Here is a 72,089-nt window from a genome sequence, read left to right on the forward strand (position 1 = left end):
TGTTCACATACTCAGTAAAGAAGTTCTTCCTCATACCCAGGTGGAGCTTCCTGTACAGTGTATCAGTTTCTGTCCATTGCCTCTTGTCCTATTGCTTGGCATTACTGAGCAGTACCTGGCTCTTAGCTCTTGACACTCCCATTTCACATACTTACATAATAGATCAGGCCCTCTCTCAGTTGTCTCTTCTTGAGACAAAGCAGGCCCAGCTCTCCCAGCCATTCCTCAAGAGAGGTGCTCTGTCCCTCAATCATCTTTTTTCCCCTCCACTCTAGGAGCTCCATTTCTCTCTTGTCCCAGACAGCCCAGAGCTGGATGCAGCGCCCCAAATGTGCCTCAGGGGCAGGATCACCTCCCTTGACCTGCTGTCAATGCACCCCAGGACACCATCAGCTCACTTGGCCCAAGGACACACGGCTGGCTCATGGACAGATGGTTGTACACCAGGACATCCAGGTACTTCTCCCCAGAGCTGCTTTCCAGCAGGTCAGTCCCCAGACTGTACTGGTGCAGGGGATTGTTCTTCCCCAGGACAGGACCCTGCCTCTACTGAATTTCAGACAGTTTTCTGGCCTTCTCCCCAGCCTGTTGAGGTCCTTCTGAAGGGCTGCACAGCATTCTGGCATATCAGCTACTCCTCACAGCTTTGTGCTCTCACTGAACTCGCTGAGGAGGCATCTGCCCTCTCATCCAAGTCACTGATGAATAAATTGAACAATACTGGACTCAATATTGAATGTTGGAGGATACCACTAATGAAAAGCATCCAACTAGACACTGTGCCACTGGTTGCCATTTAGCTAATCACACCCAAGTAGCTGCTAGAGGGTGAGATAAATAGATTTCCATTTCTCCAATGCCTAGCTTACATGCAGACATTTTAAATACAGGTATTTTTATCTTTGAGACTGCCTTTAATTTTCAGTTGATGCAAGATGGGCAATATGAAAATCCAGCTGCTTTCAGATAAAACACAGCACTGTCCTGAATAGAATGGGTTCAGCCTCACTGCCCTTGTGCAAACTAAATTTTTATTATGATTTTGTACTCCAGTTCATGCCCCATTACCCCTCCAAAAGGGTCAGATTTTGGTGCATGTCCTGTGTCAGAGTATCCATCCCTGTAAGAGTGCTTCACTACAGTATTTCAGAGAGTTTTAGAGGTCTGTATGAGGGCAGCTGGACAGACACATCTAAGTCCATCCCTAAAAGGCAAGGGAATTCCAATGTGTAAAGATAGAAGAGATTAACCAGATTAATGTTAAAGAGGGAAGAAGAGGAATGTTTCCTCATTTGTCTATACAACTGAATAGAATAATTTTTAATCCATTCTGATGACTATCAGTATTTATTAATGAGGTTGTAAACCTACAGTGAAACTGAACCTGCTCGTGAGATTTCAGTAATGTAAACTCCATATAGAATGTAAATATACTTTAAAGATTCAGCAGTATTCCTTACTGGAAAAGTGATGCTCAGTCTTATGCTTTAAAATGACTGCTATTAAAAATGAAAGCATATGACTTTCTTCTTTTATTTTAAGTCAGTATCAGAATAAATTTTATTCCAGACAAATTTTCAGTGGTTTCCATCTTACTATTTAATTGAAAGAGTTAAATCTTGACTGTCTTCATAAACCTCACAGCTCTTAATGCATCTTCCAGGGACAATATATTAAGACCACTTTTGCCTGAGGAGACTATCTTGAATACAGAAAGATTTGTACGTCTGTAGTTTGTTTGGCTACATTTATACACAGTCCTACAGACAGTGATAATTTATAGTTACTCTCTTTTGAAAGTTCCTGAGTACTTTAGACACAAAAAACCCCTAACCTAAAAAGCAGTATTTTTTTCCAGTGTAATTCCATGTGAACATTATGCATGTAAATGCCACTTAATATAATTTAGTCTCTTCTCAGGGATTTTTTATTTAATAATAAAATTAATTATTTTGTGAATTTGTCATGGTCATTCAAGTCAAGGCTTTCTTACTACCATAAAATGCATATTAAATCATGAGACTTGATAAATGACAATTTTTGTCATTACATAACAAAGGACTGAACTTACTTTGAAGTTAAGTGAAGCACATTTCAGTTGATAGATCAGTATTTTAACGATAAGTTTTCAGTTGTGGTGATGCCCATCAGCTAGGTGGAGCCTTATCATATTCAAAACATGTATTCTCTTTCTCCAAAGACTGCATCGCTTAAGCAAAAGCATTGAATTTTGCCAAGAGACATACAGAAAGACAATCAATCAATGACAGCTTTGCAGGAAAACTATTAGTAAAACTATCCCTGGTACTCACTTTGTATTCCTTGAGGTCATACATTTATTTAAAATTTTTGGTTCTTTGATGATTGAGGGACAGCCACAATTAGAATCAGTCTTAGTGAATTTTTACTGCTGTATAAATGAAGTAAAGGAAAAAAAAGTATGAGTACATAAAGAAAAATATCATTTTAAAGGAAACCTTTATATGGACTGGACTACTTTCAGATTTTCATTTAATGTGCTTTTCTTTTATTTCTTCTTGTTGCTTAGGATTGGTACACCCTAATCTTGTATTCCCACTGAAACTCTCCAAATTATGTGTCACTTGCTCTCCCCCCTTCCTTGTCCTTCCCCTCCTGAATGCTTTCTCCATCCTGGGACCAGCAGCACCCCACCACTCTCTCCAGCTCAGGACCAGCATTAGGCAGCCAGCATTTCCACCACTCTTCCTCAACTGGAAAGAATCCTTTCTCCCTGTAAAAGAGAGTCCCTTCCCCCATGATGTGAGTTGGTATAGAATAACCTCTGTGTCCTACCCATACCTTGTCCCAGCTACTGCAAAAATTAACCCTGACCTGACTGGAAGCAGGAAACACCTTCATGTGCATTTTTCTTTCAAGCCATGCTCTGATATACTTAATTGTATCTTTTAAAAACCTGAAATTCTTGTTGTTTGCCTGAAGTAAATTGTATCACTACTCTTCATGGCTTTCTTTTAAGGTGAAGTTATGGAGATTTTAACATCATTAAGCCACAAAAATCATGTAACATTGAAGAAACAACTATTAAAGTTCTGACTTTTTTATCTGAGGACAACAATTAGTTCAATACAATATAGCATTTTACAATGCAAATATTAGGATTTGGAAACTGAGAACTTACAAAGACTAACAGTGTTTGCCATCTGTAAAACATATTATCATTCAAAACAAGAATGTTTTTCTCAAAGGCAAAACACAAAGTCAATTTACAAACAAGACCAAAAAAATCCTCTCCTGGATTTTAAGCTAAAAAATTTCAGCACTTTTTTTAAAAGGCAGAATCTTGCTCCAAGAAAATATCTATATCTTCAAATGAAAAATAAAACAAATTAGAATCATGGGACTTTGTCTGACATTATTTAATTTTCAAATTATAGGTTGCTTGTTGTTAAAAAAAATATAACCTCAGGTCAATGAAACAGAAAAAAATTGCATATTTCCCAGACAGTAAATTAATGAAAATAAGTAAATTATAAATAATAACCATGTATGTTATACCTGCTATTAGCAGTTACAGATTGTATCATGTACTGGGGAAAAATGCCTATTGTTACACATATGCTGAAACACAAGATCTGAAAATTTCTACAGAATATGATGAAGGTCAAATGTATGTAATTACTCAATAACAACATCAAAGACAGAAATTTATCCACTACTCCTTGATATTTCCCTCTAAAAAAGGTTGGGTTTTGTTTTCCTGTGAAAAATAGGTACCATTTCAAAGTGAATGATTCTGCAAAATAAATCAATTTTAGAAAAAAATTATAAAGAAAAAAGGATGAGTTCAATATTTTTTTTTCTCAGATGCCATTATGAAAGGGACTTTATCTGTTCAAATATCTCTCATCTCAAGGATATCAATGCAATATTATGAAAATACAGAGTGCTATCTACTGCTAAAAGCAGAAGACTATAAAAGTATTCCATTTGGGAAAAATAAATAACAAAGAGGCTGAGTAATGTTTTTGTACTGGACATAAGGGTCCTCTGAAGAATTCCAAGTATGTCAGGCAAGAAAGCAGATGTCTTTGTTGTGTTCTGCTGTGTATGCTACTTTCTGTATCTCATCTCATTAATACAAAATTAATACCAAATATTAAGCTACTACAGAAGGCCTAAATGGCAATGGAGTCTCCCACCATGGTTAAATAGTTCCCATAAGAAAATTTAATTCAGAAAAGGCATTATTCAACTGCCATTAACAATATTCTATAAATCAGATTTTTTTAAAATAATCAATGACAGAGATGGACACTGTTCTCATATTCACAGAAGAATAAGAGTACCTATACAAATAGTTACTGTGGAACAAATTACCCTTTAAAAATCCTTACTCTATTTTAACATGCATTAGGTTGCTTTTCTTCAAACTTTTTGTGGCTGAAGGCTGGAGGTAATGTTTTTCAGCACAGTACATCCTATGATTGATCTGATTACACAATAAATGTTTCAAAGTCTGCAGCACAGGTATTTCATATATGCCATTTAATTTTAGAAAATATGTAACAGTTATGCAGAGGACATGTACATTTTTTCACTAGCTTTTTAAATTAATATCCTAGTTCTTCACAAACTGTCAATATAGAAAAGCACATTAAGATCATACTAAGGGGACATTTTGCCCTATCCATAAAACCAAAACAGATATACAATTAGAAAGGAGTTACTACAATTTTTTCATTAATTTGATAAATTTTTGGGCAGGTATCTGATTTTCTTGTCAATTAAGGTTTACACTTAGCAGTCACTGTATTTTTCAGAATTTGCTCCAGAATATTTTCATTTTAAATACCTCAAGAACTTGGTCTTCCAATCCTTCCCTTAGGAAATTATTCTATAATCTTGTCAAGAGATAGGTTATGCTTATCACTACCAAGTGACAGTGCTTGCAGGTATAACATGATACTCTTATTTATGACCTGAAACAATCTCCACGGAAAGATAACTGAAGTGGAAAAAATCCTTTTAAATTTAATCTTCGATGGTCAGGCAAATAACGGAACTGAGAGTGGAAACTCAAGACATTTACTATGGCTGCCTTGCAATTTAACACCAATAATAGTGCAGTCATGCTTATTCACTCCAGTTTAGACTTTCAATTCACTTTACATCAAACATCCAGCAAACCTGAGCTAAAGACCAGTCATATCAATTTACATTACATTTGCCTTCAATTTACATTACAGTTTCCTTATTTACCTTACCTTTATATTTAACTTATCAATAAGTTATATGAAATATTATATACCATACTCCATTTATGAAGGTATTCCTTCATATTCATGAAAATATTTGAAAATTGCAGGCTGTCTATATTCCACAAATTACATGACAGAAGAAGAATAGCCTAGACAGCAGTTTGTTTTCTTTTCCAAGAGAAGATATGGGAAATAAACCTGTTTGGCTGCGTGCACACATAAGATTATCTGAACGTCTTAGCTAGGTGAGATCCCTGGGCAATAGATAATAAGTTTCTGAAAAGCTTGGAGTGAAGGACAATATATTTTTTTACATCTTCATTTACATGTATCAGAATAAGTGTCTTTAGAATATATTTATAAGAAATTTTCACTGGTTTCTGACTCTTCACAAAATAGAATAATTAGGAGTGACAACTTTTTGGCAGTTATGTTGTTAGCTTTTTCTGATGTTAGTTAAAGTAAACCTCCAGGTGGTTTAATCTTCAGCTTGTGGTCTTCAGAAAATAAAAAATTGATAGCTGTTTGGCAACTGAGAGATCTCCATCTACCTAAGAGATGCCATGTCCTCCTTTATGACATAGCATAGTAATATAAAAAAAAAAAAAATTTACTGGTAAGACATTTCCAAAGCCATAGGAACATTTCTCCATTTCAGTGATGGTGTGACCATGTGTCCAGCAATGCTGTGCTTTCCCTTGAGCAGAGCTCTACCCTGTAGCATTCAGCAACGGAGCAGGGCTGGGATGGGGATGAGGACTTGGGCTGGGACAGAGCACTGTAAGTAAATAATAAAAAGTAAATTAAAAAAATGGGATAGTGGAGATTGATCTGACTCCAGGGTCAGAACATCCTCAAAGACTGACACAGAGCTGAATGAGGCTTGGAACAGTCATTCCTGATTACAAAGCTGTAGCAGTTGATTTTTTTTATCACCAATGACTGATTTCTGCCTAACCTGCCCTCCAGGAGAAAATACATATTCTCAGGAAATCCACTTTACACAGAAAAGTGACTATTACCTTTCAGTTTGAAGGAGTTGAATCATATTAGAAGAGGAGCATCCCTTCAAACTAAATAAGCCCATGTATTTTGCTATTTTGTTTTATGGCATATTTAATGGCATTCTGTTATCTTTTTTGACTTATTATCAGACTCCACCAAAACTCATCCAGGTCTGAGCAAGGTGAAAAAATTAATAAATCTTGTAAGCCTGATTTTTATTTATACACATTAATATAGTGGTGATTTTTTTCTTCTCTGCGGCAGGGTGGGGGCTGGTATAGATTTACTTTGGCATTTCTAGATATGTATTCATCTCAATATCCAACATGCAATTAATTGTCAAATTGCTTTGTACCTGCTCCACACCCTGTCTTGCACATTAAAAATGAAGATACACAATCAAAAGAGTTCTGATTGATCTGATCAAATACCTTCCCACCTCCATAGGAAGTTGTGACCATGTATCAATAGAATAAAATCAAAACAAGAAAAATACATCTGAGATACAAAAATCTAATATTTTAGAAAAAGAAAACATGTTTAAATGTTCTATAAGTAAAATAGCAGTGGTGAAAAAAATTTGATAAAAATTAACAAAATTAGAAGTGAGATTCTGAAACATAAAAGAAAGATAAATATTTATCTTTATTTATCTTTATTTTGAACCAACAGAAAAATAATTACCACACTTTGGAAATAAATTCCTGCTTGTTGATTTGTTTCTTGTTTTACTTCAAGGAGTGAACCTATTTGCAAACACATACGAATATTATGTAATGAGATTGAATAAAATTAAAATCTTGTTTTCCTGAAGACAAAAACCTCATACTGCTTTTACTGCACTTTTCTACTAATAATTTGCTTTGATTTTCAATTATGGAAGCATAGCTGAGAAGAAAATTTTACATTCTATGTTATATGCACAGCCGTATTTTTTTTTAAAATTCAATTATGGGAGATCAATAAGAGATTTGGTACTCCAGATTTCCCCTACTAAAAGATATTTTAAAAACATACTACCTATACTAGTATATACAGAATAAATTTCATAAATAATGCCAGTCTTTATGTTTATCCAAATGAATCAATTTACAACATAGAAATATTTTACAACATGGAACATCCTTTTACATTATTTTGAGAATGAAGTCTTGTGTCTGAATCTACCAGTCACCAATTGAAGTGACTGGCAAACATGAATGAATTGTTACTTAAACTTCTAAAAGTGCTTCTTGAAGTAACTTTATTTGGTTGTTGATTATTTGAAAAAAATCACTTAAATGCTAACTAACTAAATTAAAATGTTTTGGAATATGTGATTTTCTTCCCTATATATGAGAAATAACTTGAATTTAATAATAAGTCAAAGAAAACTATCCTACTAAAGCAGAACAATTTTTTTTTCCTGGAAACAAATTTAAGTTTAGCTTTTCAAGAAAATTTCTCAAATCTGTGAATTCGGATGAAAAATGTAAATATTTAATTTTGCCCTTTTTTTTACAAATATTTGCGAATATTTCTGCAAGAAGTGATATGATTTAATGATTTAGAGAAGGAAGTAAAAAAGAAATGTGGGAATGACCTCTTTAAAAATGAGTAACTTTACTTCTCCAATTATTTTTTCATTTTGTTCAAGAAAAAATAATAACTCTGATTACAAAAGAACAACAAATATTTTTTTTTTTCCCCAAAATTAAAGAGTAAAATTGAGGAAACATTCATAATTGCTGTAGATGCACTGTATACAAATCTACTGTGAAAAGTGTAGTTATTCATCATAAATCACATATTCATACATATATATTATAATTAGTACTTCCTATTATGTCTGTTAAACTGAAAAATTATTTGCAAAGGTTTGTGTTGTTTAATTTACTACTTTTTTTGTTTGTATACTGTCATGGAAAATCAGTGAATCATAGAATATTCTGAGCTGGAAGGGACCTACAAGGATCATTGGGTCCATCCTGTAAATGAATGGCATATATGGACCAAACCCACAACCTTGGCATTATTACATCATGCTTTAACCAAATATATATATATATATATATATAAACCTGTGCATCCCAGGGAAGGTAATTTCAATTTTATATGTGTGTTTGTTTGTGGATACCGCTATGACTACGACAGCTAAGATAAATTTCAGCTCTAAAATTTGTGTATTTTCTTTAGAAGTTAATTATGATTTAAAAGTAAATGAAGGAAGTAGCCCCAAAGCACACTGTCCAATTAATGTTGGGAATAATCCTACAGTATTGGTAAGGCTATATACTGTCATAAAAAAGGATGTTCCTCACTCTTTTAAGTAAAAATGCTGCACCTAGAGAATGAAGGGTCACTGTTTGTGGTTTTTTTAACCCATGGGGATGTTAGTACACAGTCATTAACTACGATCACTTAGTTGATGATTGGTGATTATAACTTTGAAACCATTTCCAGCTCTCCTGTAAGTGAAGAAAGAAGTAAAAGGGAATTAAAATTAAAATTTGAGTGCTATATCACTGTCCCAATCTTTCATTATGCAGATGGTTATGTAGACCATCCTCCAATCCTGTATACCAAAAAATGGTCAGTATTTGTCTTTGTACTCACTGGCCTCTAGGTCAGGAGTCCCTTTGTGAAGAGGCATTTGTGAATTGATGCATAACAGCAGTGTTTTAATTCCAAACAAAATCATCCAGATTGAAAATCAAGCCAAATTGGTACATTTGTCAAACTAAATACTTTGGCAAAGCAAACTTTCTTTATTTTCAGTCTCTTCTTCCTTTCCTACAAAGGACCATGTTCCTTCAGTCATATTTCCAAGGACAGAATTGCTTTTAGGGATGGGATTTTTTCTGCACTATTTCACAATGTTATATACCATATAATTATTTATATATTTTTCAATTAGTGTTCATATATGACTACTTTATATTATCATCTAATCTAAAAATTAGCACATTTGTTGTCTCACAATTATATAACAGGTTTTATCCTTGTTGTCCCTTCTCAGATAGATCTTTACTGACATTAATGGCAGGTTCTCAACACAGCAAGGTCAGATCCTTTTAAATAAAGAGAGTGGAGGTGAAAGCAGCGGTATTCCCTAAGCTACTTGAATAGTCTTCTGTGCATGGTATTTTGAAAGCAAAAGCAATTTATAAATTAGTGCCAGGGTTACTGAACCATTCAATAGTCTAAGAGCCCCCACGAATTCCAATTACTTCTCTTTCACAAACTTATCCCATAGCTGCTAGTGTGGGGTCAGTACAGTGAAGTTCACTGCAATCAAGGTGGGACAAGGTTTACCTTTGTTTATCTCCATAGGTTTTGTGGATTCACTTGACTGTAATCTGTTTTGGGAAGGGAGTGCTCTTACATTACTTGAAATATGTGCCAACACACGGGCTGGGACACATATATCTCAATGAATGGAAGCAGGGCCCTTACTTATACACCAAAGCCAGCTAAGGCAAATGGATTTAGATATGTTATAATTTGATAATAGCTTTAAGTTTTATCTTGTAGGTAATTAGATACTTTACTCTAAATGACCCAAACGTCCTGTCAGCAACATAACCTCCATTATTGGGAGAATATATTCTCTCCTTTTTTCTATATTCTTTGTACTTCTGTTGTAAGATCTCATAAGATGGGGAAAAATAATAATTGAAAAATAACCAAAGCAACCAAACAAAAAGCCCCACTCACACTTTAGGATGATTTCAGTGTAAATCCTCACATGAAATGCTGTATCTAGATGCATGACTTAAGGGATAGGTACATTGAATAAATTTATTTTGACTGAGTCAGAATTCTGAGAGGAGATTTCTGAGACATGAATTAGACCTTCCCTGGAAAAGCATAGGATTTCAGGTAAAGAAGGAAGATAGCATGCTTCACCCAACGACCAGAAAATTTCCTGGTTTTTATCAGTATGTATGTCAAATGTTTGAGAAGCTTGCTATTCTACAAGAAGGAAGAATATATTTTGCCCTGAGCTCACCATATACTTTGTTAATTTTTTCATGTACTAATAAGCATAATGAGAAGAGCAAGTAATCAAATTTAATGTTAACTTATTGGGCACTTCAAAATAAAAAAGTGCTGTGCTGCTGAGAGCAATATACCATGCCATCCACAGTGCACAAGTTCCACAATTAAAATGCTGATTAACACTTTTATTTATAAGGAACAAGGTTATTTGATTATAATCCCATTTTCCCTGCTCTCTCCAGCATTATGGATTGATAAATCAGTGAAACAACAAACCAGCCCAGTTGCCTGAGGAATGATTGAATTTTACTTTCTCCACACAGATCTGACATACATCATGAGGATTATTAGCCAAATTAGAAAGAAGTAACATAGAAGATTATTTCCTTTTTGTTGTTGTTTTTGTTGTTGCTATTTTTTGTGTTTTGCTTGTTTTTTGTTTGTTTTTCTTCATCTCTGTAAAGAAACTGCAGTTCAATTTGGCTTTTGTTCATCAACGCCTGTGGAAAGCTTAGTTGAAATCATATCCCATGGTCAGTTATTGAAACCAAAATCCAGAATACAGCAAATAGAATTCAGAAGTTTCAGATATGCAGCAATTAAATAGAACATATATTCTTCTTCTTCTGTCTAGAGACTTCAGAAGAAACTCTCTTCTAAAAAGAAAAAGGAAGTATCAAAATGCATATATATCTATATATACACATTATATATCCATTATACACAAATATATATGTATGTTTGTAAAAAGGTGACACTATAAATATATTCTATTATTTATGTCTCACAGTCTTATAAGATAAGGAATTATTTTTAGGTCAATTTATACCTGAAATTAGTAACATATGGGATGGAATTCATTACAGATATTTCTCGTTCTTTTTTCAAAATACAATAAGAGATAAAGAAAAAATTATTATGCTCATGCATGTGCATAGTAACCAGAGCAAAGTATATATATCTTTCATACAGAAACTCAAAGCCATCTGATAACATTGATATTCAGGAGGTTTCAACAATCAGGGACTTGTTCAAACCATTAGAATACAAGGCATGTGTATGCGGAGCAGAAAAGGAATGTCACAGAATTCCTTTTGGGAAAGAAATTCTTTCTTTCAAAAGAAAAGGTATGAGCAGTCCACTGAAGTCCACATAAGCAGCCAAGCTTACAAGTCTTTGGAGCAGCTGTGTTTGTGAACCACTGAACCTGAAAATACTGAAAAGATGTCCAAGTCCAAGATGGTTTAAGTGCCATCAGTTCTTTTGTCACTATAGCGTTTTGTATTTAAAGCTTATGTAAGTAGACACAATGCCTGTGTGCCTGCACCAAGTATTTGATACACATCTATACAGACCTCTTATACTGAGCCCATGAGAAGAAGGAAAGCATGATTTTTTCTACATTCTTATCTTTCATCATAGATCCTTACAACATCTAGTTCTGGTTTGTGATCTCTTCTTGCAGCTTATATAATGACATAATTTGTGCTCTTTCTTTATATCTTGTGGATAGTTACCTTGTAAAACACATATTTTCCCTCTTCAGGACAGGACTGTGCCTTCATTTTAAAATGTATGGGAAAATGGAATCTTTGCTTGATCCTTAATGCAATGAGTACAACTATCATGACATACTCAACACTTACCATGATTATCCTTTTATGTAACTGTTTAACCTAGCTTGAATATAAAGAAATAAGTTCTATATTCCTGGAACTTCAGACTGTGTTTGCCTTCTTTATTTAGTCCCATCAGAATAGATAATAAATTCCCAAGTGAAAAATAGAGAGATAGAAAAATATTTCATAATGATAATTGCAATCAAGTGGCTGAATTAATTTCCTTCAGAATACATGTATGTGTGTACTAAGCAGGATGAGCTTGAAATTGCAGACCAAGCTGGTAGTTCTAATCGAAAGTTATATTTTTTCTGTCTTGAAAGGTCACACCTTTCAGGATGTGCTCCTGGTGACTGCAGGTGGGTATATATTCTGCACATCTTCAGAAAAGGACAAGAAGGTCAGCCTGGGAAAACACAGGCTGGTCATTCTCACTTCAGTACCTGAGAAAATACTCGAGGCACATTTCTGAGCACATGAAGGAGAAGGTGACTAGGAAGAGTTAGCATGCATGTACCAAGGCTAAATCACACCTAAGTGATCTCACAGCTTTTCATGATGAAATGACTCAGTCTGCAGATAAAAAGAAAGACACAGATGTCCTTTTCCTTGACTTTTTCAACACTTGGAAGTCTCTATTTACAAGTGGAGCTCCTCAGAAGTGTATCCTATGGCTTCTGTTATCTTTATAACAGATCTGCAGAAGGAATAGAGGATGGATTAACTCACAGTGAACAGAATGAGCAGTGACTGACTGGGAAGGAGTTTGGCTGAAAAGGGCCTTGGGGTTCAGATGTCAGCAGCATGGTTGGCAGTAAAGAAAACAGCACCCTGAATGTTATCAACAGGAACACTCAAATCCCCTTTTACATTATTTACATGTCACAAATTAGAGTGCATCTCAAGTGCAGTATCCAGCTCAGAGCCCACCAATGCAAGAAGGGTGTTGATAAATTTTACTTAGGTCAGCTGGGAACCACCAAGCAGCTCCAGCACGTGTCTCATGAAGAGAGGCTGAGGGAGTTGGGCTTGTTCATCTGGAGGAGAGATGGTTTGGGGAACCACCAAACAGCAGCTCTTTATCTGTAAAGTTATAATCAAGATGGGTTTGTATTTTTAGTGAGATTTATGGTGAAAGAATGACAGGTGATTCATTCATTAATATAGAGACTATTTGCCTAGATATAAAGGTTAAAAGCACCACTATAGACATAATGAAACACTGGAGATAATGATAGAGATAATGAACCTCCCAGCTCTCAAAAAGTGGCGTGTTGTCCATCCTTTCCATCCAACATCATTCTCCATCTCTCCTCCCTGAATTCCTACAATCTTTGAGACTTCAAGGCTCAGGTGAACAAAGCCCCCAGCAGTCTGCTCTGCCCCTAGAAATGGTCTGGCTTTAGGTGAACTATGTCTATCTAAACTCCCTTCCAAAATTAATTATCCTATGCTACCACACAAAAGAAGAGAGAAAATGTAATATGTTGTGAGAATTTTTCACAGCACTTGTGTTATAATAAATTTTCAAGGGAAAACAGAGCTTTCTATCAAACAATTTATGCTACTTGTTCATTACCAATAATAATTTATCCAGTACAGCTTCCTTTAAAATATCAATTCATTTGACATTTGGTACTCACTATAGCTTCATAGTAGTGAATTTGCACCACTGTCAAGACATATTAACAAAAAATGCAATGAGAGTAACTTTACAGGTTTTCAGAATTTTTTATTCTTACTACTTACAAGATGTGTAAACCTCCTTAGGTCTGGTTTAATAGTCTTCAGCTATGTGAGGTGAATGATGAAGGACAATTCATCATCTTGACACCTGGATGCAAAAACAAAGTGATTTTTGAGGGCTGTAAAAGATGCAGGTGGACAGTAAATGTAACAGCTGAAGAGGTGCTACAAAGTATGTCCATAGATGTAAAAAACAAATCTCTGCTCCTTACTGGAGAAACATTCCTTATTAGAGAATCAGAATGTGGGGCCAGAAACCATGTTAGTATTCTGGAAGAATCTGCAGGACTTCTCTTCACACTGTACTTAAGTAGACCTTTTTTTCCCCCTACTCTTACAGATGTCCTTTTCCTTATCAATCTTACATATTGACTGAAAAAAATACCAGGAAGGAGAAAAGCCAACAGGATACTCACTAGCAATTTTCAGTAGTCTAGGAAAATCCTGTCTTATAACAGATGAAGATATCTTGTGCTTTTGGTGAAGTGGTAACTTATTAAGAGCTTAATCTATGATATTTTTTCTTATGTACAATACCTGTACAGAAGAGATTGCTTTGAGCGTGATTTGAATTTTATTACCTTGGGTTAGTATTTTAACACAAGCAAAAAAGGAAATTATTTTTCACATTCTTTTAAATATAAAATTAACTTCAGCACTTTTTATACTATGAGAGATCTAAATATTCCTGTTTTTAGAAGTCTTTAATAACTATAAATTGATGTACTACATGCCAGTATTGCACTGCTAATATCTTAGTGTCTCCTGTGGAGACAATCCTGTCTTATTGCTGGATTTATTTGGTTTCCTTGAAGATATGAATCACAAGAGGAGACTTGTCTTTCTGCCAGAAGTTTTCTTGCAAATAGCTTTCCTCTTTTTTTCAATTTTTCATCATTGTCATCTAGCATGGCTGAGGAATTCTGTTTCTATTGGGGAGAAAGACAGTTCATCTTTGCAGCTTCTCTCTGTAAAAACACATTTAGAGTAACTTTGAAAGCGCACAGTGCCTTGCTTTGGGTTTAATGTCTCTGCCCCTACAGAAGATGCCATAAATCTAATAAGACACAGGAAGAGGTGAAAAACAATGAGATAACAAAACAGAGGGGGAATAAGGGCAGGGGAAAAAAAAAAAGCATTATCTCACTGAAAAGTAAATAAATTGCCACTTGCTGACAAAACCCTAAAATATTGACTAAAGATGATCAGATAAGATGAAAGGCTAAGGTGAATGATTTCAATCTCACGGGAGTCAATAATAATTAGATTATGTTACCTCAAGCAGCAAAAAGAAAAATATCTCAACATATGTATGAATTTCAGCCAAATTACGTGTGAAGGTTGATTTAAAATTTTGGTTGAAATAAAATAGTTTTAGTGGGATAGAGATTTAAGGTAGAGATTGCCTATCAAAAGATACTTAAAAGGCTGCTGGTTGGTTTTATAGGAAAAATGTGTGTGTTGACAGATAACATTGATTTTCCCAGTATGAACTGAATTTAAACGGTGAGATGCAGGTAGTGACAGCAATAACAATGTATCTGAACTTATACTCTGAGCTTAGCTGAACGTGCGTACCACTGCTAGAATTAAGGTGCAGAATTATTACCCCTCCACTGCTTTCAAACATGTGGCTGTTTGGGAATTCTTTCTTGAACAAATTTGCTAATGATTGTTTCTGAATCCTTCATTTGTTTGTAACTTCATAATATATCCATGAAAATGCAAAGGACACATCTTTGCAAATAGTGTCTCATTTACTGAACATATTCAAACATATATAAACCATATTTGATATTTACTACTCTTTTCATAAAATGCTTGATATCTATTTTTGAAATAAACCTCATGCTATTCCCCTAATTTCCTTCTGCCAAGTATTGTATATTAGAGAATTCTGATTTTAAAAAAGGAAAAAAGGGCAATGCTTTTCCCTGCTAAGAGCTGTTATGCATCTTTTTAGTCAGTGGACCTCTGCTGGGTTTTCACCATAATTGCGAGAGTATTTTAAAAGAAAGAATTTTCTTTTAAACTGATCGCCTGCTTTTAACAATCTCCATAACAAAAAGATATAGTTAGTGAACAGGCAAATAGTAGTTTACTGACCAAAATAACATGGTAATCACTGACATAAATTTAAATCGTCATTCAAGAATGACTTGATTACCTGAATTTTTCCTTTCTTTCTTTTTTTCATTCTTTTTCTTTGAAAGAACTGATTTTGCAATGTATGATTGAGCATCTTTAATATATTTATCCTATTATAGGCTACAAGTAATGTAATTGGAGTCTTATTTGGTATGTTAATAATGAATATCCAAGCTTTGCTGTGCCTTAACACGTCCTGGATAGCTACATGGTGTGCATGAAAAGTCATATTTGGGCTCTAGCAAATTAAAGCAATGTGTCACTTAGGCTAGAAGACTCAGTCTCCCAATAGGGGTTATAGGCTCTGCTCTGCTTCTTCTTCAAAGCTGAAAAAACCTTATTTAATACCAAGAATTGAAGATATAACAGGAAATAATATAAAAAGGAGGTAATAAAAATATTCACATTCATCATTTATTGACATAAGAATTAGTATTCATATACTGGTTTGAATATTTCAGCATTTTACTGAGATTCGTCAATTAGTTTGCTACATTTTTTGTTGGCCTTGAGGTAATAATTATAACCCAGTTTGTTATTTCAATTTTCTTCTTTATAACATATGAAAGCATTTTCCACAATATTTTTCAGTTATTCCAAATCGATCTAGGTGTGAAGGTCAAGAAAAAAACACATTCCTCAGGGTTTTCCACAGAGTAACCTCTGTATTTTAGTTGGACTCCCAGTGAGACTGACCTGCCTGGATTCTACAGATTTTATTTTTTGTATGATTTGAATGCTGAATTGAGTCTTCATTCCTTTACGATATGGGGTAATCAGACGTACCTTTTCTGGCCATAAATGTGTTTATGACCAAGGAGTGCTTACTGAACTGTGATGATGATGATGATGAAAGATGCCCTCATCTTTCTCGGTGGCAATTATGTGTAAGAACCTTCTTTGGTCCTTAGAACACTTTCCAGAATTGACACTGAACAAACTGAATTTTGGTGGCCCTTTAAGAACTATTTGTAGCAAAACACAAATTGGTTCACATTAAAACAAAGAAAATGGACAAAATTATTTCTTCACCACTGATAAACTTGGCATAAAGCTTTTATATAACCAAGTTTGTTTTCTGAGTGTTCCTCTATTTAGTTGGAACTAAAGGGATAAAAACAAAAGCCATATGAAAGAGGTATTTTATAAGAGGTGTATATTCTTGGCCTGTTCTGAGACTTCATGGAAGGAAGATTACTCAAAAGCACTGCTGATGGAATTAATACCTTGCCTGCACCTACCCAGCTTTAACCTGCAAGAAGGTTTTGATATGGATTGGGAAAAGAAACAAAACACAGATAATGATCATGGGTGTGGCTTATCCAAAAGCAGTAGACTACATTTTCTAGGCATGAACAAGAAAGAAACAAAGAAGCAGAAATAAAACTCTTAATAACAGTAATCTGTATAGAAACTTGGGCATGGAGACCAAGGTCAAAAGGTGGTAATAACTTATATAACTACAGCTAATATAATAATAGTAATAATAATAGTAGCAACTACAACAGCAGCAATAATAATTATACTACTACTACTAATAGTAATAATAATAGTTTGTATTAGTTTAGAGAGACATAAAAAAGTGCCTCAACAACCCACTGGTGGTTTATCCCAATGATTTAACTTAGAAAGCAGTAAGTAGAGAAAACAACAGTCCCAAATATATCCACAAATCCTGCCACTGCTCTGTGTAAAGGCCTGGTGGGAATACAGGATGTGGACACTTGGACCTGCTGGAGTCCTCTCCCATCCAGAACTTTAGAAGCTGATCACATTAGCTTGAAGGCTGCTCAACTGAATAAACATGCAGTATTTAAAGAACAGTTCATATTTAAATGCAGGAGGGAAAAAATTGACGTGGAGTTAGAATTTATATTTATTTTTCAATAGCTTGTTATAAATATACAAGATTATCACTCTGATTATGTATATCAGATCTATTTATTCTTTCATTAAAGTAAAAATAGAAATAGAAAGTGTCATGCATTTATACTGACAGCCATCTCTTCTTTTAACTTACCTTACAAAGTATAATATTTCAATCAGCGAATAGCTGTCAGAACCCAGCACAACCACATTCTTATTTTTATTTTTATTTTGAGAGATAGAAGCATGTGAAAAATGTAGCAATAGATTTAGACCCTAAAAATTTTTGTACTGATTCTGGTCCTCGCCTTTTGGGACTGTTCTATGTACTGCCCTGAACTTCCAACACAAGGCTCCAAAGATAAGCAGCTATCTCATATACCACACTAAGTGACAGCTGAATTTACATGTTGGCCAGTAGAAAAGTATCCTGGTGGCTCTCAGAGAAGCTTGTCTTTTGAGCATTTTTACAAAACAAGGAACACCTCCTTCTTGTTCAGGGAAAGCAGAATTTCATTTCAAGGCACCTTTATCTGCTCAGATAATATATTCTTGGTTCAAAACCTTTAGTGGTTTATAAAATATAAATTATACACTATATAAATTATGTATGCACAATTATATGTTTCCTATTTTAACACCCTTGATCACCTTTCATACACACCTTAGAAATATTTTGTAGGTATCTAGATGTTACTAAACCCTTAGAAGAAAGAGAAACTGTAAGCATGTTATCATCTCTTGTGGAAAAAGGTTCCTTCAGCTGCACTATGAAAGGGTCACGTAGCTTGAAAATTTTATCTTCTTAAGGAAAATAATCAAGTGTGAATGTGACAATTCACCCTCATCTTTAAAGCACTCATCTATGAAGAAAAATAGGATGTCCATTTACACTGGTGAGTTAATTTCGCTACAGAAAATATTTTTTAATACAATGCAATCTGAAATACAACATATTAAAATACAAACTATTTCAGGGAAAAAAAGTAACAAAGACCCTAGGAGGTGGTCTTAGCATTTATTACACAGAAGTGCTTAATGGTTTATGACATGGTATAAAGTAAAATAGCCGCATGAGGAAGCTGTGAATGCTCCTTTCACAGTGTTAGAAGGTCAGAGTGTTTTGTACATGCAGCAGTGTCCCGGAGGCATTTCTTTTTGGGCAGGCTGTCCTAATCCTGCCCATGAAATGCATATGCTGAGGGATTGCTTGTGCCTGTACAGAGAATTAGGAGACGGACTCTGCAAGTCTGTGATACTGAGTTGCAGCACAGTATCTGGCAGGAGTCCTCCAGAGTGTTATCACATGGTCTCTTTGATATTTTTTATCTCTTGAATTGGTTTATACCTTTAGGATGAATCTACATTCCATTGCTCCTCCCTCTGAGAGATGTCATTCATCTGGGACAAGAGGTGCGAATTTAATTATCTTCATCCAGAGAAAAACCTGAACTGAGATCTAAATGAACAAGGTACAGTATTAAACAAATGCAGCAGTGTTCACAGCTGCCATTGCCTTTTCTCAGAAATTTATCTGCTAGATTGGCTGAAACCAGTTAGCTCAACTTTGTCAAGGAAGATAAGCTGAATGACTGGCAAACATTGTGGGAACAAAGTACTAGTCAGCACTCAGATGCTATTATAAACTTCTGTTTGAAAGTAAGTTTTTATGCGACATCTAGGGAATATTTTTGAGGCTTATGGTTTTAAAGGTATCAATTCTTTGCTTAGGTCCCACCTTCTTGTGCACATGTTTTAGCTATTGGATTTTGCTCTTCTTGTTCCTGCTCAGTAGCATTTTTTGATTGATGTGTGTTGTTTAACACGGTAAATACTAAGAACATTCTCTTTACATTTAAAATGGTCATTGCTGATTTATGAAAAATACTAAGTTTCCCTACTACCATTTAACTTGCTTTTTGACATCAGTGTATTTTTTGCTCCCTAACATCTCTCCCCTTGTTCTCTCTGAGACAACTTTCACAAGGATTTATCCTTTATATGAGACTGAATTAGATCAGTAGCTGATCATTATTTATGTTCTTCTATTTCTTAGGCTAAAAAAGAAGAGTTGTATTATATTGATTCAATGAAGATATGTGTTTATCACTGAGTGAGGAAGTACTTTGGGTTACTCTTATGAGAAGCCATAACTAACTGAACTGTGGGGATTTTTTAGTAATTTGGTTTTTTTTGGTTTTTGGGTTGTTTTTTTTGGTGATATGGGAACTTTTGGGGTTTTCTTTTGTTTTTTGTTGTTTGTTTGCTAAAATTCTTTCTGATATAGACTGCTATCAGCAAAAAAATAATCTAGAAATGTATGAGGAAGAGGTCAAAATTTTGCCAGGAATTTCACATTCCTTGTAGGAAAGAATAAATTCTCAGTGTTGTTCAAACACAAATATGTATAATATATGAAAACTCTAGGAAATACTGTAAATTCAAGTGTTAAAATCAACTGTTTTGAAGAAAACTCTACCAAAATCATCCTGGTAGTGAATTTTTAGGAACTTAATGCCTTAAGCATACACCAGTGGAAACAACTACCAAAAAGCTATTGAAGTTTTTTGAAGCAGATGCATCTGTGGTCTTTTTTAATTCACTGATTATTAAAACTTAAGTAGCCAGCCACACAAATGTCAGCAACTTTATAGATATAACCAAGCAAGATAAAATTTTGTCTCGCTTCTCTGTTCCTGCAGTTTTTATTTGCTTTATACTGTGGATTTCAAATAAACAGGGCATGAATATAGGGCAGACTTTCCATTGCCTCTTCCAAGTCTGCAACAAATTATGTTGTGTTGCTTACAGGGTACTCCTTTTTTATTCACAGATGCATTAAAAATTTGTTGCTGTCTGTGTGACCTGTGAATAAATGATGTTTCTTAAAGAAGATTCACCACAGGTTTTGACATCATTATTTTTTCCCTGATAAAATGCAGGCAGATCAGAATGTTGCAGCTAGCCCATTCACTTCAAAAGCTGCTTTGTATGTTTTTGAGTTTGAGAATGATCTGTTGGTTCAATTAGGAGCTCATCACAGCCCCTGTAACCTGTGACAAAACCTTCAGTTTGATAAGCTAGACAGAACAGCACAGAAGTCACAGAGAATTCTATAATTTCAGAACTTTCCAGAAGACAGTGGAAAAATGTATTAGAAATTTGTCTCCTCATCTTCTGGGAAAAACAGTTACCATATTATGGAAACAATCTGCAGGCTTCCCATGTAAGAGTTGTGTTTGTACTTACTGAAGTGGGGATTATCTGGGTTTTTTTAGGTGCAAGAAATATGGTACAGATAAGTACTTCCAACTAGAGATCATTAAATTCACTTGAAAAGTAATCTCACCTATCTTTAAATGTCTATAGCTGATTTCTACACTTTAGTTTGTCACTGTTTTACAGTCATTGAAGAAACAGGCACGTCTGTGGAATCTCATAAAGCTATGCAAGATAGTTCACATGAGTCATGCCCTAAAATGTCCAGTTTCTCTCCATTCCCTCTAACTGTGCTGACCTTCTCAGAGGTAGGTGTAGACCCACTATAGACTTCTGTGCATAGTTCATTTGCCAAAATATAATAATCTAAGGCTGTTTTTTTAAAAATAATTTAACCTGCACTGCCTCCAGCTGACCTCCAAACTCCAGGCCCTGTCCTAAGGTGCCTGTATTTGGACAGGCAGATATTACACAGATCATGTGAGAAACCAATTTTATTGTTGAGGAACATCTAGAGGTTAGGAAGACCCTACAGTGCCTAAAATATCATAGGAAGCAAAAGTTTAGGTAAGGGAGTTATTCCAATGAAATTATGTGAGTTAAATCCATGACAGGACTTTTTTAAAAGAGAAAGTTTGGTAGAGGTTGGAATCGTTACAGAGGCATATCAAATTCCTAGTAGACTCATGTTAAAAACACTCTGTCAGAGTTTATCCCCTTACTTTGGAACAAGGTGAGACATTTCTTAAGAGATTTATCGTCTTCCCTCTTGTGAATTCTTTTAGCGTTATAAGGAACCTGTAAATAAACTTACACAAGAAACATGATTCAGCAGTGTTATTTCATTCTCTGCCAGCACCTTTCTCTGCTCCCTGCTGTGCAGAATGCTGCAAGGAAGCAGATAAAAGATATTTTTGAGACATACAGATATTTTGGGTGGCCATTTTTACCATTTGTACTTTTCTGATTTAGGAAGCTTCTTATATTTGCTCCTTTGTTTATGTGAAATATGAATAAGTGGTTGCTGTGGAGAATTTCCTTATTATTTCAATTACCTTTTCTTGATTTTCCTTCTTTTTTTTATTTTTTTAATTTGGGGTGGGGCTTATTTTATTTTTTTTTTATTTTTATGTGCAGGGTGTTTTAGTGAGTTTGAATGAGGGCTTTTTTTTTTTATACTAGTTATGTGTCACTTATGTTATTTACTACATATGTATTTATATGGGTGGCTTTTTCAGAAAGATTTCTTTCCTACCATGGAATTTGCATGTTGAGTTAGGTTTGGTTTTGGGATTTTTTGTTTGTTTGTTTGGGTTTTTTGTTTGATTTTTTGGAGTTTTTTTTGCTTTATTTTGGGGGTTTTTGTTGGTTTTTTGTTTTGTTTTGTTTTGTTTCATTTGTTTTTATTGTCTTTTGTTTGGGGATTTTTTTTGTTGTTAGGTGTGTTTTAATTTTTTTGTTTGTTTGGGGTTTTTTTGTTGTTATTTTTTCTTGTAGACAGTTGTTTATTTAGCTATCTATCTATTTCAGGTTTTAAGGGGTTTCTTTAGATCTTTAGTTAGAGAGGCTGCGGACATAACAGGAGCTTCTAGTAGCTTCCCACAGATGTCATCCCACTCCCCACTACCAAAACCTTGGCACACAAACCTAATACAACCTCCTGTTTTTTGTTTTGTTCTTTCTTTGTGTTTCAGTGGCTTAACACTTTTTTCCATATAACAGTTTATGAGGCATTTGTTCTTGGGTGGTTTTTCTTCCAGATTTTAATTTAATCGAGGACTGGGAGAGTTCAGTCATGGGGTTGAACTCCTTTTCTTTCTTACCTCACGCCATTACCATTCCCTGCAATTTGTGGGGTTTGTTTATTTATTTAATTACCTATTTACTTCCTTTTTTTCCTCCAAAAACCATGATTTCTGTTGACAACTGTCACTGGAAGCTGTGCAGGGTTTCTGCAAACCTGCTTTTTTTGTCAGCTGTTCCCTGATGAGGGAATGACTCTTGACTGAAAAGGGTGGATATCCATATACTATAGCTGACCTGCTCTGCTTTATTTTCTTGTGTTTTATTCTCTTCTTTTCTCTATTTTTTTTTTCCCCCTGGTTTAGACTAAGGGTACAGGAAAAGATGTCATGGATATTTTGTTGATGGCTTTTTTCCCTCTCAGATAATTTTGTTTATTAACTTTTTAAACTCCTGTCTCTGCTCAATCTTACACTGGGTTTTACTGTCTTTTAACACTCATCAATAAAACAAATACAGTATTGTTGAATATTTAATATTTTGTGCTACAAAATCTATTTATTATTTATTTGCATGGGCTAAAATTTTGTGAGAATTATTTGATATCCTGATTAATTTTCCTACATTATGTACTGACTATGATCTCTATACCTGAAAGTGAGAGATCTGTTCTACTAAGTTTAGAAGACTTACTGACATTGCTGTTGACAGAGATGTGAAGCATTAAATCACCAGAAAATATTTACATTACCTTTCCTAAATTTTTTGATGGAAAATAAAACAGTCTTTTTACCAAAATCTAATTACCAAACTCTTACAGTCTGCTTATTATTACTTGAAAGACTGTTGAATATTTAGGAGCTCAGAAAATCAAATATATTACAGATATGTGAATACAATATTTAGATTGAATTTCAGAGTAAAAGATGAAACTGCAGAAAGACAAAAGCACTTTGGAATATGATCAGATAATTAATTCATAAGAAGGTTCTACAAATTCTTTTCATGCAGAGAGAAAAAGATGTGCTTAGAGCAAAAGGAATATATCTAGAAACAACATAGAATAATAAATGCAGATATGCAGAGACTCATTTTAACATAGTTCCATGGCGTCTAAACTGCAGTGGAAATACTTACTGATTGCAAACTAAAAATGTAGCAGATAATTTTGAACAGTCATCATTGCACCTTTTTTGCTAGTGAGTATTTCATGAACCTTTAGAGTTATAAAATTACAACTTCATGAAAAAAATTCTGTGTAACTTTTCCACCTTGACTTGATACCATGTATTTGGACAAGAGGTGAACACGTTTCCGAAATTGAATCAATAGGTCAGATTGTAGGTCCTAAAGCTGTCCTTTGTCAGAGATAGATGTCAGAACTACAGAAAAAAAATTGTTTTTTCTAACAACCATGTTAGAAATATTATAAGTCGTTTGAATTTTATTATATACACAAAAAACAACATCTTTTCTTCATATCTTTTTTGCACTCTATTACGTTCCAGCATTGGTGTCTGTAGTCATTGGTCATTGAGGCATGTGCTAAAAAAAAAATAAAAACCTATTAAAAATTCCTTTTGAGGAAGCTGAAGTAGACAGGCACTATAGTAGGGACAGATATTTTGGTGCATGGATAACCAATTTTAAGAAAAATCAAAAATAATTTACACAATGTTAAATTATATGTGATTTTGTGTTTCCCAAGGATTCATTGTCGTTTTTAGATGACCAAATAAATTAATAGAACATGGGATAGCAAGAAAATGTCTAGTAGATTAAAAGATAATAAATTCAAATTATTTTATTCCATAAGGTAGAGGAGAGACTTTATAGTTTGGAAATCTTATTAAACTAACTTGAAAAGGTTTGTTCCATAAATTTTAATTGCAATTCAATGTAGGTAAGAGAAGATTATTCTTCTTCGAACACTAGATGGATTTATGATCATTCAATATTTGTCCAGTTATAAAAACATAGACCTAAGCTATAAAGCAAATACAGAATTCTTGGAAATAGCTGTTCCAGTCCACCTTGTTACTATTTAAATTGGTGAAAATGTCCTACTGTTTAGAGAAGTATATTTAAGGTTATGCAATCCAGAATTTTGACATATTACATATTTTTCTTACATAATTTCCAAAGTGCATTTCTTAAATGATTTTACAGTTATATTTACACTGAATTTTGAGGAGTGTCAACTAGACTTGTTACTTTACAGCACTGAGTATAATTTAACCAGTTAAGCCACAGAAGTAATATGATCAGTATGAAATATTTCATAACATAACACTGATATATTTAAAACATTTTTGTAATTTTATTCTAGAACAATTAGGCCTTTATGGCAATTAAACAACAAGTGACCAAATGCATGATCAGAAAGAAGACAATTCATTATTGTCTTCATTTTAAACTATTTTTGTTACAGAGCTTAACATAGGAAGTATAATAATAAATGTAAAAATTACAAAAAGTGCAAGAGATTTAGAATGTAAAAAAGCATAAAACTTCTATGTTTCTTATTTTTAATGTGTTTTTAATCTCTGATAGAAGCTTAAATGTTGGCACTTCAAAGAAGTTAAAAAATGAATACTTATATGAGAACCACCCTTGAAATCACTGTGAAAGAAATCAGAATTAACTCATCATCCAGCATTTTGTGATAAATTGTGAAGACTAAGAGGCATTCAGCTTAGCTAGAAATTCATATTATTAGAAGTTCATATTATTGTTGTGTCCTCCATATGCCTGCTATGAAACAATCTGCTCTTTGGAAGAATGGAATAGAAAGTTATAAGGGACAAATCTGGTGGTCCTCCCCAGAATATGAAAAAAACAACTTTAGCTGTCAACTCAAGTAGATCATGACTGGATGACCTTGGTGTCACTGAAGACATTAAAATCAGCTATGATGGAACGCATTGAGTAACTTGTGCTCTCATTCCCATACCACACAGCAGTAATTCCACTCTACACTTGTGCTTTGATACTTGCTATTAGGAAAGATTTAAGTGTCTACCTATGAAATTTTCTGTCTTGTATTCAATTTTATTGAGCAGCTAAATACTTGCATGAATATCAAAAACTTTTTTTTTGTAAAAGAGAGTAAAACATCTAAGAACATTTTCTATTTTTTCTATGTTCAAATATGCTAAAATGAAGTCCACAGAAAAATTTTTTCTGCATTTAATCAGGGTGTACCAAATGAAGAATGATAATTTTCTTCTATTTTCCTGCTTACAAGCAGAGAACCTGATTCACACTAAAATAATTATTTTCCTGGCTTCCTTTAAAACACTGTAATTGATCATAGATGCAAGCAGGACACATTCCAGATTTCCTGGAATTATTTTTAAAATAATTATTTCTTTTAACTATTGTATATTTACCAGCAGCAATAATAAGGATTATAATGATAATTATGATAATAGTAATGATAATAATAGATGATTTCCCTAAGTTAACCTGTTCTTTAAGGTTTTTGTAAAATGGAGCATATAATATGCACAGCTTTTAAATTTGGTAACTATACTTCTTATGAAGTGTGGAGAATTATATTGTGTTCATTAATATTTTGCTTGTAAATACAATATGGTTTCTCTTAATATATTTTTATTTTTTCATTGCCTGTTTTTGGAGATGGTAGGAACTAGACATAGTGAAGGAATCCAATCCCTCATCATGTGAGTCCCATGTGGTTTCGGTCCTAGAAGTTGTCTGGTTGATTTTAAAATATATATCTGACCCATGGTAATGAATTCTAACAAAGGCATGTAAGAATAAAAAGTTTTCATAGTAATACTATACAAATAAAAATTTCAAACAATGTCCTCTTCAATTTTCCCTCCTGGATGCTTAAATTTTAGTGGTTAAGACAGTGATAATAGATATTTTTTATAGTTCTACTGCCAACCCAAGCTACAAATCCTCAAAGACTTATTCAGAAAAAATAAAATCAAGCTCTTGAAATCCTAAGTGTTCTTACTGAATAAACAACAAAATAGAAACACAACTACTCTCAGCAGAAAAGGAAACTTAATAAAACAATGTGAATGAATAATGATCGGACTTACTTAACATGAGCAACAAGAATGATACCTATAAAAATGCAAAAGTTTTGAGCAAGTGGTGATGCAAAACAATATTTTGACTACAAGAGCTCAGTAAATTTTCTAAAGTCTTTCAAATATCTCTTGGTTCTCCATAGGAAAAAAAGTGTTTAGAGATAAAATAAATATAACTTTTGTATTGTACTAAATATAAATGAAATAACAGACATTTTGCTTTACTTATGCTTGGTTTCCATGAAAAATAAAACCTTTTCCAGGAGATGCTTTTTTAGGAGGACAGAGACTCTAAAGATATTGGCAAACTACTGGTGACTCTCAAATAATCGTGTGACACTGATAAATGCCTGAAAACTTTGTGACAATGCTGCTTACATCTTAATGAGGTGTCTAATATATAGCAGCAGGGTGATGATTGAAAAAAAATACTGCTGTGAAAACCAGATCAGCTCTTATATAAAAAGTTATTCAGAGCAACAGGTAAAGCAATGCCATGTCCTTGAAATGAGAGTAATTGTGAAATTAATTTGTCATACTAGTGTTAGAAAAAAACACACTTTGTTTTCCGTTCATTGTATATACAACCTTGGGCTACTCATCACAATAGAAATGTATATATGAACACATATAAAAGTTGTTCAGCTTGCATAATATATAATTAATAATAGATATATAATATATAATTAATAATGTTCCTAAAATATGCATATTCTCTGCTTAGATCATGAAGATACCATTCAATAGTTCTTTTGTAAGACTTATTATTTGTAGAAGTCCTTGTTAAAAATGTATCTTTAATCTGAACTTATATTTGATCCTGCCATTGTAGTACTTAGTCAGTGGTATAGACATGATTCAGCTTTCCTTTACACCCATGAATTCCATGGTTTCTGTGGCATAAGCAGAATGTGAAATACATACTTGACACAACTACCAGAGGATACCGTATTTGGCATAAACCAGCTATGCTTTCTCTTCCTGGCTAGTTTTTCAGACACAACATGCTCAATAGTCATAGTAGTAGAGGCCACACAGTTTGGGAGTCAGGATATACAAATAAAGCTGTAGTTCCCTTAAAGAGATGGAAATCACACCTGGTTACCTTTGACAACTTAAGCAATTAAGATACCAAAAGCAACCTTTACCTTCAGCTCCACTTTTGAATGCAGTTTCAGTACAATGAGTGTTCGTGTTTACTGAATTTTTATGAAAATGAGAGTTGTTAAATTAAATATTCTAGGTTTGGCTTACACATCTTTGTTTCATATGGTACTGCTATTTCAAGTCAAAACCAAACCAAACTAAACAAAAAAGAATGAACCAAACAAAAATAAACTCCTACAGAAACACCAAGATTAAATTTTCTTTTTAAAAGCAAATTCAGTTGAAACTATAGTTCAAATTCCCTAGCTAGTCATTGAAACATTTGAACTCTGTTTTAATATTCCTTATTAAGTACCTTCTTAAACCAGTTAATCTTCCGATTATTTCATTTTACTTTTGATGATATTTTCTGTAAAACTTTCTTCTTTTAGTTGGCTTTACTTGAATTATTTTTTTCAAGTAAAATCATTAATAACACCAAAAGACAAAACCCATTATTTTTAGAATTTGAATGAGATCAAGTTCTACCAAAACACTATTTTGTTTGAACAATACGTTACCCTCTTCAAACATTTCAGAATATGCTGGTTCTGCTCTGCCAGTCTGTGAAAAGAGAATTTTCTTGAATGTCTTTCTTCAGAGACAATTTAATAAATTATGTACAAAATATGTGTGTTGCAGGAATTGATTTTTACCATAGAGCTCTTTAAGTCAGCTAAAAATAAAGAAGATAAGCTTATTTTAGTATTCATACTCCATACCTACAATAATACAGAGTGTATAAGAGATCCAATTATATTGGTTTCATACCATGGAATAGCTGTCTGTATAGATAAACATAACTTTGTCAGTTTATTTTTCTGCAATAATAGAAACAATGCTTAAGAATGCGCTTTTGAATAATAAGTGTTACAGCATACATACAATTATCATGATTCTCAATCTACAATTCTTTTCATTGTATTCATTGCTCTTTAGTATATATTTTTGTTCTCTACAGTTTATTTTCATCTTGACATCATACATGAACACAGGTATTTTTGCATTTGATGTTTTCCTTAGCTTTTGCTGTAATGTGCAAAACTACGATGATTACAAAGTTTTTGTGCCTTATCAGGATAGCTTCTTACAGCACCTCCACACCCCTAAAAGTGAATATGTCACTGAATACACTTCTTGAATATACTTAACAAATTTGACTTGAACTCTGCAAGTCAAATGCTTAGAGCTCCACAATTTAAGAAGAACAAAGGTCCCTGAATGCATTCAGGGGAAGTTGACAAAGGTGGTGAAAGGGCTGGAAGGAATGAAGAGAGCTGAGTAATCTGTGTTTGTTTAGTTCAAAGAGAAGAAGTCTGAGGGGTGACATCATTGCTCTCCACAGCTTCCTAAGGAGAGGAAGTGGAGAGTTTCTTCTCCCTGGAACCCAGCGACAGGATGTCTAGGAAGGGTTCAAAGATGTACCAGAGAAAGCTTAGACTGGGCATTAGGAAGGATTTCTTCCACAGAGATGGTGATCAAACCCTGGAATAAGCTTCCTAGAGGGGTTGTTGATGCCCCAAGTCTCAGTCAGTGTTTAAGAGGTATTTGAAAAATGCCCTTCATAATATGCTTTAAGTTTTAGTCAGCCCTGAAGCAGTCAGGCTGTTGAACTGGAAAATCACGGCATATTAGATAGTGCTGGTGGCAATCTTGCTCCTGATAAATTGCAGCTGTATAAGACAGGTGACCAGCATTGGAGGAGAAGAAGCATGGAATATTGACCAACCACAAAAGAGTAAAAGGGCACACAGGTGATATGCATGTGAGAGAAAAGTATAAAGAGTTAGGAGCAGAGAGGTGTTGTTAGAGCTAGCACGTTCTGCTGTGAGGGGAAGGAGTTTGTATTGGGTAGTGCTGCTCATGGGATTGCAACAGAGAAAAGGTAGCAGACTTTAATAAACTGCTGATGCTTGCTACCATCTACAGTGTTAATCTTTTGAGCCTGCCATCAATCAAGGGAAGATTTTAGATAACAAGGGACTGATGCTGATGCCATTCATGTAACCACCATCAAATTGGTGTCCTGCTTTAGGGGTGAGTGACAACAAATGGTGCCTCTGTGAGGAGTGACTGATGATGATAATGATCTCTGGAGAGTGTGTCTCAGGATAAACAAGATCTTTCAAAAGCAACATGAGTCTATTATCAAACCGGTAATAAGAAGGTTTTCAAAAATATGATTGCTGTTGTCCACATTCAGAAGAACATCCAGCTAGATTCTCTGCATGCTTTTGAGCTTTTAATCTAACACAGAAGAGGTATCTATCAGTCTCCTATTTGTTGTATATATGACTACTAAGAAGATCACAAATGAATGGCCTTAGATTTTTAACATTTCTAAAATTTTCTATTGACAGTTGAACGATTTCTGTTGCACCCTGGGTTTTGCTATGAACCCTTTCTCAAAAAATATTTTTTCACCAGTAGCTATAGACAAAGTAGCTGTCTTACTCAACATTATATATTCCAACTCACTGTATCACAGTGAGATACATATTTTTTTTTCTCTAAGAAAGTATCATGTGTTAGATTACAGAATTTTTTTCACATGACTCATAGTATCAGCTGAAGTGGTTAGTGTAACAGAAGAAAATGTCTCAAATTTTTACTTAAATTTTAGATACTTTTAGGAGATAAAGAAAAAATATCAAGGAAATTAGAAGGAAAAAAAATATAAGGCAAATGTAGTCAAGAAGCAAAAGAAGAAAATGTTCAGATGAAAGCATTTAACTTTAGAATAAATTCTGCAGGCGAAGCTAAGATTCTCTGAAAATATTCATGCCAAACCAACTTGTCAGTAGAAAGAGAGCTATTTACAGGCACAAGAAACCTAAGAATGGTGAGGTGAATGTTAATAGGAAGTGACTTTCCCTGCCATTATTGATCATGCTAATGGCTCTGAATATTGCTCTTCAGGCTGATGCATGGTGCGTGAAAAGGGGACGGTAAGTCCTAATGCAGCCAGCAGATGAGACATCCCCCATTCCTTGAGGTGCTTTAGTATGTATTTTCTGATTTTACAGTAAAATTCTTCTTTCACAGGGACTAAAATGAGTAAAAGGATTTCTAATATTTGCATCTGCTTCTCTGTCATTGTCTCATAGATTAAATCAAATTTACTGCCTACTGAACAAGGTCATTTTTTGCCAGTTTAGTGCCACATTACATTAAATTCAACAAACATATTACAGCAGTTTTCTGATGTAGTACTAGCTGTATCAGAGGTTCACAGCTAAACTTTCACTTTTAACAATGAGTTCAAAGGGTACTGGTCAAATATTGCTTCTGGTCTTAACTTGGCATGTGAAAGACACCATCTGGCTGCATTTTTCCCAGGCATCAAAATAATAATTTAAATAGTTATAGATATTGCTCTAATAATGATTAAAATTTATTGTTTCTAGGTTCTTTTTTCTTCTAAAGCTATTTTTGCTTACAGTAACTAGGCTTTAATGCAAATATCATATTTAGGGCAAACTATATATAATGTTATATCAGGTTTTGAGGTGCTGGAGCATGTCCAAACAAAAGCAAAAAAGTTGGTGAAATGTGTTATATGGAGTGGCTGAGAGACCTGGAGCTGTTCACTCTGGAGAAAAGGCTCAGGGAGGACCTCACCTCAGCACTGCCTGAAAGCAGACTTCAGGAGATGGGGGTTGGGTAGTTCCCCCAAGCAACATGTGACAAGTCAAAAAGATGTGGCCTTCAGTTGCACCACGGAAAGTTTAGGCTGGATGTTAAGAAAAACTTCTTCGTCAAAAAGGTTGTCAAGGATTGGAACAGGCAATCTAGAAACTGGTGGGTGGAGACACCATCACTGGAGGTATTTCAAAGAAGGATGGATGTGGCACTTAGGGACATGATTTAGTGATGGTGTTGGCTGTGCTGGGTTAACCATTAGACCTGAGGATCTTAAATACTTTTTCAGTCTAAACGGCTATGCAATTCTATTTGGACAAAATTCCTAGTCTTCACAGGGAGAAAAGAATTGAGGAAAAATTACATTGAGAAGTGTCATAGTTATGTAATTTACATAGTTTACATTTTAATGTTATCAGGATTATTAATTTCATTCCATTCTACAATTAACACATGTTTCAGGAGGCCTACAAAACAAGAATAGAAGTGAAAAATATTTGACTGAACTAAACTTCGTGTTTTTTCAGCAAACTTAAGTGAATTTTCTTTGTATTCATAATCTTCAACTCACATGTTTCTAATATTTATTTTCCAGTTCATGCAGAGAGATGTCAATCTAAAAATTATTTAACCTCCTGTTAGTCATTTTCAATGGGAAATTGCATTAAGCTGTTAAAAATTGTGGTTTATGCTTCTTTTCAGGATAATACAAGTTGAGGTAGTTTTGGTAATGCACAAATACCTAATGATCATGATCATGTAATTTAAAAAAGTAAAATTTCAGAACTGATTCAAGTCACTAATCTTTAGAAAGACTTAAGCACATAAATAAATATACATGCTTGAAGTTTTTTCTAGTCTAGCACTAGATTTTACCTAATATTTGAGTTGTGTAAAGTGGAGGCATTTATTTATCAACATAGGAACCTAAATGCTTTTCTCTGTGTTCACAGATAAGCACTTACCTGTACATTACTTCATTATCTACTAAAATGATATGAAAATAATTTTCTCACTTCTGGTTGATCTGGAGCACGTATGTCCGAACAGAGATCAGGCTGAGCCTGTCCAAGCAGCTGGGTCCTTGGGTTTGACTCTGTGCTCAATCTCTTCTACCCTGAATTCATCTGGTGTAAAACAAGGGTAATAGGGTTACATTTATACTTACTGACTTACACTTGAGGATCATTTCAGAAGCTGATACATCCCTGTAATGGTAACCATATGAACATCTAGACAAGTGTCACAAATGAGTTGTTTAGGTCACTTTATATAGTTGATGCTAAAGGGTGAGGATCCAGAAGGGTAGAGGTTGAAAAAAGAGACCCTCTTGAGTCATGAGATTCAGAGGCGTTTCCCTTGCCATGGTTAAATTCTAAAGGATTCAGCAGTACTCAATCACTGACTATTTAATACAAACTCATTCAAAGGAATTTATTATAAGCACAACAGTAACTAAACTATAGATCTGAGGTGACAATATTCATACTGTAGCATATATAAAGCAATTCACACAAGCATACACACAATCACAAAGTAGTATGTACAAAATCCCTTGTATGTTAAAAATCCCCTATGAGTTCAGTGAAATACTCGAGCTGCATGCTTTTGCATCTCTCAACAAGTAAAAAGTGTTGAGTCTTGAGGAGTGGGGATAGCAGTGCAGGTTCTGTCATCAGTTTTTTGGCAATTGTCCTCTGAGCAGCACAACCCTGAGAGTTTGTAAGCCCTTAGTGGCACTGCTCTTGGAGGTGCCGGAGCAGTGCCACTGCAGTCCAGGAAAGCTCGAATGGCCTCACTCAGAATTGCTTTAGTTATCAATTGATCACCAGGATGATTCAGTCAAGAGGGTATGATCCAAGGCTGCCAGGGGATAGCTATGTCTCATTCCCCTCCCTGGTTCATTCCTGGTACAGACAGCAGTGACATAGTATTAGTCACATAGGAACAGCTGATAAATGAGTTAGGCCACGTAATCTCCTTATTTTCAAAGGAAGTTTCCTAAAAACTGCTGCTACTACATGGCCTAACTCATTTCTCTAGGCAGAGAGCTAACAAGAATCCCTGATATATTGCAACCTCTGGCAGTGGTAAAAAGCACCACCACAGCAGATGTACTCTCTTCAGTCATTTAGTTACAGTTTCTTTAGTCATATATTATAAAATTGCTAAATGGAAAGAGTCCTCTCAGAACCATAGAAGGAAAAACCCTTCTTTTGCTTTCACAATTCAAAGAGACTTTGTGCAATGCAACCTCATGACAAAGGTGACTAATGGCCTCCTGAGCTGCATTAGGCAGATCAATGCCAGCAGATAGCAAATTTTTCCTCTCTGTTCAGTGTTGGTGAGAAATATCTATACTGCTTGGACTGATGGGCAACCTGGAGTCCAGGAAACAGCAAGGAGGGTGATCAAGAGACTGGAACATCTGGCATAGGAGGGAATCATGAGAGACATGGGGCTGTTCAGTCTGGAGAAGAGAAGGCTCAGTGGGATTTTATCCACATGTATAAATACCTGATGGAAAGGACTAAAAGAAATTAAGTCAGACTCTTCTCAGTGGAGTCCAGTGACAGGACAAGAGGGCACAAACTGAAACAGGAAAATTTGACAAGAAAAAGCTCTGTTACTGTGAGGGCAGCCAAACACTGGAGTGGGCTGTACAGAGAGGTTGTGAAATCGACATCCTTGGAAATAAGCAAGATATAACTGGTCATGTTCTAGCACAACCTGCTCTAACTGATCCTGCTCTGGGAAAGAGATTGCACTAGTCAAACTCCGGAACGGTCCTCTATTCTCATCCATAGTGTTTCTGTGAGAATATTTTCCCATCAAATATAATGATTGTATTAATTGACACTAATCTAGTAAATTCTCTGAATTCACTCTCATCCTATGCATGGCTCACAAAGCAGTTTCTCTCCCTATTTTTTTCTCCAGTTCATAGATCCCAGTAAAGTTATATTTTTCTATGCAGCATGTCTAAATGGTGATGCAAAATAAAACAAACTTTTAAATAATCTCTTCTTATGACAACATAAGAAGGATCTACTGATCCTTCATAAGTCTCTAGTCGTAAGTATTTGGCTCATTAGAAAATATCTGAGCTTTTAGTGGTAAAATATAGTTTGTCATTTTTTCTGTGTTAGCCAGTCAGTCCAACAGGTTTACATGTACTATGAAAAAAAATCTGTCATATAAACCATAAAGAAGCTCAGCATAAAAGTTTCAAAAAGCTAATGAAATAAGGATTTTTTTTTGCTGGGGGGTTGGGGTTTAGTGGGATTTTTTCACATACAAAATTAAATCATTTCATAGCAAAAAATCCACTGTTAGTAGACAATTTGCTTGAAATTTTCTTAAAATATATCTCTAGAGATCAAAAGAAAGTAATTCTTTTTAATGAATTTAGGGCAAAAGGAAGAATTAAGAAGAGAAAATTTATTGAGCCATCAAAGATATATTAACACTGACAAAATATTTTTGTGCTGTTCCACCTTTTTTACAGATGGTATGCATCTATGGCTACCAATTGATTTTGATTAGAGAATTTGAAGCTCTTGCTAATTACATGTAAAATGAATCTGGAGTAACTGGAGAAGATCATTCTTGGTGACAAGAGCAAAGGATCATCACACAGTGATGCTTTCAAGGGGACATGGAAGTTATGAACTTTTTTCAGGAAGGTCTGATTATATTTGTTTCTGGATGATGATCCACACAAGATATTTTACTTTTAATCAATAATTCCCTGTGGTTTTCACTCTTTTTTTTCCCTACAGATTTTAACACAGAGAGTTTGAGCTTTAATTGCAACTAGATTAGTTTAAAGAATTAAATAGTGTTTACCTGATCTCATAAATCCATTCCTTAGCTGCTTTTGCTTTACTAATAGATTTGAAATACTGTGGATTTTAATGAAGAAGTTACCTATTTAATCTATATATATCTGTGTACATAAACATTTACCTTCTCCATATACACCTAAGTCAGTTTATACAATATACGTAATATACGTATACTTGTGCATGCATATATATTCTTTAGATGTGATTGTGTATCTACAGAGATGTTTTAACTTTCATTAAATTTGATTGAGTAAAAATGTTATTAACTGCATCCATTATTTCAATTCAAATAGAAAATGCAGTACAAAACCATAATTCCCTTTAAGTAGGGCAGAATGCATGTTCTGAAATATCAAAATGATGGCTTCACATTTGTTTGTTCACTGCCCCATTGTTTTCTGTTTTTTTTTAATCTTTGTCAATCTTTCTGTCTGAGTGTGACACGATGGGGTACAGAAAAAACATGTACTTATTTTTTATATTAGTTTTATTTTATTATAAGAAAGGAGGGTTTTTTAAAATTTGTTCCTATATTTGTTTTTGTAAGACAATTGTGATGGTTTATATACATTTTGTTTATAATCAATTAAAAATATATGATAGCCCCAGGTAGAAATGTGTAAAAGAAAAGAGGTTTTTTTATTCTCCCATTATTATTTTATGAAATAATTATGAATCTTCAATTAACACATAGTTAAATAATTTTTTATATCAAATTGTGTCACTATCAGAAAATTCAACCTTAGGAACGCACAGTCCAAATAAAATAAGAATATTATCACAGTAGCTGAGTTTGGTCATAGTACTGTGGTTTGAAATGGATATCACACTGAACCAACTTCATCGTATTTAACCCCACATGAAACAAAGCAGTTCTTCTATTAGCTATTTGAGATTCTATTAGCTCCCTTGACTTCAGTAGGAGCTGACTGTATCCCAGTGAAGTAATTATCCTCACTCAGCTAAAAGAACAGAAGCAACTGACTGGTGAGAGGTGCTGCAGCAGAGGCTCAGCGCTACTCACACAGCAGGAGTGTGGATGAAAGGCACCATCACAGAAGCCACTCAACCACCAGGTCAAGATAAGAAAAGAAAAGCTGTTGGCAGTAATTCCACCTTTCCCTGAGGAATAAAAAAAGCAGCCCTAGATAGCTTTCAGGAAGGATGACAGAAACTTGAAGACTGTAGAACACCTGCACTTAAACTACAAAGAAAAGGAAAAGCTCAATATGTGTTCAAACCAAGGGATAATATAATGCCTCAGGGTATTGTGCTTGTAAACTGCACAATAATGCTGCTGCTATGCACATATGTTATTTTAAATGCAGCATGAAAAAAATGCTGAAAATGAGAAAGTCATGCTGCATATTTTAAGGGAGAACTATAATCTCTATAGAAGTTTCTACAGAAAAAAAAAAAGTGTTTTGTTTTCATGCCTGAAGGATTTATTTTTATGCATTCCAAAGAAAATGTTGTGATATTACCATAAAGAAAATATACAGTTAAATCTGTAGGTATTGATAATTTCTCTTTACGAAACATAATCTTAAAACATATTGAATAATCAGTATGGTAAATTTTATTATGAGTTAATAAAACCTCCTTTATCTAGTGAAGAGTAAAACAAAGTAAAGAAACTTAAGACTAGCTAGAATAAAACTAGTTACACAGAATTTTACACAAAAAATGATAGTGATGCCAGAATGATTGCAAAAGAAAATGCCATGTCCTGCCCCTGAGGAGGAATGACATCCTGCTCCAGTAAAAGCTGGAGCTGTCTGGAAAAGAGCTCTGCAGAGAGGAAGGAACCTTTGCATGTTGGTGGACAATAAGTTGAACATAAACCAGAAATGTTCCTTCCTGGGAAAGACAGCCAAATTCCTCCCTGGCTACCACAGGCACAGTGTTCCCAGCAGATTGACAGAAATGATCCTTCCCCTCTTGCTCAGCCCCAAGAACACACATCTGGACTGCTGTGTTCAGTGCTGGGCTCCCCAGTGTAGGAAGTGTATGCAGCTAAGGGCTACAAGGATGATAAAGGACCCGGGGCATCTGTCAGGGGAGCCAGGCTGAAACAGTGGGGTTGTTCAGTTTTGGGAAGAGAAGACACAGGGAGAACTTAGAAATGTGTAAAAATACCTGCCAGGAGGGAATAAAAATGCATATGCCCCTACTAGGGATTAGACTACCTTTGGGATACAGCTGAAAAAGACTGACAGGTTGTTTCCTCTATAGAAGAATACATTTAGCTTGCAACACAACCACTCTGCAAGTTGAACCTCTGGAAATCACAAATGGATTTATGCAAAAACTGAAATACAGTTCCAAACTTTATAAAATACTGTAAATGCATTTTTATCTTGCTTGGTTTATACTGTGATGCAGGGTGAACATGAACATTTAATAATCATTGGAAAATGCAGAACACAAAGCTCATTTATTGCAGGAAATTTGTCACTGCCAGAAAAAGGCATCAGTATGGAACAACACAAAATTATCTGAGAAAAACTTTAGTTGAAAAACAACAAATGTGACACTTTCACCAAGGAGAATCAGACAAAATATCACTCTTCATATGGGATGACAGAACTGGAGCACATGTGCACTCAGTGTGTGATACAAAGATGACTAAGTTGTCAGCAAGCTAGGACTAAATACCCAAAGCATGGCTTCTTGCTGAGAATGATCTAACTTTGAGTCAAAACCATCCTGCCAATCACTGAGATATTACCAATGATTAATTACCTGACTAATTTCTTGAGAACATGTAGCTAGTCCACAGCCAAAAGCAAGGAAGCCTATTCCTTCCTCACATTTGTCCTTTCTCAGTCCATGACAGTGCCTTACAAATGTAATGTATTCCCTAACTCCAAGGAGAGTGGATGGAAAGTCCACCTACTGCTCCCATATCTTCCTGCCTGTCTACCCCACTTTGCTGAGGTGCACATTACTGGATTGTATGCATTTACCTAGGACACGAAGGTGATATCCGATGCAAAGCTGGGCTGAGGATAAGGGTTGGATAAAAAACAGAAGTAATTCTGCTATTACAGTGAGTCCACCACCATCACCAATCTGCTGTCAAAGGCAATGCAATATAGAAATGCCAGGGATGTTGTTGAACACATTCTGGATTTCTGAGCTCAGTGTGTGCTGAATACTGCTGATGGTTCATTACACCCAGACACTGTGGGCAAAGCAACTTACCTTAAAATGAGTTCATACACCTTTTCCAATTCCCAGGCTGTTGTATCTTGTAGTTCAGACTATAAACGACTTTGTGGCAGCAGCTATCTTTTATTATATTTCTGTGAAATGCTAAACACAGTGGAGTCTCAAGCATTTAGGAGTTCAGCAATGAAAAGTAGAAGTTAATACACAGTCTTTTATTTCAATTTTTCTTCCAACAGCCTTTTTCAAAAATACAGTAAGATTAAAAACTACAAAAGGAAATATCTGTCAAGTGCTTAAAACATCTTTATGTGACCAAAGCTGAAGGGACACAGTTTGATGCAGAAGGTCTTGAAGGTGCTTCTGCATGATCATTGCAATAGTGCATTTTTTCTGATTGCTGCCACCTCTGTCTCCCTGTCCTAGTCTCTCCTGCAGTCTCAAGAATGATAGAAGATTCACTGGTAACAGCAGCTGGAGAAGGTGAAAGGTCTGTATGATGTTTCATTTATACTCTTAATAAAAGCATTGCTCTGGTGGGTTGACTTTGGCTAGATGCCAGGTGCCTACCAAGCTTCTCTATCATGCCCCTCCTCAGCAGGACAGGATGGAAGAAATAAGATAAAAAACCTCATGGTTCAAAGTAAAGGCAATTTAATAAAGTGGAAGCAAAATTTGCACATGCAGAAACGAAAACAATAGATTTAAATTCTACTTCCATTAACAGGTGGTGTCACTCTGCTTCCCAGGAAGTAGGTTTTCAGTATGCATAGTGGTTTCTCCAGAAGACAAACATAAATAATGAATGCTCCTACCCTTCCTCCTTCTTTCTCTTAGTTTTAACATCTGAGCAGATGTCATATGAAATGGAATATCCTTTTGGTCAATTTGAGTCAACTATACTGCTTATGTACCCTCCCAAAATCCTGTCCACACCCAGCCTATTGGTAAGGGGGGAACACTGGAGAGAGAGCCCTGATGCTGCTGAGCTCTGCCCAGCAGTTGTGAGAGCACTGGTATCTTATTTGCTCCTTTCTAGCTCTCAAAGCACAGCACTATGAGGGCTGTTGTGAGGAATGTTATCTCATCCAGACCAAATACAACTGCTTAGTCAATGTTCTCCCTTTTAAACTCATATTTTAACTCAAAATGTTTTAAAACACTACCAATTGTAGAGAAATAACCCCATAAAATCTTTTGATCATATTTAGGAGCTACTCAAGTTTACTACAAAGCCTGAGTTGTCATATGTGGGTGGATGTCTTTTTGTGCTGGTCAAGAAGTACAGTGTGCTTGAAAGGCTAAACCATCAATAAATTTGGATTCACAGACATAGGTTTCTCTGGAATACTGAGAAGAAAAGAGGAAACATGAAAAAAATATAAAAACAGCTCCCCCCTGAAAAGATAGGAAATTAGTAATAATATAGAGATACCACAGGCAGGATATGCAGGAAGCCCATCTTAATACAAATTCCTTGAATTGTTTGTGCTATAATCTTAAACCTACTTATCTTGAAATCTGGAGAAAATTTTTGTATATATACTTAATACAACTATAAATTCAACCAAATCTGAAGGTAATATATTTGGTTATTTAATTGCTAACTAAATCAGAGAAATTTTTCAGTGTAGCTACTTAATTTTTTACCAAAACCAATTCTTTTGACAGGATGTAGGTTTGAAAAAATTGTTTCATTTGTTTGATTGTCTTTATTTTTAGTTAAAGGAAGCCTGAATCTCTTAAATGTTTTGGTTGTAGTTTTGTTTGCTTTCTTGGGGTCAGTTTTTTGTTTTTTTTAGGGGTTTTGTTTGTTTGTTTGTTTTTTAATTTTTGTTTTTAGGTTTTTTTGTGTTCAATTTTTTTTGAGTTTTCTAAGACAAGTTAATGAAAGATGGGAAACCACGTGGCCTTAATAGAAATTCATATGGGGAGGGGAGGGGAAGGTGCGGGAAGGTGCGGGAAGGTGCGGGAAGGGAAGGTGCGGGAAGGTGCGGGAAGGTGCGGGAAGGTGCGGGAAGGTGCGGGAGAGAAAAAATTGTACTTCCCCTTTTCTCCTACCTTTTCTCTCGTAGGGAGAGCTATGGTCAGAACAGAGTATCCTGAGCTAGCAGTCAGAGACATGCTGCCAGCATTAAATAACAGTGATCTAACCCAGTCTAGTCCCAGAAACTCACAAATTGCAAACATCTCAAATACTTCCAGAAGCCAGGAAAGTCATTTGCCAAATTTTGCTTGTTCTTGTCTCTGCTGAGAGCAAGGTAACCAACACAGCCAGAATATCAGCCCATGGCAAAGGCATATTTAGTTTCTTCTGTTAGTCTAAGGAATTACAATTCAAAGATTTTTTTTTTTTTTACATGAGAGTCTTTTATCAAAAATAATGTCTTACAGTTGTGCACAGTTAAGGAGCTTAAAGAAATACCCCAATACTGCTGAAGTTAAATATTAAAGATACCTGTCAGGGAAAAAGTATTCCTATACTTCCTGGGATTTATCAGTCTTACCTTCAGGTAATATGAAAGTTTACCACAATTTATTTAAAGTAGTCAAAATTAGGTGCATGCATTTGTATATTGATTTCCTTACTACTTCACATTTTTCTATTCCTATTTCACATTCCTCTTTATTGAGTGAAGCCATGGTATTTGTTTCTTCAAGGCCATTTTCCTGACTCTGGGTATTCAGTTGACAGAATGACAGTGCTCAAAGCATTTATCATGTGAGCCAGATGCTACAAAATCAAGATGATGCTGTTGATTTTTCCAGGATTCTGTATTCCATGCAGCAGCTGATCTCTATCTTAATAACCTTCCAGGATTTCTGCTAAGCCTCAAATCCCTTCTCAATAAGGGTGCTTATACAAAACCTCAGCAGTCATTTTAGTGTTTCAGCTTAGAGCATACAAAACCTTATGTACAAATCCATGTACAGTTTTTACTGCCATTCATTGGCTTTCTTTCCCTGGCACCATTATCTCTAAAAGAAAGTGTCAGGACTGTTTTCTGTTTGTATCTCCCAGACCAAGACAGTCTATTTCACACACAAATCTAGCCGAATACCACTGGAGTCACTTAGCAGTAGCAGAATGGCCTGATTTGGATCTCTGCCTGCCTCAAGACATTTAATTTAATTTCATCATTTGCATTTTTCACCAGACAGTATTGTAAGGAACAGAGCATCAAGGGGAATGTTATCGTGCTGAAATTAAAGAACTAAAAATGCATGTTGAAGTCGCTTTTTAAAATACAGATATAAGGATTTGCACTGAATGCATGTTATAAGTAGTGTGTGTTCCTATCATATATTTAAAGAGAGGAAATGAGATGTTATTCTGGTATACAGCTTATTTATATAAATATATAAAAATATGTGCTTTATTTCCATAATTTTAATATTTAATTGTTTTTCTGTCTTTATGCAGAAGTTGTTAGAGTTGTACTTTTTTATTTAGAGCAGTCTTTCACAGTTAGCTCTCCTGTAATCTTCATCAATAATAAAAGCAGCTTTAAAGAAGATCCTATGCTGTTTTGGAAAATATCATGCCGAGATAGCACTGTGTATTGACCTATGGTTAAAGTTACAATTGAAAACTGTGGTTTAGTTTGTTGGTTCCTCTCCCTCCACTTCATAAATGTGACAGCTGTGTTTGAAGGTTGATGTGAGTTCCCATCAATGCTCTGTAGAAAACTTCCAATTTTTTATTCTATGGGACTCAGGATTAGGTAGGGGATCCTCAGAAAAACCAAACTTCAAGGTAAGTAGTCTCCCCTTTCCTAAGTGTTTTCAATATCCTTGAATCATCTTCTAGCTCAGCAGGACTGTGAAACCATTGTGAAAACCTATTATTCATTCTGTGAAAGCCTTTTCCCTCTAACTGTGTGCTCTCAACCTGAACTGTTCTTATACCTTTTTATTTTACATTGTGCACCTGTCTGGTGCATAGAATTATCATCCATCCTGACATCACCTATATATTTTAAATATTTTATGTTTCCATTAGAGCACAACATCTTACATTTTGTCCCTTGGGCACTATCAATACAAATTATGTTGAATTTTTAATCTGAAATTATCCTTGAATTCTTGAAGAAATACAAAAGAAGAAAATATTTTGTACCCACATCTTAGTGTTAGAGGGGATAGCTTACCATCATGGAAAAATTTAGGAAAGGGAGATCTTGCTTTCTGGGTTTTCTGCAAATGCAACAGGCCTGGGAGTCACTAGACTTGCCCATGTTAGTTGGTATATTATCTGTCTGTCTGAATCCCTAGGAGACCTTCACAGATAATATTTTAGAGTAACCAATTTGACACTATAAGCCTGGCAAGGTACCAGATGCACAAAGAGCATGTCTAGACTGTAAGTCTGGTCACATTACCAATCCCAGATGCACGAGTAGTGTGAGTTGCACTCAGTCTGTGAGCATTTAGTAAGCTATCAGATGCATAGTGTCATTTATTAATTGTGCTGGCAGAATAAGGTTCAGAAATTGCTGTTGATAAGTACATTGGTATCAGAAAGCCTCTCCCCAAAATATTCTAGAAATGCAACGAAGAGAACAACCTGCCAAACAGCAGAAGCAAGAACAGGCAAAAAGTAGAGGAAACAGAAGGAGTACCATATACCAACACATTGTTTTTAAAGTCCTAAACACCACATTTACCTAGGTACACTCTGGTGCAGGTCACCTAGGAGATCAACATTTTTCAGAGTCCTTTAAATTGTTGAGAATCTCTTACATAGCTTACATAGTATACAATAATTTCATTAATTGAATTAATAATTACCTTTGTTGTATATTATTATCTAATTTGCTGGACTTTAATAGATCAAAATCATAAAGCATCAACCTTTTAACTACAGGATATAAAAAAGGTAAAATATTGAAACATGTACAACCATATGTCTGTAAGAAACATGCTGTATGTCAGATAAATATGAAATCTCTATCTATTGGTGGTGACTATGTAGTCCATACAGCAAATAGAGTCTGGAAAATGGCTCTTGGCTTCTAAAAATAGCAATATAAGGCTCAATTAATTTGGCAAAGGTGAATCTGTAGTGACACTTGAGACAGAAGCTGGATAAGTGGCAACACGATCAAGTTTGAGGCAACCTAGTAAAGGAATAAATTTATATGATAAAAGTGAATGGGACTTAAAAGACCCTTTCAGTCTTATGTGTTTAATACAGTCATGATACATCAGGGGATCCTAAGGATCTTTAACATCCTTCTTTGGGAACTTAAACTCAGAACCTCAGGACATTAACTTTTGAGTATTTGTGGGAGTTGGCCTGACCAAAACCCAGGGTCAGCTGAATTTCACCCTGATAAGCAAAGTCTCAGTTTTAAGCCCTGGGAAACATTAATTTAACTCAGGACAAGCCTGAGTTCTCCTCCCAGGAGCTTTTGAGGTTGTTAATTTAAGCAGTCCAATTCTGTTCTCCTATTGGTTATTTGTGTTCCTTACATGGTTTTATTTCCAGAATGTTCCTCCCCTAAGGTTATGTATTCTTGCACCCTCCTTTGCTCTTGTCTTTGTCCACAGAGTTCTGTTGGTTACTTTGTTCAGCTTTTGGGCATCATCCCTATTTTCTTTTATTCCTTATTAAAGTGTTCTTTTTCTGGTGCCAACCATGGTTCCCGCTCCTAATTATTTTCTCGCCACCCTCTGCCCTGAAGTCAGGGGACCTAAAAGTTTGTCACAGCCACTCTCACGGTGGCAAATGTTGAAAGTAAACACCTAATATAAAAGGGAGGTGCTTTAGTGTCACCTAAATATTTTGATCTGTGGATCAAAATCTTCAATTCTCATCTTAGACATTATGAGCTCAGAAAAACTGAACCTACCAAACTGATTGATGAAAGACATGGCAGAAAAGTAACAAAAGCTGTTTTATAGATTGCATGAAGTAATAAAAGAGTAATTGAACAAGGTAAAAAATAGCATCACCTCTGTAGAATATAATATGCACTAAGTGGAAATAGAAATTGTGTAGTTTTTTTTAGTGATATCTAATCTGAGCAGAGGAAGAAAAAAAGAGTTATCTTCCTTGGGAAAAAAAAAAAGGGGGATTTTATTGGACTGATGACTAAATACTATTGCCAATATTTGCTTAAAATTTCAGAAATAAATTAGCCACATAACTGTTTAAATGAAATTTATCTCTGATCTGTCTTTTGGTATATAAATCAGAAACAGAAAATACACTAGAATTCACTATAAATGAGAAAACGGGATCAACTGGAATCAAAATTCTGGTCAACATATTTTATAATGTTTTACTTTCCTCCTCTGCATATTGCTTAATATCAATTTATGCTCATATATATTTGGGTCAAAGTCAGCACATATAAATATGTTGAATAGCAACTAAAATATAATTAATGTATAAAATTATAATAAATTTATATATTATATAATTATATATTTATAATTATACATTATAATACATTTATAATTTATTTTTCTAAATTGTTACCTCAAATGCCTGTTAACATTATGTATGAATTAATTCTAAACACTGTAGTCTACTATTTATGCTAAATAATATAGTGCTTAAATTCCAAGAAAAATTGTCACACACTGTAGGTGCACTAATATTGTTTTACTGATGTAAGAAACTTATAAAAAAAACAGATGAGGGAAGAGAAAACAACCAGATGCAACAGGAAAACATAAATCATTATGTTATTTTTCCGAGTTTTTTTAGGTTTTTTTTAGTTTTTTTCCTAGTCTTCTAGGCTAAATTAAAAAGAAATATATATATATATCAGGGAAAAAAAATAGGTGTCATTAAATAGGAAGTGACAATAGGAAAGGAAGAAGTCATGAAAAAGAGGGAACTAAAGGATAAATTTAAAACTATTGACAAATATTGTAAAAAAGCACATTAATGTGCTAATGCAGAGCAAGAACAGCATTTTCTGCAATTTCAGAAATGAATTATAGCACACCTCACTCTACTAGTGCTTTCATTCATTGGTCTGACTTATATTCATTGCTAAAACTGCCAATTTTTTAATTAGTATTTATCTTCAGACTGAGATACATAAGTTTATGTTTACAAAACGGATGTCTGCACCTGCATATCATCATGTTATTTAGTTGTGTAATCACAAATGTCTGGTGCCATTTCACATGCCCAGGGTTCTATGAGACTTTGAAATGTGACAGATAGGTTGCAAACTTTACAGGTTAAGTTCCTGATTACTCATATTTGTTCTGTGTGTTTTTCAGCATGAACTTCATCAGATCTATCATAGAATTGTAGAATCATAGGATAATGTGATCACAAAATTATGTAAAGTTTTATGTTGGAAGGGATCTTTAAAGTTATACAGTTCCAACCCCAGTGCCATGGCCAGGGACATCTTTTAGTCCATCAGGGGTTGCTCAAAGTCCCAGCAAACCTGTCCTTGAACACTTGCAGTAATGAGTCAACCACAACTATTCTGGGTAACCACTTTGAGTCCAATTTAAATCTACTCCCTTTAGGTTTCAAACCACTTCCCCTTTTCTGAACACTGCAGAACTTTGTACAAAGTCCCTCTCCACCTTTTCATAAGCCTCCTTTATACATTAGAAGGCCACAGTAAGATGTCTCTGGAGCCTTATCTTCTCCAGACTGAATATCTCAACTCTCTCAGCCGTTTTGCACAGGAGAAATTTTCTAGCCCTAAGATCATTTTCATAATCCTCCTCTGGACCCCCTTCAACAGGTCCAAGTGTTTCTTTTTCTGTAGAGCTCCAGAGTTGGATGAAGTACTACAGCTATGGTCTCACTAGAAAAAAAGTGAGAAAAAGAGATTCACAGTTGGAGATTGCCCATAGGCTTGTGCAGGACTTCATATTTGGTCTTGCTGGACTTTGTGTGATTTGCATGGTCCCAGCCCTCAGGGCTGTCAAGACCTTTCCACATGATGTCCCTTCCCTTGAGCAAACCAACTGCACTGATTAGCTTGGTGCCTGCCATAAGCAAACTTGCTGAGGATGTGCTCAATCCCACTGTCTGAGTCATTCCACTAAGTGGGGTGAAAGCATTGCGAGCATTCAATCATTTTGACTATGCCTCTATTACCAGGTTACAGAACCTTAGTTTAGATGCATTTGTTTAGCTATAATCTTTCATAAATAGTGAAGAGTTTAATTAGATATAGACTATTGGGTTTTGTTTGTGGTTTTCTAAGTCACTAAGGATGATATATTGTCAGTAATGTGAAGAAATAGTGAAGCATCATTAACCATTATTTAATCAAAACTCACTGTGTTCTGTCCAGTCTTTTTCATTCTTCAGAACTCAACAAAATTTTAATATTAATCTGAATTGTCTGCCATTTATCAGTCATGTAATCCTGGCCTTCCTGAAGTCTATTTGAATTAATATTTTCTAAAATGCTTTAAATCTATTTATTCATTGGTTCTAATAAATTACTGAATCAATCCAGGAATAACAGGTCTTTTTGATTACTTTCAGGTTTTAATATCAGCCTCCATTAATCTACTGATTAGCTATTGTGAGCTTAATTTTTTGAGTGATATGATAGAGCACTGAGGTATATATATCTAGTCCTTCACATAAATTTAATAGTGAAAGATATATATTTTAATTTATATTCTTAATAAGGTTTGTTTAGCTCAAAAAGTAAAGAACTTCTAAAAGAAGGATTTAACATATAAAAAAATCGAACCCTAAAGCATTCATCTTTTCATTTATGAAAAAATCTCCAAAACCAAACAACAACAAAACAAACAAAAAAACAGGCTGAAAACACAACCCCTATCATTAACAATAGTTTTGTCAATAACTAACTTGTAATTAGCCTGGCTGTACTGTACTGTAATTAGTATGATGATCTGCATTACTAAACTTGCCAAACAAACTCCCTCTTCATCATCTGTTACCTCCAACGATTTCCTAAAAACTTTACATGGAATATTAATAGGCATATTTTTAACAGCTGAAACTAGGTTTTCATACATTTTTACTGAAAATAAAAAAGCAGTATTTTACATGAAAACTATTCAATACCAGAAGGAAAAATACACTGATTAAAACTGTTTAAACAATTTGTATGGTGTCTTTTGTAGAAAGAAATATAGCTGAGTAGCAATTTTCTGCTTTTTAAAATTCTGCTGACATTGAGGTTAAGGGGATTTCTTGTCTTAGATCAGAAGAAAATGGATATACAAAGATTGCAGGATACCACTGAATTGCTATGCATTTCAAAAGCAGTATATAAATGTGGTGACGTATCCACAAATATTACCTCACATATACTTTGATATTGAAAAAAAACAGTATCAGGCATTATATTCTTGTATAAAACTATACTGATGAAATCTGAATGGGTTTTGCATTTATTTAAAAGCTCAGACATTTCAATTAAATTTATAAAAGGTGGGGTTGGTGGGTTGGTTTTGTTTGGATTTTATTTGTTCAGTTCCATGGGGTCAGCAACACTGAAAGTATCCACACTGCCAAGTCCACCACTAAAGAATGTGGTTCCTAAGAACCACATCTCCACCGCTTTTAAATACTTCCAGGGATGGTGACACAACTACTTGAATGAGCAGCCTGTTCAAATGTTTGATAAAGGCAAAAGAGATAAAGAGATTTTTCCCTAATATCTAATCAAAACCTCCTCTGATGCAAGGCCATTTCTTCTTATCCTGTCAGTTTTAACCTTAGAGAAGAAACTGATCCCCACCTTGCTACACACTTTTCTCAGGTAGTTGTAGAGAGTAAAAAGAGCCTTCTTTTGTCCCAGCTAAACAGCCCTAGCTCCCTCTGTTGCTCCTCATTAGACTTATGCTCCAGACCATTTCTGATGCCTTTCTCTGGACATGCTCCAGCACCTCAATGTCTTTCTTGAAGTGAGGATCCCAGAACTGAACACACAGAACACAAGGTGTGTCCTCACCAGTGCTGAGTACAAGGGGACAATCACTGCCCTGCTGGCCACACTATTTCTGATACATGCCAGGAGCTTATTAACTTTCTTGGCCACCTGGGCACACACTGGCTCATGTTCAGGTGGCTATTAACAAATACCCACAAGGCCCTTTATACTGGGAAACTTTCCAGCCACTTTCCCATAGCTTGTAGCACTGCATGGGGTTGTCAGCTGAGTGCAGAACCTGACACTTTACCTTGTTGAACCTCATGCAATTTGTCTCTGCTCATCAATCCAGTCTGTCCAGATCCCTATGCAGAGACTTCTTACCATCAAGCAGATCAACATTCCCACCCAATCTGTTTCCATCTGCAAACTGAGAGTGTATTCAATTCTCTCAAACAGATTATTGGTAAAGATGCCAAATGTGTCTGGTCCCAGTACTGAACCCTGAGGAACACCACTAGTGACTATGTCAACTGGGTTTAACTCCACTAGCTGCCACTCTCTGGGCCCAGCAGTTCAGACAGTTTTTTAATCAGTGAAGAATCTACCTGTGTGTCATGGGCAGCCAGTTTTTCCTGGAGAGTCCTGTGGAAAATAGTGTCTAAGACTTTTCTGCTGTCTAGGCACACAACATCCACACTGGCACTCAAAATGATCCACTCCCATAACCTTCCCCAGAGGTCAGACTGACAGGCCTCTTTGCTACTCCATCCAGAATTTACTGCAGATGAGTCCCACCTCCGTTAACCTCCAGACCACCAGGAGCTCCCTGGTTAACCAGGATGTTGTGGTTTTAAACCAATAACTAAGAAAATTACTTATTTCTTGCTGTGAGATATGGATTAGAACAAGAGCAAAACAGGCATAAAACTTAAAAGGGAAAAAAAAGAAAGTTTATTGACAAACTACAATAAGAACACCAGAATAAACTTCCAGAAAAACCTTTTCATCCCCTGTCTACCCACTATTCCCTTGTTCACATGACAAAAGAGACAAAACCTTTGGAACTTTGATGGTTAAAACAGTCCCAATTCTTGCTACAGTCTTTTCACCAGTCTTTATAGAGAAACAGAAGTTTCTTCCTGTTAATTTATGGAGTTTCTCACAAGAAAACTATTTTTGTTATAGTTTTCTATTGCCCTGATGTCAGCTGCCCAGAGCTGCTGTTATTAGAGCCCACTCCTCCCATTTTTCACATCACTCTTAAGTGTATATGGGCCATGAGTCTAGGGATGGGATTTTTAAGGATAAGTTATTCAAAGGCAAAAAAAAAAGTCTTCTTCATCTGTTTCCGTGAGCTTCACCAGAAAACAGTTTTCTCATTGCCTCTCAAGGCTTCAAACCTTCCAGCACTTCACTGTACCATAATTACTCTACTTTTTACTCAAAATTTACACTTTGAACACTCTATTCCTCCCTATATACTGTCATGAATTAAAGGAGTGTTTTCAAGACCTTATTGTCCATTTCCATAGTTTTAACAGAAAGATATTTCAGCTTAATTAAAGCATCTTCTTAATTCTCTACCTTTTCTGAAGCTTCTTTTCTTTCCTGTCACTAGTAGTTTATAAAGTCTCTTTTCATGTTGATCACTCTCTTTTCTCTGTCTGGATAAAAAGATTAATCCGCAAGTCTCATCTGGGAAATGAAAGAGTTAAAATCTTGCCCAGGCTGTTGTAGGTAGTTCTGTGGCCCCGGCCGGTGCAGGAGCTGGAGCCGTCTGCGATGGAAAGCTCCTCATGGCTGCTCTGAAGAGTGTAGGCGCCGCGCCCAGCCCGCTGCAGGCCCAGAGCCCCTCTCCTTCTTCACTCAGCAGTCTCCAGTGAATCCAGCCACAGCAAAAAACCTGCAGCCGAGCCAGAGATCGGCTCGGCCCGGCCCGGCCGGAGCCCGGAGAAAACCCCCTCCACAGGGCCTGCATCCCCCGGCCGGGAGACGCTGGGCCCAGCCCAGTCCCCGCCCGGCCGCATGGCCTGGGCAGGGAGCGGGAAGCCTGGGGCTCTGCCGCCCTTCCCAGCCAGGAAACAAAGAGAACCAAGAGAGCTCTGGTTTTACACTTTAAGGTAGGGTTCACAAGTTGATCCCACTTTTCAATGGCCTAAACTGCTGTCAATTCTCAGCAATGACCGATAATTGGTCAGGAGAAAAGACGCCAGGCAGATCCCAGCAACTTAAACTTTCTTAAAGGTAAAGTAACTCCATGACACAGGACTTCCGGTAAATGATGGAAAGTGGTCCAGTGAGTTCTTCCACCAGCTCCATCAGTAACGTTGGGTGGATCCTGTCTGGTCCCAAAAGCTCATGTATGTCCAAAAGGTATAGAAAGTCACTGATCATTTCCCCTTGGATTTTGGGGACTTCCTTCTGCTCCCCATCCAATTCAGGGGGCTGGGTAATCCAACAACAACTGATCTTACTACTAAAGACTGAGGCAAAGAAGAAACCAAGTACCCCTGTCTTTTCCCCATCCTTTGTCCTTATGTTTTCAGAGCATCCAATAAAGAATGGAAATTTCCCATAATCTTCCTTTATTTATTAATGTATTTAGAGAAAATATTTTTTCTTGTCTTTTATGGCAGTACTTAACTAGTTAAGTTCTAGTTGAGCTTTGGCTCTTCTAATTGTGTCCTGGCATAGCCTCACCTTATAGTATTCCTGAGTGGTGTCCCCTTTCTTCCAAAGGTCATAAAGTCTCCTTTTTCCCTGAGTTTGAACCAAATTTGTTCAGCCTGACATGTCTTCCCCAATGCTTCATATTTGACACATTGGGGCAGCCTGCTGCTGCTGCATTTAAGAACATTTTTATTCGACATTGGGATATACATTTATATGGGGTTTTTTTAGAAGGTGTTGAACATGTAATTTTATTAGGAGATAACCCTACAGGAGAGTGCAGAAGTTATATCATCTTCTGATGTAACTGGTGTTTCTTGACCTTTCTTCAGGTATCTGTCTTGACACCAAGAGCTCTGGTGCCAGCTGTTTTGAGTTTTTTTGTGTTTTGGTTTCTTTTGTTTTTGGTATTTTTTTTTTTGTATAGTATTAGTCTCATATTTAAATCCTTCATTTTAAATGTGATCTGTACATTTACTCAAAAGATGGAAAGCAAGATTTTTTTGTTCATGAATAAAATTCTAGGCACACACTATATCTGCAGATTAGTAGTAAATTGAGGGAAATTTGTTTACCTTTAAGGTGTAATGAAAGAGCAGTGGTGATGCCTGACTGGTGCCATTTTAGATGCTGCAGGACATATAACAAAAGCCTAGGGCTGGAGAGTGAAATACAGGACTGTGCAACACTGGGATTTTTTCTGGAGCAGCAGCTCAGGGCCCGGTAGGATATCCCAGAGTATCTTAACTATAACTTTTTACTTAGTCCCCTGAATTCCTCTCCTAGACTGTTTGTCTGTGGTTTAGATGTTTCTTGCTTCATTTGAACATCAAGAGTCAAAGGTGACTTGAAGAAATTATGGGAATATTTTATTTCTGCTTCCCAACTTGTGAGCCTTTGATAGCAGTTACCAGTAAAAAGGTACAAATGAGTTTTTAATGCTCTAGTTGGCAACACCTGACCCTTCAGATGGTTGTATAACATGCTTTCAAATAATATCTGTAGGGCTATGGTTTGAAAGGGAGGTTTACCATGGCCTGATAGCAACTTGTGATTTATAAATTTCTCAGAACAGGATTTACAAGGAAATTGGATATCATTATGAAGCAGCTGTTTTTACCGGGTCTGACTTAGGTCAGAGCAGCTTCAGAGTGTTAATGATTATGTTTGCCTGCCTCAAGTAAATTGCTTGTGAATGACTTTGTGAGGCAAAATTGCTTTAAAATAGATACTGTTGATAACATGCTGCAAGTTGTTAGCATGTTTGCTGACCACAAATCATACAAGGTGTTTAATATAGTTACTGAGTGAACACAAAGAAGCAAATAATAAAGATAAAGCTATGAAACATAAAAATCTTTCTTTTTTGTATGCATTTTGTAGGGAAAAATACCACCAATTCTCATGACACTACCTTTGAGTATTAGACTACTTTATACTCCAATGTTGTCATGGAGTGACTTTAAGATGGTTTTGAGAGCTAAGGAAGTTGAAATTGCTGGTGACTGATGGGAGTCTTTTCTCCTGACCAATTATCAGTCATTTCTAAGAACTGACAGCAGTTTAGACCATTGAAAAGTGAAATCAACCTGTGAACATCACCTTAAGACCTAAGCCTGAGAATTTCTTGTTCTCTTTGTTTCCTGGCTGTGAAAGGTGACAGGCTCCAGCTGGCCTCCTGTTCCCTTCCCAGGCCATGTGGGCCGGGCAGGGGCTGGGCTGGGCCCAGCGGCTCCTGGCCGGGAGATGGGGCCTGCGGGGCTTGCCCCGGGCTCTGGCCGGGCCGGGCCGGTCCCTGGTTAAGCTGCAGTTTTTGCCGTGACGGAATTCACCAGAGACTGCGAGTAAAGAAAGGGAAAAAAAGCTCTTGACCTGCAGCAGGCTGAGACAGCGACCACACTCTCCAGAGCAGCCATGAAGAATCTTCCATCGCAGACAACTCCAGCTGCTGCTCCAGCAGAGATCACAGAACCATCTACAAAACCTGGGCAAGATTTTAACCTTTTCATTACCCAGATGAGACTTGCAGATTAATCCTTCTATACAGAGAGAGAAAAAGAGAGTAATCAACGTGTAAAGAGACTTTATAAACTATCAGAGACAGTAAAGGAAAAAAGCTTCAGAAAAGGTAGATAACAAGGAGATGCTTTATAAGCTGAAATATTTTTCTGTTAAAGCTATGGAAATGAAAAATAGGGTCTTGAAAAAAAAAACTCCTTTAATTCATGACAGAGTATATAGGGAGGAATGGAGTGTTCAAAGTTTGGATTTTGAGCAAAAGGTGGAGTAATTGTGATACAGTGAGGTATTGGAACAGAGTGAGATAAAGTAATATTTGAAGAGTTGAGGCCTTGAGAGCCAATGAGAAAACTGTTTCCAAAGAAGCTCACAGAAACAGATGAAGAGAACTTTTGTCTTTGAATAACTCATCCTTAAAATGACATCCCTAGACTCATTGACCCATACACACCTCAGAGTGATGTGAAATGGGAGGAGTGAACTGATGACAGGATTTCCTGGCAGCTGGCATCAGAAAAATAGAAAACTATAACAGAAATGGGTTTCTCGTGAGAAACTCCATAGATTAGCAGAAGAAGACTTCTGTTTCTCTACAAAGGCTGATGAAAAGACTAGCAAGAATTAAGATTGTTTTAACCACCAAAGTTCTAAAGTTTTTCTGTCTCTATGTTGTCACGTGTATAAAAGAATGGTCAGGTAGTGGGGGATAAAAGATTATTCTGGAAGTTTATTCTGGTGTTTTTATTCTTGTAGTTTTGTTAATAAACTTTCTTTATTCATTTTAAGTTTTAAGCCTGTTTTGCTCTTGTTCTAATCCATATCTGTTGTAGTTAGGGCCTGGCGCTGCGGAAGAATTCGGGATGGAACGGAAAGCTAGTAACCCACCCCTCTTTCTAGGATAGTAAGTCCTTTTGTAATTAGCCAATAGCACCCAGGTGTGACGTATGTAGATGGGAGTAACACAGTGAACCCAGGCTATAAAATGTTAAGTTTCCCTGCAATAAATCGCCATTTTCGCCATCCATCACATTGATGCAGTGGGATATGGACCGCGCGGCTGAGGATAGCCGCCCATGCTGGCTCCAGCCAGGGTACCAGCCTTGCTTGAACCCCAACATCTGGTGCTGAAACCCGGGAGAAAAAGTGGGAAGAAACGTGAGAAGAAATTAAAAAAGCAAGGATACCCTGAGTCAAGGAGCAGCGGTCAAGATAGTGCGTCTATTCTTGAGGGGAAAAGCCTGGGCCCAGAAGGATGATGGAATCATCAAAAAGGTTAGATTGTAATTAAGTTGTAAACCTAATTTGCTTGTTATTGCAAGAATTTGGGTTGTTGAAGTTGTAAATGAGTTTGTAAAGTTTATCCACCCTAAGGTGTGGGACAGATGTGCTAAAATCTTTGCTGAAGAAATTTGGGAAATGACAAGGAACTGTTTGCTGGCTACCCTGAAAGTTAGGGTCAGAGTTTTACAGCCCCCAGACGGGAGAAGCTCAACTGAGCCGGGAGGGGGGCCGGGAATCCCCTCAGTCCCTAAATTCTTATCTGCTCTCAGAGAAACAGCGAAGAGCAGAAGATTTTTGGAAAAAGTTAATAGAAATAGCCAGAGGTGTGGCAGAAAAAATAAGAAAGCATCCCCCCAAAGACATAAAGATGGCACAGAGAAAGAAGTTGTAGCGTGGGAAAAATATGTCTCTAACAAAGAACTAAAGCTGGCCTTGGAAGGTGGGCACAGTCGGGGGGAAGGGAGAGAAAAGGAATGTGAAGAAGTGAAAGAGATAAGAGGCAGTGAATGGGAACAGAGGCACAGAGATTGGAATGCAGAGAAGAAGGGGGAGCAAAAGGTGGAGTGGAGGGTGGAACTAAAGGCGTGGAGAGCCAGGGGGGAAGGAACGGCTGGCCCACAGAGGTGGTAGTGGGGCCGGGGCCGAAGAAAAAGGCAAGGAAAACAGGAAGTAACCAGCCAGTTTTGACTCTGACTGAGTTACGAGCGGTTCACCCCCACCCCCCCCCCCACTCCCTCCCTGGGAAGAAGCGCCGGGATAATACCGAGTTTCTTACAAAGTCATAATTTACTGAGTTTTTAAAAGGTGTTTATGTACCCTTTTGGAGTTAATTTTGTGTTTTAAGTAATTATGAATTTATGTAGTTGGAGTTTTCAGAGTTTTTCTCAGATTTAAAAAGTAGCTCGGCGTGGACGAGTTTAGAAAACACACACGGCTGAACGCTGTTGCCATGGCAACCACCGGTGAAACAAGTAACAACAACTTCAGTGAAACCGCAGAAACCAAAGCAATAAAACAACAAAAAGCTGGATATTTTAGAGAGAGATAAAAAAGAGAGAGTTTTAATTAGACAATTTAAAAATTAGAAGCTTTGTAAATTATATTGCTTATAAATTAGCAAATTGTTGTAATTAAAATTGAGATTTAAAAATAAGTTTCAATTAAATGAAGTGCCTTTAAAAAATAGATTAAAAGGTTAAAATGTTGTATTTTTGCATCCCAAGAAACTTAAAAGATTTTTGTTTTGTTTTAGTAATCATACATTACGCATTTGCTGAGTTTTTGATAGTTTTAATAAAGAAATTCTAATGTGAATTTTTTTGTTATATAAAACACATATAACTGCGTATATATCAATTTGAATTTTGGATTCCAGTTTAAAAATTAGACTTGATGTTCCTGAAAAGTGCTACAAACACTAAATGACAACTTGTCCAATCCTGTGTTGTTGTGGCTTTTTTTTTTTTGGAGAGGCTGCACTTTGGAATCTTAGCTAATTTGAACATATACTAGGCAAATTCTTGTTGTGAATGAGTGTTTTTGGTAACATTTGCAGTTATTGTGAGTTATTCTCAAAGCTAGATAACATAAAATTGTGATGTATTTGTTACATTTTTATAATTTTTATAGTGAATCCATGTTACTGTTGACTTGAATGTTTTTAAGTTAAGTTGTATAACTTGGATAGCCTTTTAAAAGTTAAGTTTTGTTGTTTCTTTTTGTTATAAATAATTCTTGTTAAGTTTAAATTTTGTTTAATTTGAATTGTTTTATGTTTTATTGGAAACACTTGTCTAAATTGCAAAGTATAGTTATTTTTCTAGAGATATGAAGACAGCTACAACTGAAAAAACTGTGATGGAACACTGATGAACACCTGCTTGTGGACAGAAATGAATGCAGTCTGTGACACCCTAGATTTCATTGAGAGTTCTATTTAGTTGTTGCAATTTTTGCAGTTTTGTTTGCTATAACTTTCTTATTTTTCAGTATTTCCAGAATTTTAATAAGATGTACCATTGCTAAGGATCAGCTGCCATAGAAGAGGCTTCAAATTAAACCAACTGCTGAATGATTTAATTAGTCTGGTACCTAAGGTTTTTAATCATTTGATTTGTACAAATGCATTTTAACAGTTTGCTGTGCTGTAAGCATCTCATAGCTGTTGCTATTGAAAACCTTGTTTTAAAAATAAGTTAAGAGGCATCTTTCCAGTTTAAAGTTTAAGGCCCTGGCCAAGTCTTAACTTTACCTGGACAGAATGTTTATCAACAGATCCAGATGTTCTTGTACCAAATCCGTATTTAAGTTGTTTTTTAATTCAACAATTTGACCCTATTAATATGACAGCTGGGTCAATTTTGAAGTGGGCTTGGAGAATCATTTCTGGACTGATTGTCCAATCCTTCACTGATAATTTTTGGCTTTGTTTGTTTATTAACTATGAGATGCTGGTGCAGTGTTTCAATAATTAACAGTACTTTTATATTAATTGATTTTTAACTGTTATAAGTTCTTACTAATTGTGTATAAAAGCTTGTGTTAATGTTGAACAGAAATACATCTCATTTTTATTTTTTAAAAAAAAGGGGGAAATTGATACCCTAAAAGCATTTGATTAGTATAATTCATTAACTTCAAGGAAAGAAGTGCCTGTGTTTTGTTGGCAGGTTCAAAAAGGTCACCTGTCCATCTGACCAGACTGTCTGCCTCTGAACACATGAGATGCAGTGAACGGAGAGGTCATCACACAGCTTTCGTACTCCAGACATAGATCAGAAGTGGACCTGTCAGCACACAGTTGTGTCTGAACACTCTATAGACAGTTGCCAACAGAAATTTTATGATGTTATTATGATGTTGTGTCTCTATCAATTTTTCACTTATCCTTTGTTTTAAGATTTAAAAGGATCTGAAGAACAACTTGAACATCAAAGCCCTCAGTCACCGATCAGCTGCCAGCTGACATCACAGGAGCAGTGAACATTCCAGGACTGAATCGTGTTAGAGAAATTCTGTAGAAGATTTGGGAAGTGTAGAGACTCCATCTAACTATATACAAAGTAAATTGTAATTGTGTGTTTATCCTTTTAGCAAATTGCTTTTACGCTTAGACTACATATATACCAGAACATGTGTATTAAAGGTAGTTAGATAATAGTTTAAGGTAAAGTGTTTCGCCTGTGTAGTAATTATTATGTTAGTATAAAGTATAAGTATTTTTTTTGGAAATAGTATAAGTATCTTTGAAAGTTTATTTAATGTTAAAGTTTTAGCTATGAGTTTGCAAGTATAGTGTTATTTACATGGTAAGCTGCTTATAGTAATTGTGCTGTTTATAGTTATAACACCTGAAGCAGTGAGCCCCAACCTTGTGGTACAAGCTGAGAACCCATGATCTAATAGTCTAGCCCTTGTATTTATACCCAAGCTTTAACTCCTCTGTTGACTTTTGTGTATTAGCTGTTATCATCCCCAGGGTCCTATACCACTCCAAAGAAGAAGTAAACCAGTACCTTGAGCGAGCAAGCAGCCTTCAGAAAAGGGAGCTGTTGACAGGACTGTCAATAGCAATGCTGCTCGGCTTGGGAGCGACTGGAGCAGCCACGGGTGTCTCCGCCCTGGTAAGCCAGAGTCAGAATCCATATCCTTTCTAGAAAAATCAGTCTCCTCACTCTCTAAAGTTGTTTTGCAAAACAAGTGAGGTCTCGACCTTCTATTCATGCAGCAGGGAGGCCTCTGCATCGCCCTGAATGAAGAATGCTGCTTCTATAATGACCACACTGGAGTAGTGAGAGACACCATGGCAGAGCTACGAGACGGGCTGTCTCAACGGAAGGCAGAGAGAGAAGCTCATTAAAGCTGGTTCCAGTCCTGGTTCGATCAATCTCCATGGCTAACCACCCTGGTGTCTACCCTGATTAGACCAGTTGTGATGATCTTACTTGTGTTAATCTTTGGACTCAATTTTATATTATCCATTTTCAAGACTAATACACCTTGTATTTTAGCAAATTAATTATTCTTAAAGATGGGGGAATATCTGTTGTAGTTAGGGCCTGGCGCTGCGGAAGAATTCGGGATGGAACAGAAAGCTAGTAACCCACCCCTCTTTCTAGGATAGTAAGTCCTTTTGTAATTAGCCAATAGCACCCAGGTGTGACGTATGTAGATGGGAGTAACACAGTGAACCCAGGCTATAAAATGTTAAGTTTCCCTGCAATTATAAATCGCCATTTTCGCCATCCATCACATTGATGCAGTGGGATATGGACCACGCGGCTGAGGATAGCCGCCCGTGCTGGCTCCAGCCAGGGTACCAGCCTTGCTTGAACCCCAACACATATCTCACAGCAAGAAATAAGTAACTTTTTTTAGTTACTGCTTTAAAACCATGACAAATGTCTAAATAAAAAGATGAATATATGACAACCTGATTCAGCAGTCAAAACAATATAATAAGAGTATTTTCTTTATGTCGAAGCTTTCATTTCTGACTAGAGTATCACATTTTCCAATATGTAGCTGCTATCAGAGAGCAATTTTAAGTATAAAAATTCTTGACTTATACAAAACAGATGGGATTATTTTGGCTTAACATGAATAATTATTTCTATTCTGTTTTTTTCCAAAATGATATCTAAAATCCTTCTCAATATTTCATTTGTGCATAACCAGAGATAGACGCAGTTCCTTCAAGTCTGTAGAAATTCCAGTGTTATAACTTTCAAGTCACTGTTGCTTTTATGACAGGGGTGGAACTTGATATCACCAGGGGATCAGACACTGGATTGCCAAGGGAATTCACCATTTTGCAGCATTACCATTTCCCCAGTTATTTCTGAATTTTTGCATTTACGTGCATTTATTCACTGAATGCTTCCTTGAATTAATGTTAAAATGCCAGCAAGATACTATGAAAACACTGTATATTAGGTATTTTGTACTCATACTGAGTCTTTGGCTACATCTGTACTTTCAACTGAAATTTTTTCAACATTTGCTCACTAATTCAGAATCTAAATTAAACTGAAAGAAAACAGTTGCTTTAATTTAATCTATTATCTAATCAGAATAATGCAGCTTTATGTTGTGTAACAACTGACAAATTTTTTTCCAGGAAGATTTATGGAACTCTCTGTTTTCAATACTGCTGGAGTTTTGTGTGCCTGATATAATTAGCATGCTTTCCAACAAATCCTGCTGAAACCTTCTGCCACAAACAAAATGAGATGTTACTTTGTCCCAAATAATTGGCTCAAAATTCTACTTATTTCATTTTTATGCTTGCAAATCATAGTAGATTCCAATAAGTGAATAAAAGGTTTTACCTTTGCTTCATGAAACCCTAAACTGTATTATGTGAAAAATTGCTTGAGCTGACCTAGCTGTGGTTGCTGTTAGTTCAACAGGAAGGCAAATATTCACATAGACAATATAAGGGCTTGAACTAAATCTCTTCAAAACCAAGTTTTCATCAGGCTCCAAAAGGTTGTGGTTAAGCATTGTCCAAAGGATTTAAAGTAAATTCATATTCAACTAAACATTACAATCTAAATTACTAATTGTTATTCTTTTTATCATGTATTCTTTCCTTCACCTTTCCCTCAATCACAGTTATTCATGACTATGCCTCCTCTCTCAAGGTCTGCGGGTCTCCCTTTACCATTTCTGAATAAATACTCCAAATAACAATTTCAAATGGCTGTGATAATTATGATCCTCTTCACAATGTACATGTCATGGGACTCAAAAATAAAAGCGTGCAACAATTGGAGCCACAAGCAAACTCTCATATTTATGTCCAACAAAGTGGTTGTCTCTCTTTTTGACAGCTGACAGGAGGCAGTGCTTCATACTGAATGGTTACCACAGTCCTTGGGAAGGGTCTCCTTTATTCTTCATTAGTGAAGTTTTAAAGCCAAAACTTGTTTTGATTTCCATAGAATTTATTCTGTCATGGGAGAATAGAAAATGGTTTCATTTTATTTTTATTCTTGTTTTGTTATATTTCTTAGCAGTTGTTGCAAAGAAGCAAGAAGACACATTATGGTATATGCTATCCTTCTTTTCTACCTTTGCTTCAATAGGAGGGCAGTACAGAGTTAAAAAACTAATTGGAGGTAACACAGTTTTCAAAATGGCAGGCAAGTAAATGTTGGTAATAGCTTGCAAAGATATGGAGCAAAGAGAATATAAAAGAATATTCTTCTTTGGCTCTATTTCTGTGCTTTTTTTAAAAACTTTCTGGCTGCATAAAGCTTCCTTTTTCTCACAGGGAGACCATGCACTGTTACCCTAATATCACAAATAAACTTTGAATAATTTTTTTTTTGACTGTTCAAAATTACAGTCTTTACATTTATTGAATCTAAAAATCACACATCATCACTGAAGAGGTTTTCAATTTTTTTATTTGAACATTTGCACTTATTAAACAACATATATTTTTACATTTTCCATGTTACTTCTCATGTTACCAAAAAAAGAATGGTTCATATTCTATGTTCTAAACTATGAAGAATAAAATAGTATACTGGTGCAGAATAGTAATTTACATATGCATTTCTTTCTCACTATTCTTAATGGAACTAGTTTCAAAAGCAAAAGAAGCCGCTGTTGGCCTTCAGTGACAAAATTATTTCAGCATAAAAGATAGAAACCTCTGCTTACAATAAGCCTCCTTGCAGGACAATTCAGACCCCTTCATCTCAGACATGAATTACAGCCAAGGCAGGGTCACTGATCTGTTCATCTCTCCTTCACAGGTCTGCTATAAAGGCACAGGATCAGCAAGTCTCATCCAAAGTTTAATAATCACACTCTTGTCCAGAGTATGTCTTTTTCTATTTTTACCTGATTGTGACTTGATAGAAATGTAAGAAAATGTGTTATTGATAAATGTGTAGTCCAAATAATTTATGCAATGTCATATTACTTTTTCCTTTATTTTGTCTGCCTTCAAGTGTGGTTTAAAATACCTCCAATCTAGAGTTTGGTTGGTTGGTTAGTTTTGGAGAAACAGGGCAGAGTGAAAAGCAGTATGTGTAAATAAGAAACGTTTTGATTACTTGGAAATTCTTAAACTCTTCCATTTCCATATCATCCACAAAATCATGTGCAATATTCAGTAGCTATGGATGAAACAAATTTGTCTGTCTTCATATATGAAGGCAGAATGGCATGAATAATTTGATTTTGGAACATTGAATGTCATTCTTTGTTGGGTAGTTTTTTTAGACATATTTAGTATTAGGTTATATGGGTAATAACAGTATATTTGTTAAAAATAGCTTTATGATTTTCACAACTCTCCAAAAAATAGTCTTTGTGATATTTTATCTAAGTCAGGGATTTCCAGTGACAAAAGTTATGCAAGGGATAATTTTTACAAAGACAATATTTCAGATTAATTAAGTAATTCCATATCTGTTTGATTCACAAGGAAGAAGGTGCTCTTAATGATGAAGAACAGTCTGCTTTTAAACTGGCTTTTGAACAAGACATTTATTATCAAAGAATACATACATTCCTTTGTGTATGCTTGGCTTTAAACACAAAAATCAACTAAATTTAACAGAATGACTAGTACAAAAAATTATCAGTGTAATAATGTACGCAAAATCATACAGTATAAGTCTAAACATTTTACTGCTCAATTAAACAAATTGGTAATTTACATAAAGTTGGTTTTGGTCAGAGATACTGAATGCAATGATTCCTTAAGGCAAAAACCCAACAAAACTTAAATCAGTGCTTAGGTGTTCAAAGTATTAATGAGATCTTATGAAACAATTGGCAGTATTAAAATGTTGTCAGTCTTTCTCAGTCTGTCATTATTTCTGAATCTTTTAATATATGTACATATTATGAAAATTCAATGTCATAAAATGTCCATTGTTGTCCATTGCTAAAGGCAAAGTATCCGATAGATGTCACATAACTGTTGCTGTCACATAGCTGCATAAAATCGGGATGTAAAAATACAAAGCATTTAGTTGTCGCATTGGGTTTTGTGTTGGTTTGTTTTTTTTCTTTTTTTTTTTCTTTCTTCTTTTTATTTTTTTCTTTTAAACCAGCTATCAATAATTTAGTCTTTTACTGAGTCATGGACAATTAAGAGACACTTTCTACAAACTTTCATTTTAGGAAGGAAAGACCATCAAGAAAAAGGGCACACCCTATCTTTTTTATCAAAAAGCCATTTTTTGCCAGCTGAACCAAATTGTCCATCTGCTTGCACCTTGAATTAATTCAGAATCCTTTGTTTATGAAAGCACAAGCTGTTGCTATTTGAAGTGTAACATTGTCACATACTTTTCATTTCAACTTCACTGTAGGTTCAAGCAGGAGGAAAAGGCAGCCGAAAATGCCTAAATTTCTTCATCATTATCACCATCATATTTATTAAGACACATCTCTATAAGCTGCAGATGTAGATAAGTAAATGATACAGGACAATATAAATCATGCATATGAGATTTTGTTTCCTTTTTTTCCCTTTAGAAAAAATTGGAAAGGGACTCGTGGTGAAGCAATAGATTCCTTTTTCTATTGTCATTATATACATTAATATTCCATTATTTACAGTGTTATTTGAAATAAAATTTGATGATGAATGTCATGCAAACAGGAATTGCCTCTGGTATGTATATCAAAATCTTTTGGGTTTTCAGAGTGGGGAGGTTTTCCTAGTGATATCGGGGATAAAACAGTCTTAAATTGCTCTTTCTATCATCATCCTGTCAATTATGGCACTTAAGCCTCTGTGTGCATTTCCATAGATTTTAATACCTTTTAACTATTAACATGTGTTCAGACTATTTAATCAAATACTTTCATGAAGATTGCAAAATCTATTATTTGATTAGTTGATTAGTTAAGAAGAAAGATTGACTAAATACAATGACAAAGTTTCAAAAGTGATGAAGATATTTTCCCTTTCTTATTTCTTTGCTTCAGAAATCCTGAGGTGCCTTTAAAAGGTTTAATTCAAGCTTAACATTAGACTGCTTATTATTTTATCCTAGGCACTGCATATTTATCACACCTTTTCTTTCCTATACCCCAATTCTATGTCAGTTTTTGCAGTTGCCTCCACCCTGTTTGTCCTATGATTCATTCTCAATCAGCCCAGAGAGTTATAAAAAACAGGAGACAGAGAGACTTTAGGAATAATATTAATCTTGATTTGTTTGTGCTGTTCACTATGTCTTAATAAAGTCTTGATTATTTCAAGATCCTGCTGTGTTTGGATCCAGAGAGTAATTAATGGTTTCAGACTAATGTCAGTACTCTGCAATACAACAAAGAATCACAGAATCATGGAATCCACCCAATGGTTTATTGGTCACATCACTGCAGCGGAACATTTTAGACCTTTTTATCCTGTTAACTGTTGCTACTTGCATTGCTATTAAATTCTGGTCTCCACATTGTGTTATGTCTGAAAAACTGCTAAAAGTTCACCTGTCCTTCTTTGTTTCTTCCCTGAACATGTCTAAAATATTTTTGTGCAGCCCCAATTATCTATGCTTTGTTTTCCCATCAGACAACAGAAACATCTAGTGGGTTAGAGCAGGGCAGACATGGTCAAGGTGTCATTTGTCTAAGAGATGCTTTTGGACAGGTTTTAAGCCGCAATATCACCATATAATTAAAAATTAAGTTAAAAAGTTACCTTATTTTCTCTGATGATACATTTTTAAGTCCTTTTTTCTCTTGAGCTTTTTGGTAATCTACCAGGAAAACTAAGACCCAACACTTTTTGCAGCTGGGAATTATGACTATTTCTTTCTTTTCTGCCCTCTGATTTATATACTCTTCTACCTGAAAAATAGGTTTAAAAGATTTTTTAAAAACTATACACATAATAAAAGTATCTGCTCTCTTAACTAAGTGTGTAAATAAGCTACCACATATTTTTTCATTTGAAAATGAGAGATTTACTCAAAACCTTAGTATTTGACTAGTGTTTCAGCACTCCAGGAATGCTGAGACCCTTGTGCCTGGAAAATCTTTCTGCATCCCATTTTGGGGACCCTTCACTGAGAAGTTTACTGGGCCAGAGGCTGGTTTGACTAACTTGTTCAGGGTCACGCCCAACAGAGAGATCCCTCCTGAGTCTCCACAACTTTACCTACTGTCACTGACTGACAGTGTCCTTATTAATAAAATTGTGACAGGTTAAGCTTTGGGGATTGCTGATTATATATCTGACTACAAAAATGCACTCAAATCAATATGTTAATGCAAAGCAACATACTAACAATCTGTAATCCCCAAGAAAAACTAGCTCAAGGTAGTCATTCAGCATGCATAGAGTACAGTTCTTGCCCTACAGATGTTCCCAGAGGGGAGAAGACAGGTTCAGCCCATTGACTGATTCCAGAATTTACTCTGAAGTCTTCCTTGACTTCTCCCCATTCTCAACTCACTTTTATACTACATTTTTACATTTAGGTAGAGCTTAAGTGACTTTATTCACACATCTTACCCAGTGCGGGAGTTTCATACCTTGAGGGTGGGTATCTTAGTACAGAACCTGAGCCAGCCTTGGAATGGGGACATGCTTCAGTCCATGGAGAGCTGTTTTTCTGCAGCTGATTTTGACAGAGCCAGACCCCAGTGTCTCCACTGCTCAGATTGTACTGTGTGTGGAAGGTTGTCTGTGCTGACCTCGTTTCATCCAGGGATGAACAACTGTATTTTCCCCTATAATTTTTGTCCTGTTATCTTTTAATGCACAGTCAATTTCCCACGTTTTCACTGTAATAAGATAGTTGTAGCAACAGGCGTCATTAGCAACAATATTTTTTAAATTGTGTAGAAACCTTGGAGAAAACCCTTATATAAAAACACAGTGTGCATATTTAGCTACACCATGTTAATGTAGTTACTGCCACCTTTTAAACCTGTAACATCTGATCTTTGTACTGAAAAATGTAACAAATTCTTTAAAGAAGAGCATTGTTTTTTAGAGGCAAGTGTATTCACAGGTATGTCTAAATAACTTATCAAAAATAAATAAATAAAAGAAAAAACAATTATCTCTGTATATTTACAAGACAAAATAAATGTAAAGGATGGACATACTCAAAAAGCAGTGTGTACTCGCACACCTGTCTAGAGTAAGTGACAAGTTTTTAATGAAACAACAGCTAAGGTAGTTATAACTGGACTATCTTGGATCCCAATATCTTAGTTTAGTGAAGGTGAGATAGACCTCAGCACAGGCCATTTTTTGACCTTTTTCTTGAAGAATGAAGTGCTGAGAAGGCTGGATTCTAAACAAAACTAAAATTAATTTCCCACTGTTTTTTCAGCTAAGATACTAATAACTACACAAAGAAATGATAAAAAAAAAAAACAGTGAAAAATTCAAATTACAAATTTCTCCCAATCCTTAATTTAACTGCATTCCAGAGATTTAGGGCTATGTGGTGGGTGTATGGTGGGTGAAAGTGTACAAGTTTGGGTCAGGTGCAGAGACATAGATGTGAATTTCACTCTAGTTATATTTGGGACTAGGTCAAAAATCACTGGGAGGTTTTAGCCAGATTTTACTAAGGTGTCATTTGCATACATTTACATGAATTTTGGTTGCCAAAGAGCACAACTAGATGCAGTTTGTCCACAACATGACAAAAGTATACCAAGTTTTTTTCCACATGAATTAATTTTCTATTTCAAGTAAAATATTATAATGTGTTGTTATAAAACAGTCAATATCCCCTTAATCTATGTCTATAACATTTGGGATTGTGTGTTAAGTCTTCTAAGACACAAATTCTATGAGATCTTGCTATATAATTTCCTTATCTAACCCTTTTATTTGATCATGCTGTCCCAAAAAAGACAGTCTACATATCTTGTCATGCTATTCTGCCCGTAAGGACTAGTGGAGCATGCAGTTTCTCTTCTTTTTGCCTGGAGAATATTTCAAACTTCTGTCTAATCAAATGCTGTGTGCACACATTTTAAAGTGCAGGCAAAATTGAGCTCATTGACCTAATTTCAAATACATTAAGATACAGCAGTGATGACCAGGGAAGTTGCTAGCTGCACTGGTTTGAAAATTGTCTGCCATTAAGATGTGTAAATACCAATTGCAAAATAGGAAATAAAGTTTTAAATTACTTTTGGCCTCAATTTTGGCAGTGTAAGCCAATATAGAAAAAAAACCCTCCCTGTATTAACTTCCTGGAAAAAGAAATCAAATTTTTTAATTGAGAAATATTAGACTGAAATACTATCTCAATCCTTTAATAACTTTAATACTATCTTCAGCCTTTAATAGAGGAGACAGAGATGACTTATGTACAAATGTTATGGTAATTGGAATGTTAATAGATGCATTACAAAGGCAAGAAATTACAATTTAATGGACTTTTTACTACTCTTTTACTACATTTTAATGAAAAAATTTGTGTTTGTGAAAACAGAATAAAATTAAATATGTTTCTGAAATAATTTCAATAATTTAAACTTGCATTTAATATATGAATTTAAAAGGCATTTAAGGAAAAATCCACTTACAGCCATAAAAATCTAGAAATTATTTCACTATCTTATATAGTGACAAAGAATTTTCTGCCAGTCTCCAAAATGTACAATAAAATGCATTTCGTGTGCAGAAAATCTCCGACTACAAATTTTGCCTTTCACTAAACTAAAGGGAGACCATGGATTCGTCTGACCAGAATTATATATCTAAAACATGACTTCTTATATTTAGACCTGTCACTTAACTAACTTAAGCCAGATTTTCCACAGATAATTCTGAATTGCATGAATGTAAATTCTGAATGTTCCTTTGAGACATATATAGTGCTCTTGGTCTGTGCACTCACTAAAGCAGTGATGTTGAAAATGATTTAATGTAATTAAAGAGACCATCTTAATTCACATAGTCATCTCGCCTATTTTGGACATTGTCATATTGAAGTGCTGGATTGTTCTGCTTAAATATAAAAGGATTTTGTGGGCATTTTCTTGTTATAGTGATTTTGTTTCCGGTAGTTGTTTGGGCTTTTTTTTCCCGTTTATAAGATTATTATTATTTTCGGTTTGGCAAATTTTTTTTTCTATATTAAACTGTCGTTATCTCCACCCATGACTCTTCACATTTTTACTCTTTTACCCTTCTGATTCTGTCCTCCATTCCTGGGGTTGGGTGAGAGCAAGCATCTGTGTGTTGCTTAGTTAATGACCACAACCCCAATATACCCTTAAGACACTTTCATGTAAAAAGCATTATCAGAAAGAAATTACTAAGTTTTCTACAGTAAACCCCAGAAAACTCTTTTTCCTCCAGGGGAAAATCTAAGTAATGAGCACATGAATTGTCCATTACCATATGTGTTATCTTAGTCTTTCCACAATACACATTGCTTGTGCAGTTGTGTATCTTAAATTCCTAAATCTTTTTTACAATACTTCATCTCCAGATTGCTGACTCAAATGCAGCCCAAAATGGTACTGAGTTGTCATCATCTGACACCCCTTCAATAACATATGTGGAACAAGGTAAGACTAATCATCACCATCTCTTTCACTGGATGTCATTCCCTATAAATTTCCATCATAAAAGAGAAACTGGAAATATGCTTACCTTGCTTACTTATTGAGAGTTTTTGGATTTTTCATTCTGATTTTTAGATGGAAGGACAACTTAATTCACCTTAACAACTAGAGTGTTTTTGATTTCATGATGGGGAAAAAACACTGTAAGCTGAGAAAGAAAATGTTAATGAGTCTGAAATAATTTTGGTTCAGTGCATTGTGGATGTTTGTGATTGGAAGTGTTTTTGGATTCTTCAGCCCCTCCCAAGAAATGTTAGCCATGCAGAATTATTGTTGGGTTTATGCAGAAAAAATGCTACTTTTAACTTTTCTATTGGAATATTAAATTACCGTGCTTGGTAGCATATTTGTAAACTATTACACGTTTCTATTTGCTTATATAACTCCTTCACACAGGGTGTAAATACCATAAGCTCTTCAGGGTAGACGGAATGGATACAATTACATCACTACATACAGAGTTATGCAAAGTAATCTCTTACTTCAACTATGTTACTTGAAGGCTGTCCACAGATACATGTATCTTTGGTCTTCAAAGATAAACCGAAGATAAGATCTGCCAGGTAAGACATAAACCCCCACATCATCAATACTAATCTATTTTCAGGCAGATGAAATATCTCCAAATATTTGAGTTCCCATATGCTTAAGTGGAGATTTACTCAATAGCACTGAAGAAAATTAGAGGAAAATGCTTGTCAGGGTTTGATCCAGCACAGGTACCACTCACTGCCCACGTGTCAGGATAGCTGTTGCTGAGTACTGATTTGGTGTTATTGCTTTTTTAATTTTAATTAATAAAAAAATAGAATAAATAGGTTGTATCAAACACGGGCTTATTAATCCCTTAACACAGATTTTCGATTCTATACCTATACTAACTGATCTGTTGTCCCAAAATGTTGTGATAACATTTGAACTGCATTGTATTTTCTGGGCAGAAGGCAATAAAGGTTTTCAGAGCCATGAATCAACTGTCAAGTTTCAGTGCCATGGCTGCTTCTGTGAAAAATTGGTGTCACATAAGGGTCTCCTTAGTGATAAGGTTCACTTTGCTTTGTAGTCTCTAAATGTTAAAGGTTTTATATTTTTTAATTATGTGGAAACTTTGACACATGAATTATCAAAAGAAGAAAAAAGCTTATCAGATGTATCCCTAGTATTATTATAGGACTGATTTATTTTACAAAACATAATCTTCTAGAATGAATTTGGATTCCACAAAGTGTCTGAAGCATTCTGTGGCCCTGGCAGGTATAACATGGGACTTCAAGGAGACTTGCACAGCTACAGAGTGATAGCTGAAGTAGAATATTAGATTAATATAAATGTTGATTGGAAGGGACTTTTGGAGGTCATCAAATCTGACATTAACCTCAAAGTACAACTATTACCAAAACTTAATGAGAGCAGGCACAGGTTCTGTGGGTATTCTAGATTAGTTTGGAGGTTTATCCCCCCTCCTGTTCAGTTTGAACCTGTTAGATATGGTTTGCTACTATTATCTCTTATATTTTTCCTAGCTAGAAGAGAAATAATTCTTCATACTGCAGGAAGGAGTCAACAGTCATTGCAGCTCATTGCTCACTATTCATAGCACCAGCTCCATATACCAGACCCTGAACTTTTCCAAGTGAGCAGCTGCAGATACTAAAGTATTTTTCCTACTGCCAACAACTTAAATTTTCTCTTTTCCTGGAAGCTTTTGCCTTCCTATGATTCTTAGTCAGCCTTATCCATGGTAGCTCATCTATGGGCAGTGGATGATAGGTCTTCCTTCTGCAGGTTCTCTGTGAAGATCCTTTCAAATTCTTATCATTCCTCATGAAGCAAAGCCCATATCTGCCTTTCTGCATTTCACCTTTTCTAACCTGGATGAATTATATTTCAAGATTTTTGGAAGATACTAAATTAAATCTTACAGTATGATATTCAGACTACGACACACTTTCTTCAAAATTTTCAGTGCCTTTTTTCTATTGAGATTCTCACATGCAAACTTTTCCTCTGAATCATGCACCAAGTTCATATAACACTTTAGATGTTTTAGGTTTATTTATGTTTAAATGTTTTAGGAATTAGAACACTTATTGTTAGTAATAAAAGCATTATGATGAGGCCTAGGCTTCAATTTAAGGATTGCAAGAATCTGAAACCCATTTCCCAAATACTGTAAGAGGGTTCCAAAAGCAATTATAACCCCCAAGATGGTTTTGGTTATTTTTGTGTTTGTGACATTTTGTATCATTGATCAAGACTTCTATCTTTTCATTTTTCGTGTATAGCAGTAGATACCGAATAAGGATTTCTATGAGCAAGGCAAAGAACTGCAATGACTATTCTGAAACTTGAAAATATTAGCTTGAAGCCTCAGGGACATCATGTTCAGCTAGTTCTCATTAGTTGCAGGACTGCCAACAATCTTAGCAGCTTTGTGAATGCTAGCCAACAACAGCAGTGAATTCTGCCAGGTAATGTGACAAATCAAGTTGTATTTTTGTAAGTAGCCTTGGTTCCTAACAAAGATTTAGGAACTCTGCAGATCCACATCAACCTACATAAAACATATGAAACTTTGTGACCATGATCTAAATTACTCTGAAACTTAAGGGCATTTATTTTAATTTTGGTTTGGCTTGTTTTTTGCTTGCTTTTGTCATTGTTGGGGTGTTTTCTTTTAAATTTGTGTTCTGTTTTTGTCTAAATCATTATAATGATTTTCTGAAGAATAAAACAAAACAACTCCCTCTATGTCAATCCTGTGTTCTATTTATACTGTTCTAGATTATCTCTATGACATTTGGATTCTTTCCAGTTTGAGGGGAGAAAGAAGGACACTGTGTATTTCTGTATTCTGGATGATATTCTAGTGATGTTCACAGTCAAATAAATCAATGGCTGAGAAACTTTGCAAAAACATTAAGCTCCAAGTGTGATGTCCTTACACAGATAACCAATCTCGTTGTTCTTAGACAGCTGTTTTCAGGAAACTTTGTCTTATATATTTTTTATATATATTTTTCTAATTAAAATACATTGTATCTATTTTATTGATAAGAAAGTGGACACATTCTTTAGAACTGATGAATTATTTGATATTATTGTCCTCTTGTCACAATGAGTGAAGATTTATGTAGACCTGTGACTATCTTGTGCCACTGTTTTATCCTGACCACCTAGAAAATGCCTTTTGTTATAATGAGTTCAGTTTTCATGCTTGATGGATTGGACTTCTCCAGTGGTTTTGATCTTCTCAAGGTAGGAGTCAAACTCTTTACCCTTAAGAATTAGTATCAGTACAAACAAACCCCAGCTTTCTATACTAATTAGAAACTGAAGCAGAACTTTATCAGAAAGCACTCAAACCATTCATTAGTGGATGCAAAGGTGGAGAAGAAAAATAAAAACCTCTATAATGAACAGAAAAAAATAATGAGTCAGTGTTATCACTGAGTTATCAGAATAGAAGAATGATACTAATTGAAAATAGTTTTCTAAATTAAGTATAATATAAGAAATAAGAACAGAAAAATACATTCTGAAATGGAAATGAAAGAAACACATACACAATTAAGCCAAATATTGAGGTAGTAGAAAAGAGAATTTTCTCTACAAAAAAATAACGAAAACATGCATTTGATAAATGCAGGCTGAAAAACAAATGCAAATTCCAAGTCAAGCACATTTACAAATAAATGAAAAGGTAGCTCCTTTGTTCACATTCTGAAGAAATTTACCACTAATTTTTTAAAACAGAATAACTAGAGGACTTAGGAAATTACAGATTAGTTAATTTTGCACCCACACTAATTACTGTTTTCTATATAAATACACAAATGACAAAGAGGAAGGACAGGACACTTTATTAAATATTTACCTTTTGTAATTTCTCTCTTACAGTGGTATTTGGATGCAGACTCTGGTTCATACCTAACCTGTAAAGAAGAAGATCATATGTCATTGGTTTCTTTTTCTTTTCTGTCTTGACATTCATTGAAGTCCCTGATGAAAAACTAAGGAAGAAAAACGAGTATCCGAAGGGAAAGGAGTTCACTAAACTAACTGACTAAAAAAAACTCCCAAAATACATTAACAACTGCAATGATTGGAAAAGCCCCTGAGAAATGAGATATGTTCCCCCTTAGAGATAAGTGATAGCACTATCAAAGCGCCTTGCCAAAATAAATGAATTAGAAAAGATGTGAATCTATTCCACATAAGATTGCTAATAACAATGAAAATG

General features: G+C 35.3%; 1 long non-coding RNA gene across 1 annotated transcript; it reads left to right on the forward strand.

Annotated features, from left to right (window-relative positions):
• Positions 1–29,606: 29,606 nt before the first annotated feature.
• On the forward strand, positions 29,607–35,527 carry LOC148184802 (uncharacterized). The gene is made up of 2 exons (XR_015772037.1): positions 29,607–29,817; positions 34,931–35,527. It is a non-coding gene; the product is annotated as an uncharacterized LOC148184802 (long non-coding RNA).
• The last annotated feature ends 36,562 nt before the right edge of the window (positions 35,528–72,089 follow it).

This window comes from Pseudopodoces humilis, chromosome 2, assembly GCF_049639895.1.
Source record: "Pseudopodoces humilis isolate 2021_Gansu_Grassland_sample_001 chromosome 2, ASM4963989v1, whole genome shotgun sequence".
NCBI lineage: Eukaryota > Metazoa > Chordata > Aves > Passeriformes > Paridae > Pseudopodoces > Pseudopodoces humilis.